General features: G+C 36.0%; 1 long non-coding RNA gene across 1 annotated transcript; it reads right to left on the reverse strand.

Moving 5' to 3' along the window:
- Positions 1-11,683: 11,683 nt before the first annotated feature.
- Positions 11,684-34,021, reverse strand: LOC141583541 (uncharacterized). Its single transcript, XR_012516190.1, has 3 exons — positions 33,704-34,021; positions 30,776-30,831; positions 11,684-11,850 (listed from the first exon to the last, which is right to left on the reverse strand). It is a non-coding gene; the product is annotated as an uncharacterized LOC141583541 (long non-coding RNA).
- Between the last annotated feature and the right edge of the window lie 38,068 nt (positions 34,022-72,089).

Genomic DNA, 72,089 nt, shown 5'->3' on the forward strand with positions numbered 1-72,089 from the left:
CATCTCTTTGTCCTAAGCTCCAGTCAATAGTCTGTCTACTGTCATTACAGTTTAATTTGCTTTTACTAAACTTTTATATAAATAAAATAATAAAATCTGTACTGTTTTGTACCTGACACTTTTTTTTTTTTTTTTTTTTTTTTTTTTTTTTTTTTTTTTTTTGAGACGGAGTTTCGCTCTTGTTACCCAGGCTGGAGTGCAATGGCGCGATCTCGGCTCACCGCAACCTCCGCCTCCCGGGTTCAGGCAATTCTCCTGCCTCAGCCTCCTGAGTAGCTGGGATTACAGGCACGTGCCACCATGCCCAGCTAATTTTTTGTATTTTTAGTAGAGACGGGGTTTCACCATGTTGACCAGGATGGTCTCGATCTCTCGACCTCGTGATCCACCCGCCTCGGCCTCCCAAAGTGCTGGGATTACAAGCTTGAGCCACCGTGCCCGGCCTGTACCTGACACTTCTTTTCATTTGGCCTAATGATGTGTAAGCCTCATTCATGTTGTTGCATTCATCGGTATTTTTTTTTTTAAATGCTGAGTTATATTCCATTATATTTTAATCCTTTCACCTGTTGCTGGATATTATGGTGGTTTTCAATTTTGTCTCTTACAAATAATGCTGTCATGAACATTCTTGCACATGTCTTTTTATGGATATGTTTTTTTATTTGTCTTAAGTGAATGCCTAAGAGTAAAATGGCTGGGTATTTGGTAGCTGTATGTTTACTGCCAACTGTTTTCCTAAGCGCTTGTATCCTTTTACATTCCTGCCAGAAGTTTGTGAGATGCACCATTTGGGAAAATGTCCTCATCAAATTCGATATTCCAGATTCGTAATTTCATTTATTTTTACAGATACATAGTATGGTCTTATTTATGGTTTTAACTTACAGTTTTCTAATTACAACACAAAATATATTTTCATATGATTATTTGCCATTTGTATCTCTTTTATTTTCCAATTATTTCAGCTTTCTTTATTTAGGTTAACTTTGATTTTATTACTGAGTTACAAAACTTCTGTATATATTTTTTTAAAAAAATCCCTTGGCAAATACATACAGTGCAACTATTTCCACTACTTTGTATTGTATTTTAATTCTATTAATGACATCTCTTGAACAACAAAAGTTTAAACTTGTATAAAACTGAGTTTTTTTCTTTTATGATGCATAATTTTTGCATCTCAATTATGAAAAGTTCTAGAAGTGCTATAATTTCAGTATTTGCATTAGGTCTATTATCAATTTAAATTAATTTTTGCATATAGTGTGAGGTAATAGACAACATTTCATTTATTCTCACAGAGTTATTCAATTGAGCCTCCACAATTTCTCAAAAATTGCCTTGGCACCTTTGCTGTAAATCAATTTACCATAAATAAAAAGTTTTATTTCTTGATTATCAATTCTGTTTCAATTGTCTACATGTTCATTCTTATGACAGTTTTAATTCTATGCCAGCCTTTCATTCATCTAAAAACTCTTAATTTGCCCTTCATGCTTGAATGATATTTTTGCTTTATATAGAATTATCAGTTCATTTTTTTCTTGAATCTATTTACAATTCTTGTTCTAGTGTCTTATTTTCTCTTTGTATTCGGATGAAAATTCTATGGCCATTTAAATTATTGCTCATCTATATATTTTCTTTTGCTGTACTCAATAATTTCTCTTTATTGCCGTTTTTCAGCCTTTTGACTATGTGATGTGCCTAGGATGTTTTCTTTGTATTTACTCTGTGTGTAGCTTGGTTTCTTAATCCCATAAATGTATATACTTCATTTAATTTGAGAAGACTTCAGCTATTCTAATTTTATATTAATCTCCTCTTTCTCATTTCTTTCTGAGACTCTAGTTATCTGTATATTGGGCTCGTCATGCAATGTTCCTCATATGTTCCTGAGATTCTAGGTTTCTTCCCAAGTTTGTTTCTTTCTTCTTCAGATTGTCTAATCCTTCTTCCAGTTTATTGACTTATTTCTCCTCTACATTTGTTTTGCTTTTACAACCATTCAGTGATTTTTTTAAAAGATATCATTTATTTATTTCATTTTACATCCATCCAGTGATTTTTTAAATTAAGATGGTGTTTCCTTCAACAATTTTAGAACTCTTTGGTTCTTTGTAATTTTCTGGTTCTCTTTTAGAAATTTCTTATTTTTTCTTTCATCATAAATATGTATTTTTCTAGCTTATTTTGCAGCAGTTATAATAGCTGCTTTAAAATTCTTGTTTCATACTTGGAAAGTCTGAATCATCTTAAGATAGCCGTCTGGAAAGTGTATGTTCTATTGACAATGGATCACATTGCCCTAGCTCTTTCCATGTAAAGAAACTTTAGATTGTACCTTGAACATGGTTAATATTGTGTTTGAAACACTAAATTCTGTCATGTATCTCCAATTAATATTGATATTTTTATTATAGGAAATTTACTTGCTTATATTTCAAACTGTGACATATCTATGTTGGGCTAAACTTGATATCAGCTTTTAGTCTGCCTTGCTCAAGTGTTATTTGTGTCAGCCTGACTTGGGCATAATTTTAGTCAAACTTTGAGTTCATTTCCTCTGTATCTTTCCTGTCTAGTTTACTATCTCACTTTTCTGTCGCTCTTGGATTTTTTCCCTTAATTTCTTCAATCAAAACAAATGGTGGTTTCTATGAAAGACTTAGAAACAGAATATCATCTTCACAACTGCAGTTTCTTGTTTCTTTCAGGGTATATGTACAAAACAAAATGTAAACAAAAAACAGGACAGTGATGGTCATTTACTGAAAATTTCACACCTTTAAAATCGGCCTGCTTCTAGCTAGATCCTCAAAATTGAATTAAAATAGCATTTTCAAAGAAGTATATTACTTGTCTAGAAGATTTCATATGGATCATCCTTATTTCCTGGGGATGTCCACCCACTAAAGAGAATTGCATACCTGCTGCACCATGATTTAGTTTCTACAAGGCATTAAAAAATTGGTTGAGAGAAATTCCAAACTTCCCTATCCATTAGACCAATTTCTCTATCCATTAGTGGTCTTCAGAGTTCGCCACCTCCCAGGGCATCCTGGGCCAATATGAAGCAGCTTGAAATCATTTTTAGCTGGAGGGTAGGCTGGAGACCAGTCTCTACAACTGCCTTTCCTTCTGCCTATTCTTGGTATGGAGGGAACCCTGAGCTTTTTAAATGCCTCCATTGAATGTGAAATTTAGAGAGTTGAAAGAAGGCGGAATAGTTCTGATAAGTGTCACGGCCATTCAACCATAGTGGCTGCAAAGTGGAAGGTTCTCTGCCAGGGACTGGGGAAAAATACGCTTATGGTTAAAACGCAAAACAATGCTAGTAGGGGCCCAGTGAGTTTGAGTCAAAAGGGTCCATTAAAGCTCAAGCCTTGACTGGATCAAGAGGATGAATCAGAAATTTGGCCAAATAAACTTGGATACTGGCTCAAAATCTTACCTCATTGCTATTGGATGCTTGCTTCTCCCTTCAAGAGTCTTCTTTTTTCTCCAACACTGAGATCATCAACTAAAGGTATTCAGTATAAGCATAGACAAACTAAACATTGCATGAGGGTGATAAGCATCAGGTGATACTTATCAATACTTAGTGAGAAGTTGGTGTAAGAGAAGGAAAGTACTTGAGTATCAACATTTCCTTTAAACGAAGAGTAGTATCACAATCCCAGTCTTACTGCAGGTTTCCATTAATCTACATTTCTCTAGGGAAACAAGGCCCATAGTGTGTGTACATATGTGCTTGTTTGTGTATGTGTGTATGAGAGAAACAGAGAGATTCATATTCTAAACAATTGACTCATGCAACCGTGGGAACTGTAGAGTCCAAAGCAGGCATCCACAAACTACGGCCCGCGGGCCGCATGCGGCCCCCTGAGGCCATTTATCCAGCCCCCCCGCTGCACTTCAGGAAGGGGCACCTCTTTCATTGGTGGTCAGTGAGAGGAGCACAGTATGTGGTGGCCGTCCAGTGGTCTGAGGGACAGTGAACTGGCCCCCTTGTGTAAAAAGTTTGAGGATGCCTGGTCCAAAATATGAAGGGCAGGCTGGCAGCCTAGAGACCCAGGATACAATTGATGTTGCCATCTCAAGTCCAAAGACAATCTGGAGGCAGAATTTCTTCTTCTTTCTGATAACCCAATCTTTTCCTTTTAAATCCTTCAACTGATTGGATGAGGTCCATTCACATTATGTAGTCTAATCTGCTTTACTTGACGTCTACTGATTTCAATGTTAATCACATCTAAAAAATACTTCACAGTAACATTTAGACTAGTGATTGACGAAATATCTAGGTGCCATATCCTAGCCAAGTTGACACATAAAATTAAGCATTATCATTTGCCAATCCAGTTGTTTTCCGGTAGGAATAATGATGGTATGACCTAAATGTTTTTATTCCCCGCAAATGTATATGTTGAGACTTGATCCGGAGTAAATTCAGTTTAAGAGGCGAGGCTTTTGAGAGGTGTTTCTGCATAAGGGCTCAGCCCTGATGAATGGGATTCATGCTCTTATAGCAGAGGCCCACATGGAATTGTTGGACCTTCCATCATATGAAGATGCAGTCACATGGAGGTTTTTATGAAGAATGGGCCCTCAACTGACATCACATCTCCTGGTGCCTCTGTCTTCAATTTCCCAGTCTCCAGAACTGTGAACAGTATATTTCTACTGTTTATAAATTACCCAGTATAAGGTACTTTGTTATGACAGCCTGAATGGACTAAGTCAATTATTATGTCTTATTCTAGGAGATGGAGAGGGCAGAGGCAACATGCTTTCCACTAGAATTCTCCCAGGACTTTATATGGTGGTGAAAGTCAAACATCTCCTCATGCCTTATGTGGTGAAGGTAAATGGCACACTCTTAGCCAAAAGTCACCATGGTAGAAAGGACAAAAGTTAAAAAAAAAAGACACAGAGGACATCACAGGAATTCAAATACAAGAATTCAAATACATCACAGGAATTCCAATACTAACCCTAACCCCAACCCTAACTCTTCTTCTGCATAATGTGAATATTTCTGCACACCAAGAAGCCATATGGAAAGTCCAGAGGAGATAAGGAATGAACAGTAGACAGGGTATCTCTGTATTCTTCATATAGTCTGTAATTACACCAAATACTTTTCTAGATAATTTGAACTATCAACTTTTTTTGGATGTTTATCCAATGTAAGCTGAATCAGTTTAGAAATATACTGAGAGGCACTATAGATTATCCTACTATTATAGTTATTAAAAGCTTACATGATGTTTGATTTTGATATTTTTGAGTTCAACGGGTGTAGATGTTGCTTGCTGATGGTAATCGTGATGACTTGTTAGCAGGATTGTGAAATTAGTAGATCTTTCTGATGTTGCATATCTAGATTGTGAACTTATGATCCTGTTGCAGCTTGAGGCCATGGTGTGGCTCCAGGAAGAAAACTTCATGGGGAAAAAAGTGAAACTTAATTTGCCTAAGATAGCCTAATAGTTTTCTTCCATATTAGAGAGATGTATGATATACCCTGAGTAGAATTTGAGTCTTTGAAGAACATAATTGACCCATCTGGGAAATAGTATTCATAAACATCAATTTTGCATGGTGGGAAATTCTGTCTCGATTTCCAACAGTGACTTTGTTACAGACGGATTTTTATTTTACAGATCATTTTCCCCTCCATTTGACTATTTTGTAGAATGTATTCAAGCATTTATAATATTAAATTCTCTCTCATATTTAAAAATAAAAACCAATCTTGTTGCTGTGCATATACAGATTCTTTGCATTTGTAGACACACACAGAGCTAAATCAAATTCAACATGAATAGTCATGACCATGTTTACATGTATGAATATTTGTCAACATCACAGGATCCTAAGCCTAGAAAAGGATATTTAGGTAATTTAGACAAGGATCAACAAACTTTTCTGTGAAGTGTCAGCAAAAGTAACTATAATAGGTTATGTGGGTTACATACATCCTTCTCTGTTCCATATTCTCCCCACTCCCACTTTAAATAGTGCTTTAAATTTTAGTAGAAAACGGCCAGGCATGGTGGTTCATGCCTGTAATCTCAGCACTTTGGGAGGCCAAGGCAGGCATATCACCTGAGATTAGGAGTTTGAGACCCACCTGACCAACATGGTGAAACCCTGTCTCTACTAAAAATACAAAAATTTGCCAGGTGTGGTGGTGAGCATCTATAGTCACAGCTGCTTGGGAAGCTGAGGCAGGAGAATCACTTGAACCTGGGAGGGGTAGGTTGCAGTAAGCTGAGATGGTGCCAATGCACTCCAGCCTGGGCAACAGAGTTAGAGTCCATCTCACACACACACAAAGAAAGAGTACTAGAAAATGAAACAAACAAACAAAATAATAAATAATTCTTAGCTCTAAGAAAATAAAAAAGATCATAGTTTGCCCACCTTTGAACTTTCATCTTACATGTAAAAAACTGTGACATATTTAAATAAAATGTTCTAGAAAACATGAAACTCTAGCATGACTAGATTCTGATCCTGCTATAATTCCCAGTGCTGCGTGATTACTCTGAGAACACATCCCATCTTATTCCCAAGAAAGAAGTCCTCTGAGAAGCTGTGTTCCTAAGTGAATTCACTGGACAAAACCTTCTCTAAGCAGCAACTGAATCTTCCTTACCTTCGTTCTTTTGTTTCCCAGAACACCGGAGAACATTTTTTATAGGTATAAAGGCCTAAAATTAAAATTGCTTTCTTTGTAGCCCTGACACATGCCACTTTGCCTGTAAGACACATAACAACTGTATGAGCAATCATTACCTATTATTCATCAGGGTCCTACCATTTGGCAGGAGCCAGGTACAGCGTAACTACAGGAGAAAAATCTCAAAAACAGACAAAATTCTCAGGTGTTGCAAGGTTATATTCCAGAGCATGGAAGTGAATTTGTAAGTAAAGCAATATACATAATAAAAAGTACGCTATATACTATGTGAAAACATAAAACAAATACTATGGTAAAAAATTTAAAAAAAAGAAACAAAAAGATCTTTGGGAATTCTTAGGCAGACTTGTGTAAATATATTCAGTGCATTTTAAACACCAACATTGGGTGTTTGATAAATTTTAGATGTTTTTAATCACAAAATAATCTACTAATATGGTAACTTATTCACACATTGGTGTATTTCTCTAGGTCAGTTATTATTTTATTTTTCTAAGTGTCTGGCTTGATAAGCAGACATAAAACTATTATAAGTATTTAAATAAATTTAGATAAAGGAGTCAATTTATTATTTATTTAACTTGGTTCAGTGTTATATAATTTTCAAGGAGTCTAATATAGTTTGTAGGCTTGTGGACAGAAAGCTTATCACAACTTAGAATTTTGCTCAATACCTAAAATATTTGGCACTCAACAGTAAAAATAAACACTCATGTGTATCTCTACATTTATTTTTTAATTGATATAAAACAGTAATTTTTGTTTGTCTCTTTTCTTAAACCAGCACTCAAAAACAGGCCAAAGAAAATAAAAATAAAACATAGGATTCTACTTGTACAAGGTGATGCATTTTAAATACTTGCCAATTTTAGGGACAGTATTAAGAAATGAATAGCATTTTGGCTTTTGAAAATATACCTATTAGTTACTTATTTGCTTAGTATCTGAGTATTCCTTTATTTTAGAAATTATTTATATGAAAAGCTTATTATTTTTACTATGACATGATCCTCCTTTCTAAAGTTAAAATTACTTCACTTTTAGAAGCAACTCAGGGACCGACCATGGTGGTTCACACCTGTAACCCCAGCACTTCGAGAGGCCAGGGCAGGTGGATCATCTGAGGTCAGGAGTTCGAGAGTAGCCTGGCCAACATGTTGAAATCCATCTCTACTAAAAATACAAAAATTAGTCGGGTGTGGTGGCTCATGCTTGTAGTCTCAGCTACTTGGTAGGTTGAGGCATGAGAATTGCTTGAACTCAGGAATCGGAGGTGGCAGTGAGCCGAGATCACACCACTGGACTTCAGCCTGGTCAACAGAGTGAGACTCAGTCTAGAAAAAAATCAAAATAAAAAAAGTCACTCAGGAATGGAAAACCAAACAAACATTGTATGCTCTCACCCATAAGTGGGAGCTAAGCTATGAGGATGCAAAGGCATAAGGATGATAGAATCAGCTTTGAAAACTTGGTGTAGGGGGGTTGTGGTGAAGGATTAATGACTATACATTTGGGTACAGTGTACACTGCTTGGGTGACAAGTGCACCAAAATCTCAGAAATCACGACTAAGGAACTGATCCGTGTAACCCAATACCACCTGTTCCCCCAAAACCTATTGTTTTTTTTAAGAAAGGAAGAAAAAATTAAAATTATTTCACTTTTAATTACGTCAGATTAGTAATTCTGGGCCTTACTTACCTTAGTGTTTCTGTATCTGGATAGAAAGTTTTTAGACTTTCGTTTTCCAACAGACACTTGGTCTTTGGTTTACTAATATAAGGACATGAGATTTATTATAAAGGTCAAATATTTATTTTCAAGACCAAAAGGAAACTAATTAATTAAAATATTTACTATTAAATATTAAATATGAAATTCCATTGATTTTGTGTTTGTAGAATGCCTGGTAAATCTTAAGGGACTAAGCTCCATGTTGATTGTCTTCAAATGAATAAACTCCACATCAGTTGTCTTTCCATAGTTATCTAATCCTTTCAATGAACAGAAAATAAACTTGTTTACGTTTCACGTGTCTGTGTTTTCATAGCTTTTTATTTACAGAAGGGAAAATTACTGTTGAGGGAGGTTAAATGATTTCCTCAAGTCACACAGATCGTGTAAGTTGGTCTGGGTAACAAATAAGCCCACATTTCCCGGTGGATTAACAAGAATTTTAATTTTCACTTATGCAATAGCTTCTGCTGATCCAGGGGGCATATTTTGACAACTCTTTTCCATCTATTCCTCATGCATCTTCACCTTGAACGTCTTCCAGTATGGTGACAGCAAGGACAAAGAGATAGACAGGCGATGTCATCAGCGATTAAGTGGTTTATCCTGGAAATAACTTTCTCTTCCTGCCTCATCCTCACGTGGCCCTGCTTGACAGCAAGAACACCGGGAATTAAGTCTCCCATGGAAAGGAGAGGTGATGAAGCTGTGAGCAAGCATTGGTTTCATGCACATGGGTAGCATGAGGTAAAATCTAATTTGAAGCCAAGTCTGCTAAATCTGAAGCTTCCTAAGTTATAATGCTACCTAAGAGTATAATGAATGCGTTAGAAGCCAAAATTCTCACTTGTAGTCAATTCGCTGTGTCAAAATAGATCAAAGATAACGCTCTAAAACACAAGGATGTTTATATCGAAGACAATGCTCGGAAAGCATTTTCATACTATAATGCAAGATTTCATTTTTCCCTAAGGCTGAGGATAGCAAATTGAAATAGTATCTTCTCATGACACACTATTTCAAAAGAAAAATGCTCTCCATCACAGTAAAAATTTTTATTACAGTAATTGTCCTCCTGGCAACAGCAACTATGATGCCAATTGACAGTAACCTACATACCTTGGGAATTAACAGTTGTAGTGTTGTAAGTATGAATTGAAATCTTAAGATTAATAAAATAGAAGTTATGTCTTATTTTATAATTTGTTCTTTTTACAAGATTAGCAACACAAATATTGACTTAGATGTTATTTTTAAAAATATACTATATTATAACATTTATTTTAATGTCACAAATTTGTTCCTAGGTCTGTCAAGTCCCTTTTAATGAGGATTTTAAATAGGAATAAGAAAGCTTAACTGACTCAACTATTAATTTTAAAAAAGCATAATACATTTTCCTTTTCATCTTCAGTCAAAATAAAATATCCAGTTCCTTTATTTATCAAGAGAAGAACAGAATGTTTAATCTCCTTGTAAACCAGGACTGTTCACTTTTGCCTTTCATCTGACGCTGAGAGTTTTAAATGGCAACACAATCACACTTTAACTTTCCTTGCCAAAAGCCATCAATAATGTAGTGCCTAAATGTGTTCTAGTTGAATTTCTTCCATTGTCTGCATTCTGATACCCTCTACTACAGGTCTCTTCTTTCATAGATTACTGTGTCTATTGCTATCACAGAATATTTATTGGAGAGGGCATCTCAGAGACTCAGTGAAAATGAGGATATAATTCCTTTGTCAGCATCCAGTTCTATTCCTACAGCTTCAGAATCAAATTGGCAACTGCCTCATCATTTGGCAGGCATCTGGCCTTTCACAGATCCAAGGCAGAGAGGGTAGGCTGAAACAAACTAATGGCTGTTATTGTTCTTTGAAATTTGAAGATTCAATAAAATTATAATGAGGGTTGTAGAATTCTGTTACCTAGTTCGTGTCTATCTATGTTCCTAACTAGTCTATCTGTTCTCCAACATTATCTTCATATAAAAATCCTTTTATTTGTATTTTAAAATTCTATTTGTCTGTTTCTCTCTGGTCAGATTGAAAACTGTTGACTTCAAAATAAACATGAGCTCTGGCAATGACTAATTACCCTCTCTAATTCTTACTGTCTAGCCTATCTTTTAAAAATCTTTGACACCGAAGGATACACAATCCATCGAGTCCATGACATCTCTATGTGACTCAGCACTTCATATCCTCACTTCGCTCTACTCCAGGCTTAACTTCTACAAATCATTGTTGTCATCCCCCTTTTTTTCTCTCAACTTTTTGCTCTTTTATTATTTATTGTGCTTTTATTGCTCAACCACAGGCCTGTCTAATGATACTCTCTAATACTAGGAGCCTGCCCTGCCCAGGTGAACAGAGCCTCCCATGACCTTCCCATTACACTGACTTTTCTCATTTATCACTCATCTCAGGAGGGTCTCTAGGCTGGTCCACATGGTGCTATATTGCCCTAGGCCATTTATTCTTTCAAGCTTCTTAACCACTGACTCGTACTTCATCCTCCATCCTCAAACCTCCCTCACTCTCATTCTCAGCTTTGTTCTTACTCCCTATTTTATTGAAAAAAAAAAAAAAAAATTAAGCAGACAAGATCTTATGCAAGCTTTTTTTAGTACATTAATCTTATTAACCAGAATTCCTGCATGTGTCTATACATTTTATTTTCTTCTTCTTATTTTTAATAACTTTATTGTACTTAGGTAAAAAATAATACAGTGGTTTATTTTTCCTATCTAAGTACAGAGAGGGATTGGGAGGTGGTGTTTAAAAGCTACCTGTCAGTTACTAGGCTCACTACTTGGCGACAGAATGAATCATATGCCAAGCTTCAGGGATGCACAATTTTACCCATGTAACGATACTTCACTCATATCCCCTAAACCCCAAATAAAAGTAGAAATATAAAGAAGAAAGAGTCTCTTGAAATAGGAATTAACAAGGTAATCAAACAAGGTTAATTGTATAGGAACAGTTTTAATACTGTAACTAGACAGATACGCATCTAAATGTGCACTGGAAGCCACCTCCTTTTGCACTCAGAAATTTTTCCTGGCTTTCCTCATTGATATCCTCTCCTTTTTTGGAGATTGGGGGGAAGGAGTTTTGCTCTTGTCTTTCAAGCTGGAGTGCCATGGTATGATCTCTAATCACTGCAGTCTCTGCCTCCTGGGTTCAAGTGATTCTCCTGCCTCAGTCTCCTGAGTAGCTGGGATCATAGACACCCGTAGAGATGGGTTTCACTATTTTGGCCAGGCTGGTCTCAAACCCCTGACCTCAGGTGATCTTCCAATTCAGCCTCCCAAAGTGCTGGGATTACAGGTGTGAGCCACCACGCCCAGCCTCTCCTCTCATTTTAATGTTTTTCTTCTGCATGGTAGTTTCCCATCTAAACAACAAAAAAGAAAGCAAACTAAAGCAAGTCCTATATGCCTCTTCACTTTTCTTTTACTGCTCCCAAATCTCTCCTTGACGTTACAGCTTTGCTCAATGAAAGGACATCCCATTTCTACTGTCTCCAATTAGCCTGCTTGCATTCTCTTTAATAGGTGACAACGTAATTTTTACACTGCCCCCAACAAAACTGCCGCCCTCAAGATCACCAATGACTGCCACATTCCAGATTTAGAGGATCATTCTTGGTTTTCACCTTATTAGAACAACCAACAAAACCCGTAACTAAGTTAGTTATTTAGTCTTTGGAAGTGTTTTTTAATTACTCTAGACAACATGCTTACCTGTTCTTTCTTGATCGTGTTTCATCTCTGGTAATGTTTCTCAGTTGCCTCCCTGACCTCTTAATTTTGGAATTTGCCAGTGGCATTTTTTGGACTTTTGTGTGTTCCTTCTCTACTTAACTTATTTGATGCTTGCATTCTGTCTCCTGGCTAATAAACCCAAATAATTATTTCAATCTCTCTCTCTCTCTCTCTCTCTCTCTCTCTCTCTTTTTTTTTTTTTTTTTTTTTTTTTTTTTTTTTTTTTTTTTTTTTTTTGAGACGGAGTTTCGCTCTTGTTACCCAGGCTGGAGTGCAATGGCGCGATCTCGGCTCACCGCAACCTCCGCCTCCTGGGTTCAGGCAATTCTCCTGCCTCAGCCTCCTGAGTAGCTGGGATTACAGGCACGTGCCACCATGCCCAGCTAATTTTTTTGTATTTTTAGTAGAGACGGGGTTTCACTATGTTGACCAGGATGGTCTCGATGTCTTGACTTCGTGATCCACCCGCCTCGGCCTCCCAAAGTACTGGGATTACAGGAGTGAGCCACCGCGCCCGGCTATTTCAATCTCTTAACCTTCAGACCTTCCTACCCGAACACGGGGCCGCATCTGAGCTCCTTCACTGCTTCCATTCTGCTATACAACACTGGTAGGTTATTTTGATGGCCTTTTAACTGGTCTGTTCTGGTTTATTTTTTCCCACTTTCTGCTGACAAAGTCTATTTTCAGCACACTTGTCAAAATGGCTCTGTTGAAATGTTTTATTATAACGCATCTTCATTTAAACACTTTCAAAGGCATCCAATGACAGTCAAAGTAAAACCTAAAGTCCGATAGGAACCAATGGATGCCTCTATGATGTCTTCCTTCTCCTCATAGCTGCTGGAACCACATCTTCTGTTTCCTCCCTCTAGCCTCACACTGGCCTCACTGTGCTTTCTCAAACATGTCGAGCAAGCTACCGTGTCAGGTTGTCTCATCCTTCAGATATGAGTATTGATAATTCTCCCTCCATTAAGTATTGACCCACGATTTGCATCCTTAGGCTTTCTAGGTACTGTATTTGATGTTGTATAAAACATGCCCAGAACATTAATCCCATTTCTTGCTGACTTTTCCCTCTATCTCTTAGTACTACCTACAATGTCTTACTCGCTCCATTTACATTTTTCTTTCTCATCACCAGTACATTATCTTTACGTGGGCAGAAGTTCTATAAAGTGTTTTCTTTTAACCATATCAATACAATATTTTTGCATTATTAACTGAGGAAAAGCACTGAGGAAAAAATCAGTGCTTTTTAAACATTTTTTTAAAAAACTAGAAACTGGGTAATACTTTTATTTTTATTATTTATTTATTTTTAATTGTACTTTAGGTTCTGGGGTACATGTGCACATCATGCAGGATTGCTGCATAGGTACACACATGGCAATGTGGTTTGCTGCCTCCATCCCCCTGTCACCTATATCTGGCATTTCTTCCTATCTTATCCCTCCCCAATCTCCCTACCCCACACTGGCCCTCCCCTACTTGCCCTCAACAGACCCCAGTGTGTGATGCTTCCCTCCCTGTGTCCATGTCTTCTCACTGTTCAACACCCACCTATGAGTGAGAACATGTGGTGTTTGATTTTCCATTCTTATGTCAGTTTGCTGAGAATGATAGTTTTCAGATTTATCTATGTCCCTACAAAGGACACAAATGCACTTTTTTATAGCTGCATAGTATTCCATGGTGTATATGTGCTACGTTTTTCTTGTCCAGTCTATCATCGATGGACATTTGGGCCAGGTCTTTGCTATTGTAAACAGTGCTGCTATGAACGTAAGTGTGCATATGTCTTTATAATAGAACGATTTATAATCCTTTGGGTATATACCCAGTAATGGGATTGCTGGGTCAAATGGAATTTCTATTACTAGGCCCTTGAGGAATCACCACAATGTCTTCTACAATGGCTGAACTAATTTACACTCCCACCAACAGTGTAAAACTGTTTCTATTTCCTCTCCAGCATGTTGTCTCCAGAATTTTTAATGATCGCCATTCTAACAGGCATATGATGGTATCTCAATGTGGTTTTGATTTGCATTTCTCTAATGACCAGTAGCGATAAGCATTGTTTCATATGTTTGTTGGCCTCATATATGTCTTCTTTGGGAAAGTGTTTGTTCATGGCCTTTGCCTAGTTTTGAATGGGTTTGTTTGTTTTTTTCTTGTAAATCTGTTTTAGTTATTTGTAGATTCTGGATATTAGCCCTTTGTCAGATGGGTAGATTGCAATTTTTTTTCCCATTCTGTTGGTTGCTGATTCACTCTAATGACTATTTCTTTTGCTATATGTAAGCTCTGGAGTTTAATCAGATCCCATTTGCCTATTTTGGCTTTTGTTGCCAACGCTTTTGGTATTTTAGTCATAAAGTCCCTGCCTATGCCTATGTCCTGAATGGTTTTGTCTAGGTTTTCTTCTAGGGTTTTTATGTTGTTAGGTCTTATGTTTAAATCTTTAATCTATCTGGAGTTAATTTTAGTGTAAGGTGTCAGGAAGGGGTCCAGTTTCTGTTTTCTGCACATGGCTGGCCAGTTTTCCCAATACCATTTATTAAACAGGGACTCCTTTCCCTATTGCTTGTTTTTGTCAGGTTTGTCAAAGATCAGATGTTTGTAGATGTGTGGCATTGCTTCCAAGGCCTCTGTTCTGTTCTATTGGTCTATGTCTCTGTTTTGGTACCTGTAACATGCTGTTTTGATTATTGTAGCCTTGTAGTATAGTTTGAAGTCAAGTAGCCTGATTCCTCCAGCTTTGTTCTTGTAGCTTAGGGTTGTCTTGGCTATGCGGGCTCTCTTTTGTCTTCATATGAAGTTTAAGGTGGTTTTTTCCAGTTTTTGTGAAGAGGGTCATAGGTAGCTTGATGGGGATAGCATTGAATCTATAAATTACTTAGGGCAATATGGCCATTTTCACAATATTGATTCTTCCTAACCATGAGCATGGAATGTTTTTCCATCTGTTTGTGTTCTCTCTTATTTCCTTGAGCAGTGGTTCATAGCTCTCCTCGAAGATGTCCTTTACATCCTTTTTTAGTTGTATTACTAGGTATTTTATTCTCTTTATAGCAATTGTGAATGAGAGTTCACTCTTGATTTGACTCTCTTCTAGGCTGTTATTTGTATACAGGAATGCTTCTGGTTTCTGCACAATGATTTTGTATCTGGCAACTTTGCTGAAGTTGCTTATCAGTTTAAAAAGATTTGGGGCTGAGACCATGGGGTCTTCTAAATATACAATCATGTCATCTGCAAAGAGAGACAGTTTGATTTCCTACTTTTCTAATTGAATACCTTTTATTTCTTTTGCTTGCCTAATTGCTCTTTCTAGAATTTCCAATACTATATTGAATAGGAGTGGTGAGAGAGAGCACCCTTATTTAGTGTCAGATTTCAAAGGGAATGCTTACATTTTCTGTCCATTTAGTATGATAGCTTTTATTATTTTGAGATACGTTCCATGGATACATAGTTTATTGAGAGTTTTTAGCCTAAAGCACTGTTGAATTTTGTCGAAGACCTTCTCTGCATCTATTGAAATAATCATGTGGTTTTGGTCTTCGGTTCTGTTTATGGGGTGGATTATGTTTATAAACATGTGAATGTTGCATCAGCCTTGCATTCTTGAGATGAAGCCTACTTGATCTGATAGATAAGCTTTTTGATGTACTGTTGCAATCAGTTTGCCAGTATTTTATTGAAGATTTTTGCATTTATGTTCATCATGGATATTGGCCTGAAGTTTTCTTTTTTTGTTAACTGTGTAAACCCCAGGACTTAAAAAATCATACTCAGCTTATACAAGGCATTTGATTAATTTTTAAATAAATAACCTCTAGAGATATAATCATTTTTATAAAAGTTGCAATTTACCACATCAATGTTATAAATATGCTATTTTTCTAAAATAATATTTAATTCATTTATATAATATGATGTTTACCATAAAAATGTATAACATTCAAATTATATATGAAGTGTGTTATATTAGTCTGTTAAAACAAATGGGAATATTTCTATGCCATCTCTGAGACCACATATTATGTTTTGTTAAAAATATTTTTTGAAGTTTAAAAATTGTTTTTAATCAGTAATGTACAATATATTTTAAAACTTTAAGGTATTCTGATAAAGGCAATTTTATGAAAAAGAAAGAAAAGGACAAAAAATGATTACAAACACCTGTGTAAATAACACTCAGGTCAATAAATAGAATATTCTTACTGCCAAGGAAAGACTGTCTTTTTTTTTCTGTTTGCTTTTTTTTTTTTTTTTTTTTGAGACAGAGTCTTGCTCTATTGTCAGGCTGGAATGTAGTGGCATGATCTTGGCTCACTGCAACCACTACCTCTCAGGTTCAAGTACCTCCCGCCTCAGCCTTCCAAGTAGCTGGGACTACAGGCTTATGCCACCATGCCCAGCTCATTGTTGTATTTTTAGTAGAGAGGAGGGTTCGCCATCTTGGCTGGTTTAGTCTCGATCTCTTGACCTTCAGAACCATCGACCTTGGCCTCCCGAAGTGCTGGTGTTACAGGCATATTCCACTGTGCTCAGCCAACTCTCTTTCATGTCGTTTTCACTCCTGTGTATCTCCCACAGAGGTATAACTATGCTGTTGCCTTTTAACCAGTTGCTTGCTTTTTCTCTATAGTATTTCCATCTAAGTGTATATTCCTAAAAGTTATAATTTACTTATGCTAGTTTTTAAGCTTTGCATGAATAAAATAATGTTGAACACGTTCTGTGTCAGACTCCTTTGTTCTATATTTTGGTTCTAATTTAGAGCTGTGATTTTTTTTTTTTTTTGAATTAGAACTAATTTGTACATCCATATAATATTCCATTAGGAGGGTATACCATAATGTATTCATCTGCATTATTTATAGATATATTATCTCTATTACAAACAAAGCTATCATGAGCATTTGCTTACTTGCATCAGGTACAATATGAAATTTCCACATGTTCAGAGGTGGAAGTGTGGGTTAGTAAAGTGTTCAGACCTTATTAGGTAATGCCAAACTGGTAAACAAACTTAGAATTATGCTAGTGGTTAGCAAGCATTCTTGTTGTTCAACACATTATCCAATACTTCCCATTGTCCATTTTTGTAATATTTAATTTTTACCAGTTGGTGTTGGTTTCTTGCGTTGCATTGCCTGTTCATGTTGCAGTTTTGTGTCCATCAATAAAATTTGGAAATCCCTGTTTAATTATTTCACTCCTTTTCTTCTTGGGTTTCTTAAACATTTTAAGGAATTATCTTTCTATTCAAGATACAAATGTCTTGTCTGATATATGTGTTACAAATAAGTTTTCCATGCAGGTTTTCTTTCCACACTGTTTAGTTACCTTTTAATGAGACATTCTTCTTCTTATTATTATTATTATTTTTATGGCATTTTAGGTTTAATGAGACATTCTTAATTGTAATGCAGTAAAATTTATGATGTGCTTTGTGTCTTGCTTAAAAAAATTTGCTATGTCTCAAGTTTATAAAGATATTTTATTGTGTTACCCTATAAATATTATATTGTTTTTGTTTTTGCACAAAGGATTATAATCCACCAGAATGAATTTTTATGTACAATATAAGAAAGGAGTTTTTATAATTTAAAAACTTAATTGTTGGACTAACCTTGACTATTTGCTCATGAAAGTTTTTATAAATTTACATTAGCTTAACTAAATATTGCAAAAATAGTGAAAATGAATTATTATCCTTGTCTAACTTATTGTTCACTAATTGCACATTTTTGCCTGATGGAGTTTCACTCACTCTGTGACCTAGGCTGGAGTGCAGGGGTGTAATCTTGGCTCACTGCAACCTTCGCCTATTGGGTTCAAGGTATTACCCTGCCTCAGCCTCCTGAGTAGCTGGGATTACAGGCATGTGACACCACATCCAGCTAATGTTTGTATTTTTAGTAGAGGTAGGGTTTCATCACATTGACCAGGCCTGTCTGGAACTCTTGACCTCAGGTGATCTGCCCACCTCTGCCTCCCAAAGTGTTGGGATTACAGGCATGAGTCACCATGCCCGGCCCCTGCCTGATGTAAAATTTTTAAAATAATGCTTAAAAAAATAAAACCAAGGAAATCAATATCATTTATATGGTAATAAGTCACTTGAATTTTATATGGAAGCATTTTAATCACGTAGCTAGGCTGATACATATCTACATTTTTAAATTATGTAACATTTGTATTTTCCTCATTTTAAGTCAACATCAGTTGACTTAATGACAGCATCCAGCAATCAAAAGTTTTTCAGAATATTTTTCATGGTGTATTAGTCTTTTAAGCAATATATTCAAAATAATAAAATTAAATTCTTCAAATACTCATATTTTTCAATGACCGTATACGTAGACTGGATCTATTTGGTTTTCTTAAGAAACAAGAGAAAAGTAAAGCTTATAAAATTTTGCTAATTTTCCCAACACCATTTGTTAAACAGGGAATCCTTTCCCCATTACTTGTTTTTGTCAGGTTTGTCGAAGATCGGATGGTTGTAGATATGTTGTATTTCCTCTGAGGCCTCTGTTCTGTTCCATTGGTCTATATCTCTGTTTTGGTACCAGTACCTTGCTGTTTTGATTACTGTAGCCTTGTAGTATAGTTTGAAGTCTGGTAGTGTGATGCCTCCTGCTTTGTTCTTTTTGCTTAGAATTGACTTGGCTATGCGGGCTGTCTTTTGGTTCCATATGAAGTTTAAGGTGTTTTTTTTCCAGAAAGCAGAAACAGGACCCCTTCCTGACACCTTACACCAAAATTAACTCCAGATGGATTAAAGACTTAAACATCAGACCTAACACCATAAAAACCCCAGAAGAAAATCTAGGCAAAACCATTCAGGACATAGGCGTAGGCAAGGACTTCATGACCAAAACACCAAAAGCAATGGCAACAAAAGCCAAAATAGACAAATGGAACCTAATCAAACTCCACAGCTTCTCCACGACAAAAGAGTCAGTAGAGTGAATCGGCAACCAACAGAATGGGAAAAAAAATTTGCAGTCTACCCATCTGACAAGGGGCTGATATCCAGAAAACAAACAAGCCCATTCAAAAGTGGACGAAGGTTATGAACAGACACTTTACAAAAGAAGACATACAGGAGGCCAGCAAACATATAAAAAAATGCTCATCATCATTAATCGTTAGAGAAATGCAAATCAAAACCACATTGAGATACCATCCCACGCCAGTTAGAATGGCGATCATTAAAAAAATCTGGAGACAACAGATGCTGGAGAGGATGTGGAGAAATAGGAACACTTTTACACTGTTGGTGGGAGTGTAAATTAATTCAACCATTGTGGAAGACAGTGTGGCAATTCCTCAATGACCTAAAAATAGAAATCCCATTTGACCCAGCAATCCCATTACTGGGTATATATCCAAAGGATTATAAATCATTCTACTATAAGGATACATGCACTCAAATGTTCATTGCAGCACTGTTTACAATAGCAAAGACCTGGAACCAACCCAAATGCCCATCGATGACAGACTGGATAGGGAAAACGTGGCACATATACACCATGGAAAATTACGTAGCCATCAAAAACGATGAGTTTGTGTCCTTTGTAGGGACATGGATGAACCTGGAAACTATCATTCTCAGCAAACTGACACAAGAGCAGAAAATCAAACACCGCATGTTCTCACTCATAGGCGGGTGTTGAAAAATGAGAACACATGGACACAGGGAGGGGAACACTACACGCTGGGGTCCATTGGGGGGAAATGGGGGAGGGATGGGGAGGTGGGGAGGTGGGAAGAGATAGCATGGGGAGAAATGACAGATACAGATGAGGGGAAGGAAGGCAGCAAACCACACTGCCATGTGTGTACCTATGCAACAATCTTGCATGTTCTTCACATGTACCCCAAAACCTAAAATGCAATTTAAAAATTTTTTTGCTAATTTGATAATGCAGCACTGGAAATATTTAACCTGATTTTATTTTATTTGGATTTACTAGTTAAATATGCTCATAAATATAATTTACTTGTAATTATTTTACTTGAAATGATGACTATGTTGACCTTAATCTTGAGAAAGCAACCAGTGTACAGGGTTTCAATTAAGTCCTGTGGACCATGACAGTAACTTTTCCTACATACCGTAAAAGTAACTTTGTGGTACATTTGAATGGTAAGTGTGAGTATGAATTGTCCTTGTAGTCTTGAAATCTGGATTCATATTCAGTACATGTTTTTCTTCACATACTGGAGAAAATTGAAATATAGTAGGTGGACATATATGTCTCAATAGGAAATACTGAAAAACACATCTTCTCAAACAAACTCCACATGAAAATTCATAAAATCTACTCCAACAGAAAGTAAATGGATAAATAAAATAAAATCTATTTTTGTGGCCTTGCTCTTTGCTTTAGTTTTTAAGATTTAAGCATATTTATTTTAAAAGTTTGAATAGTTAAAGTAGCTGTTAAAAGTAGAAAAAGTTTATATTATTAAATAATTTTATCTATTATTTTAATTAACAATGAATGAAGTATACATCTTTTTTTTTTTTGGGGGGGGTGGGGGATGGAGTTTGGCTCTTCTTATCCAGGCTGGAGTGCAATGGTATGATCTCACCTCACTGCAACCTCTGCCTTCCGGGTTCAAGAGAGTCTCTTATCTCAGCCTCCCAGTAGCTGGGATTACAGTCATACACCACCGCGCCCAGTTAATTTTGTATTTTTAGTAGAAATGGAGTTTCTCCATGTTGATCAGGCTGGTCTTGAACACCGGACCTCAGGTGATCTGCCCGTCTCGGCCTCCCAAAATGCTCTCTTGTTTTTAACTGGCTACAGTATGAATTTAAAAGTACAAGACATATGAAATTGCTTGAAAATATTGTTTGCTGCCGGGCGCGGTGGCTCAAGCCTGTAATCCCAGCACTTTGGGAGGCCGAGGCGGGTGGATCACAAGGTCAAGAGATCAAGACCATCCTGGTCAACATGGTGAAACCCCGTCTCTACTAAAAATACAAAAAAATTAGCTGGGCATGGTGGCACGTGCCTGTAATCCCAGCTACTCAGGAGGCTGAGGCAGGAGAATTGCCTGAACACAGGAGGCGGAGGTTGCAGTGAGCCGAGATCGCGCCATTGCACTCCAGCCTGGGTAACAAGAGCGAAACTCCGTCTCAAAAAAAAAAAAAAAAGAAAAGAAAATATTGTTTGTTATTGCTATTGTTACATGTAAATACACAAATTAATATACGAGCTGACAAAGAGAATTGGCCATCAGAAATATGGACCTCCAGGAAGCTACTCCTTCTGTAAATACGAAATATCTTGAAAGATTGGCACTTTTATAAAACTTAATAAGATCATTTGTAAACTATGTATTTTTCTAGTAATTACTTTCCAAAGAACTTGTATAAAAAGAATTTGTCTTTTAGTTTAAAGCTTCATTTTATTAAATTAAAATAATCCATATCCAAAGTTAGTCGAAGTGTATATTTACATTAAAAAAATTGACTTCAATCAGTGAGATGTTATAAATGTTTTATCATTCATCATGAGTTCAAACAGTACCTATGTTTAACCAAACAAGGCATGAATTCCTAAGACATATGAAAGAATAGGTTAATGGATTCTCAATCAGGACTGAGCAATACTGGGTTCTAGATACATATTTGATATCAATTGGATTTGTAATTTTCACCAAATTGTAGAAGTTGCATAAATAATTTTGGCATAATAATTTTAAATCTTTTAAGTCTCAGTTTCTTTACCTGATAAATACATATAGCAGACAAAATCAGGGCACCACAAACTAGGGGTCATTGGCTAAATGCAGCCCACAATCTAAAAGTTTTATTGGAACACCCTGTCATTTACATATAACTTACTGCTTTGTTTACACTACGAGTGCACAGTTGAGTATTTGAAATAGAGATCATATGGTGTAAGCTTTAAATAATTACTATCTGCTCTTCAGAGAAAATATTATTGACTCCTGGGTTAAATAATCTTTTAGGTTTCTTTCAGCTATTACATTTGCTAATAAATGCTATATAATATGGACAGGTACAAAATTTGAAATAAAAAAAAACCATGTTTTTTTCTAAAAGTTCAGTGATTTACTCTGTTACTCACAGATTCTAGTAGCACATTTTTCCCCTAAATACTTAAAGCTGCTACCCAACATGTTGTAATTGTGAACATGAATACACATAATATTGTCTAATTTTATCTAATAACAAAAGAATAATAAAGTACCCCAATAATTGCAAAATAATCAGAAAGGATGATTCATGACAAGATTGTCACAATTAAAGTTTTATAGCAAAGAAAGTTCATTTTCTGGGAGAGCATCAGGGTGCTTTGATAACACTGTGCACAGTAATTTTATTTGAATTTATTCACCAAACCCACATCCAGATTAGGTGGTCAATTATTGAACTACTTGCAAGAAGCAGAACTTTTCCACAATATTACTGCCTATAAACCAGTGAAAGTTATTTACAAGTTCAGCAATGTTTATTTCAATATTGATAATACATTCTTGGAAAATTTTAGAAATGAAATGGGTTGTATAAATTACTTGCTTTAGAAAAATAATAACTATAACAAAAATTGAAGTGATGGACAACAGTTAAGTCTGTAATTGGAATTACAGTTTTTAAAAATAGTAAGGTAGTAAGACCACATGACCAAGAGGAAGAATAGACATAATCTTATGCTTATAACCAGGAGTAAAACTACTTTTACTTGTGTTTAGCTTGTTTGAGAAATATTAGCTGAATATCCAATATACTGCAGCTGCCTTTTCCTTCAAGGCAATTCTTCAGTTCTATCTGGGTGTGATAGATCGCATTCTTGTTCAGCAAATATTCATTCTGTCCACTTAAACTTCTGTAAGTTGTGCTGATGTTGGCTTTGATCAGGTGAGCTGCTTACTTAACTGTGTTCCAGGAATGAATAACATGTGAAGCTCATTTGTATTTAGCCTTCAGGTTAGAGTGGCATGATGAAAGCTAGCCCTCAGACTTGCAGGCAAAGGTAAGAGTTGTCTGTGGTAAGCACTGAGATTTAGGAATTCATTACTACACAGTATTATAACTCAAACGTTGATTAATATAGCAGCCTCAGAAAAATGCTGACTATTCCTTTCGTTTCTCCTGGAAGAGTTCCAGTATCACTTACAGAGTGTGGAAAATTTCATAATATATAGAAACAGTAAAGAGATCCTCATACCATAGAACAAAATGTTATGATATTTCTGGTAGTTCAGACTATTTCATTGATTCACATCATGAGTAATAATTCAAAGTGTAGGTGTTTCATCATTGCATCTATATATCACAGGTTATATTTAAATTTCATTTTTTGGCATTCATTATATTTCACAATAAATATAAAGGTAATGTTTGCAGTTGTACAGACTCTTGACTCTGCAACTTCACTATCATCTATATATTTATTATATGCTTACTATGTCTTTGCTTTAAAGGCAACATGTCAAAAAATATATAGTAGGCCGGGCGCGGTGGCTCAAGCCTGTAATTCCAGCACTTTGGGAGGCCGAGGCGGGTGGATCACGAGGTCGAGAGATCGAGACCATCCTGGTCAACATGGTGAAACCCCGTCTCTACTAAAAATACAAAAAACTAGCTGGGCGTGGTGGTGCGTGCCTGTAATCCCAGCTACTCAGGAGGCTGAGACGGGAGAATTGCCTGAACCCAGGAGGCGGAGGTTGCGGTGAGCCGAGATCGCGCCATTGCACTCCAGCCTGGGTAACAAGAGCAAAACTCCGTCTCAAAAAAAAAACAAATATATATATATATATATATATATATATATATATATATATATATATAATATTTCTAATATTTTTCTTCATCTCTGTATGCCATAACACTATTTATTGGATTATAACTCCCCGAGTATTCACTTTAGACAGATTTTAATGATGCAATTTTCACCTCATAAAATATGCTATGCAATTTGTACTACCTTGTGATGAAACATTTTTCATATTCTTTTGTCATTCTCTACACCCACTAAGAATGTTCTAGCCCTTCTGTGTGCCATTTAACTGTTTACCTGGGTTGGGGCTATTAAATTTGATAATAGGCATGAAATGACTAGCATGGTTGCTTACACTATTTGTGCCCAATATAATCCATGATTTCTTCTTAGTTCTGGTTGAGCTGCTGTGTTTTAGATTTGTTCTCTCTTTCTCCCCATACACACGCATGCACACAAATACACACATATATACATGTGTAAACAGTCGAGAAAAGGTTATGTTAAAAAGAATTTGCATTATTTCATCATGTTGGAATGGATTGCAACAATACTAATCTCGAGTCAAAACAACTAACTTGATGTTCATATAAAGAATAATGCAATGAATAAACACAGAAATAAATTTTTAATTACAGTCCTCGTCCTATTATGTAATTTACTACAGACAGGCTAACCACTTATGTTTGTGATTTTCTTATTTGTAACAAAAAACATGATTCAGATAATCTATTTTAAAAATGCGTAAATCATTTTTCATAGTAAAGGTATGTGACTCATAATTGTTCTCATAAACTTTTGTTTTCATAATAAAATTACTTGCTTTCTATTTTTAGGCTTTATCTGTATATGAAATTTTTATGAATGAAACATAAAAATATTAATAATAATTTTAAGCATTTTACATAGATTAGTTTATTTAATCTTTAAAATAAACCTTCAAGATAGATAATAGATTATTACCCTCTATTAGAAATCAGGATATTACATCTTAAAGAAGGTGAATATCTTGGTCAAGATCAAGCTACAAATAATATAAGTTACAGAAATGAATTTTAAACCCCAGTTTTCTTGCTACAAGCCACAGGCTCTTTAAAATATATACTACATTGCCAAATATAATACACATATTTGCTCTAATATATATATATAAACGTTTTCAAACAAAATAGTCTCCACAATCCCCATAGTGGGTGGTCTTCGCACTGCAATAATATAATGCTTACTCTTCACAAACTGATACTCGAACTGGGTAGAAAACTTGAATGATAAAATTATATAAAGGCAAGCTGTCTCTTCTGTCCTATTATTTATCCTTTCTCTAAATAATCTTAGATTCTTGAATAATGTCAAGGAAATTCTCGTCAAACTGCGTTTGAACTCTGTGAGGGGAAATAAAGAGTGGGTGAAGAGTCTAACAATCATAGGGCACTAGCACATTCTCACACTGAGATAAAAAACTACCTAAAACTGGGTGATATACAAAGAAAAGAGGTTTAATTGACTCACAGTTCCTCAGGCTTTACAAGAGGCATGGTTGGGAGGCCTCAGGAATCTTACAGTTATGGTGGAAGGCAAAGAGTAAGCAATCATGTTTTACTGTGTCCGAAGGCAAACGAGAAGCAAGTGCATCCTACCATGGTGGGACAGGAGAGAGAGAGAGTGAAATGGGAGGTGCTTCATGCTTTTAAACCATGAGATCTCATGAGAACACACTCACTATTATGAGAACACCAAGGGGGAAATCCACTCCCACGATCCAGTCATCTCCCACCATGCCCCCTCCTCCAACACTGGAGATTACAATTTGACATGAGATTTGGGTGGGGACACAGAGCCACGCTTTTGCAAATAGTAACGCTGAACTATACTGCACCATTTATACCACATTCTTCAACGGCACTGATCAAAGCAGATGTAATGGAGGATCTGGAAAATTTAAAAAGATATATATATATATATATATATATATATATATGTATATGTATATATAGATAAAGATATACACATACACACACACACACACATATATATATACACACACGCACACACACATAAACACAATATGCATGTATCTCACATAAAATGTAATACATAATGTTATAACATTATTTTCCATCACCAGATTCTCCATTCCTTTTATCTCTCTGTGTGTGTGTGTGTGTGTGTGTGTGTGTGTGTGTGTGTGTTTATATACTCTAGGATTATAGTACATTTAGGCATTTAGGCTTTGGGTGTTATGTTAATGCAGACTACATGCAGCATGCTTGACTTGGGGGAATTATGAAGTCTCATGAAGCCTACAGTGTGAGATAGGTGTATGACTTCCATTAAGGCAACAGGTGTTCTATAGTATTGAATAAGGTGATTCCCTAAAACGAAGGTAAATTGTGACATAAATGCATGTCTGCAAAGTAAATATTTAGTAATAGAATTTATCACTTAAAAAATGCTAGCCTGCAAACAGAATATACATATATATATATATACATACATATATATATACAGATATTGAAGAGGATATGGGAAGACAGGATTTGCTGAGAGCTGCTGCAGCACTTTAATTCCTACTCTCCACCAGTTCAAGCTCAGAAAATATGCAACCAGATTGGGATCCAGCCTTTAAACCCAAAAAGCAACCAACAGGTAGGTTGAGGGGGTGATGAGGGAAAACTTTACCAGAAGTCAAGCAAATTCCTCTTTATCCAAGGCTAATAGTGCCCCTGGGGTAGAAAGAAAGGGTGTCTTTTCTGTAAATGAAGATTGACATGGTTTTTAGAACACTTTTACATTCTCAATTGAAATGTGTTTTACTTAATGTGGCAACAGAATCATTCATTTAATAAGAGTCAGGAGAAAATTCAAGGGACATGCAGACTTTTCATTCAAGGGAGGGTCTTGGCCCAGTGCAACGGCTCATGCTTGTAATCCCAGCACTTTGGGAGGCCAAGGCAGGTGGTTCACAAAGTCAGGAGATCGAGACCATACTGACCAACATGGTGAAACCCCATCTCTATTAAAAATACAAAAAATTAGCAGGGTGTGGCGGTAAGTGTCTGTAGTCCCATCTACTCAGGAGGCTGAGGCAAGAGAATTGCTTGAACTCAGGAGACGGAAGCTGGAGTGAGCCAAGATCACACCATTGCACTCCAGCCTGGGTGACAAGAGTGAGACTCTGTCTCAAAAAAATAAAAAAATAAAGAGGGTCTTTATTTGACAAAAATAAAGTCACCTTTTCATTACAACCCATAAGTCAGGCTAATTCAAGATTCTGGTTTCATAGTGCCTGTTTATTTAAAATATATATGCCTACTATGAATCTGCTAGAAATCATGAGGGTTATATTTCAATTCCATTGAATATTTATTTTATTATCCACAACATGTAAAACAACATAGTATATCATCAATGTGCACATAGGACAAGATGAAACACCTGAATTCTAACATGCATTATGTAGAAGAGATAAGTACACCAAAAATAAATGAATAGAAAAGGAAAATGAAAACACCATGATGGTACAAAAATACCAAAACCTGGTCACAGATGATCTCGAACATAAATCAAAGTAAGTTAGAGGCACAAAAACTGATTTCTTTGGAAATAAAGAGTGAGGCCAGGAAATGCACCTGGAGCAGGAATTACTGAAAAGTAAGCAGGATTTTGAAAGGTCATCCTGAAGAGAGGAATAGATTCCAAACAGAGTGAGATGCATGAGAAAGAAGTACTCAGAAATAAAATACAGAATATCTACAAGAGGCAATGGGGACATCAGTTTGAACAAGATTCCTTGGTGTCTGTAAGAGAAACTGAGATGTAACTATTAAAAATAAGAAGTCTATACAGAGAGTGAAAATCCAGGAAAACATAACAAAGATCTTTTGAGACGTTCTTGAAGAATTTTAACTCAGGTATTCTTTTAATAAGGACAATAAGGATTATTCATATGATCCGCAGGAACCCAAGAGTAAAAATGATGATGCAGAATATAGCAAATAAGAATTTGTTGGATCCTACAGGAAATAATAAGGCAGGGATACTCTGGAGACAGCGGCCCAGGCAACACATAATGAAACATACCTATGTATTAGAGTCATAAAGTGAAAGGAGATAACACGAATGTAGTAAATGTGAAAGTGAATAAAATTAAAATAATTAACACTTCATAGAAATTGAAAAGAGAGAAACAAATAGAGGTCAAATCATTTCAGCAAGTGTGGTTAAAAGAATAGTGGTGCATCTGAGGGAAATGTAGATGTCAGGAAAAGAACCAAGAAGCTAGAAAATAATGAATGTTTAGGTTTTTTTTTTTTTTTTTTTTTTTTTTTTTTAACTTGATGGGCATGAATCAATAGAACACCTACATGGAGATGTTTGTCATATATTTAGACGTGTAGATACAAAATTTCCTTTTAGAGATACAGACTTCAAACATTTGCATAAAATTTAAAGAAGAGGACTTCTTATACCTAAAATTCCAAGGAAAGAGAAAAGAGCAAAAATAAAACATTCGACATGAAGGAGAGTGAACACGAAAGGTAGTGAAGCAGATGGAGAAGGACTATTCAGCAAGGAAATGGGACAAAGATAATAGAGTGAAATACGGTTTAGGGAAGGAGATATTTTCAGGAGAAATACAATTCATAGTGGCAAATGTTTCCCAAAGAGCAAGAAAGATGAGAACTGTTTTCTAGATAAAACTATCATCAAGGACATTGAGAAAACTCTTTCTGTGATGCAGAGTTTCTCTGATTTTTCCTCTAGAGTAATACAAATCATATGATAGCTCAAACATGTACATATGAGGGAGAAAAAATCAAGGAATCAAGGCACTTACCAATTCAGAAATTGACATCCTATGTCAGAATATGCATGTATCTGTATATATACTTCAATATTGACTCCTAATTTATTTATATTATCCTAATAAAATAATTAAATCGGCCAAGCACCATGCCTCACACCTGTAATCCCAGCAATTTGGGTGGCCGATGCGGGCAGATTACCTGAGGTCGGGAGTTGGAGACCGGCCTGGTCAACATGGAGAAACCCCCTTTCTAGTGAAAAATGCAAAATCAGCCAGGCGTCGTGGCAGATGCCTGTAATCCCAGCTACTCAGGAGGCTGAGACAGGAGAATCGCTTGAACCCAGGTGGTGGAAGTTGCAGTGAGCTGAGATCTCGCCATTGCATTCTAGCCTGGGCAACAAAAGTGAAACTCTGTCTCAAAAAAACACAAAAAACAAAAAACAAAACAAACAAACAAACAAAAAAAAAAAACACTTCTTTCCTAACCCCAGTGATTTAATAGTCAAATTTAATAATTTCATTTTTAATGTCACTTCTTCATTTATACAATTTAACTTTGAGAGTGAAATTTGTTTCCATACATAGTCTAGTCTTTCCAACAGTCATGTTTTGGTTATAATATAATTCCTAGATGTGTTACTGAGCTATCCTAATTAATATGCCAATTTATCTTAAATGGAGTCTTTAATCTACCACATGAGCATATAGTAAAATGAGTATTGAATTTAAAAAAGAAAATTGAGTTCAAATTCCAGCTGCTACAACTAAGAACTTGACGTAGAACAAAGTATATTAATTTTTCAGTGATTTGTAAAATCACTGAAATGGTTAAAAAAAAACAAAGAAACAACTATGCTTATATTAAGCAGTCGACATGAGAGTGACAAGAAATGAAATTATAGCTGCAAAGTAAAAGCAAATTCCCTGACAGCGAACAAATAACAAATAATGGCTATTGTGTTTATTGACAATTAGAATTATAATTTTCTTCAAATGATGACAATAGGAATTGTTCTCCTTTGTACAACTTGGAAAAAAAATGATGAACATGTTGCTATTCTTTTACTAAACATCTAGAAACTACATAATAGCTCACATCTAGATATTAACTCCTGAAAAGATTTCACGTTTATTATTGGCTGATTCTCAGAAGTCGTTTAAGGTAGAAAAATGACAGCATTATCTAAATTTAAAGAAAGGAAAACCAAATCACAAAGAGGTTTTCAAAAGAAAGCTAGACATAGAACACACACTCTTGAATTCCCAGTTTCATTCCATACAGTTTTTATGACAATAATACAGCATTATTGGTTTTCTCCATTACATAAATTATACTCATCTAATATGTATAGTTATCCATGCAAAATTTCAGCAAACTGACAAAGGAAAAAAAAAAAAAACAAAACACTGCATGGTCTCACTTATAGGTGGGAGCTGAGCAATGAGAACACATGGGCACAGGGAGGAGAACATCACACACTAGGGGATGGTGTGGGAGGAGAGAGAACATCAGAAAAAATAGCTAATGCATGCTCGGCTTAATATCTAGATGATGGGTTGATAGATGCAGCTAACCACCATGGCTCACATTTATTGACGCAACAAATCTGCTCATCCTGCACATGTACCCTGAAACTTAAAAAATTAGCCATGAAGATCATTTTTAAAAAGTAAGACAAATGCTATGAGTATTATCTTTTAGATTTATACATTTAGAGAAAAGTAAAAGTTATATTATTTAATTCCCTTAAATACTGTCAGGATATATGTTGAGTTTTTTGTTTGTTCTTAATTTTTATGTCATTTTTATTTTATATTTTTTGTTCCAGAACTTTAAGAAATAAATTTGAATTTATTAGAACAACTACACATTTTTAAGGTTTCCAGCTATAAGATAATTTCAAAGTAAAGTGTATTTTCTGTGTTTTTAAAGTTTATTTTAAAGAAAATAGCTTTATTTACCTTTTCTGAGCTTCAACGATCACTCAGTTAAGCTGTTTTCTCAGCTGTCATGACACCTGTGTATATGAATTGATCATGATTACTAAATATATGGTTTAAAATATAAAATACAGCATTGTGCTCCCAGTTTAATGAAGATTAAAGGTATATAGCTTCATATCTTTCTAATAAACATATCAGGACATACAGAGAGCTGGTAATAATTTTAAATTAATTTATGTCATCAGATTTTCATGACAAATAGGCTATGCCAAAAGATCAAGAATAAAACCACAAGCATGCACACATGCATACAGACATACAGACTCACATACACACTTTCTAAAAATTAACCTAGGCTTTAGTGATTAATCTTTGCCAAAAAGTTACTGTATTTTCTATGTTTACACTGATTTTCCTCTGCTTAATTTTATAACCTAACTATAGTTAATAAGTAGGTGAGTAAGTAGATATGCAGATATATAGATAGACAGAACTTTTATATAAGCTGAATTTCAACAATTTCATGAAATTTAATGCGTGATGCATTCAGTAATAATCACAGCAATAGTTGGAATAATCTGTGATATATCAGATAAGCAAATAATAAAGACTTGGAGATACACAGATCATGTTTTGCCTATTCTGATCCAATTAAACATTTTATAATATTAAAACAAATTAAATTGAAACATAAAACTATATTACCAAAATATCAATCCCAGAACAGGAAAAAAAAATCTGTAAAATTATTCATTTAATTAAAGACATACCACATATTTGGTTAAAATGTGTCTAGTATATCCTTAGAAACACTGTAAAAACAAAAGTAGTTGATATTTATCATATTGCAGATTATTAAAACCAAATCTATTTTATTGTTATTGACAACAGTTGACCATTACCTTTAAGACAATAAAAATATAGATGTCTTTATACTTATAAATATGAAAATAAACATTGTTCAATTGTTCATGGTAGTTATTTTTGTTGAGTTTTTTTTTTTTTTCTATTCCTACCTGAACATGACTTAAGATTATATTTCTACTACTCTATGGAGATTAAATTTAATTGTATAAATTATTGTAACTTGGCAGATTCTTAAACTATAAGGTATAATTTTATAATTCAATTTTTTAGATTAATAAAAATACAACATTTTACATATGTACACATATATGATTAATATATAAGACTAATATGTACTAACCACTTGCCAATATTATAATTACTGCCCCAAATCTGAGTTATTTACAAATAAAGAAGTAAGATATGCTTTTAAAATTCAATATTCACAGATTAATTAAAACACAGCATTTTACATATATATACATATATATAAATTAATATATAATAATTTTAATATATAAAATTAATACATAAAACTAATATGTCATAACTGCTCAGCCAATATCATAATTAGTGCCCCAAATATTAATTACTTACAAATTAGGATAGTAACAAGATATTTTGTCTTTCACAACTTCTACTCAAAATTCTACTGTAGTTTCTAGTCATTGCAAAAGTTATGTATAAATAAATCGGAAAAATTAAGAAGATTAAAAAAAGTGCTATTTCTTTATTAGGTTTTTGATGAATTTTGTCATTTTTGAATTGTTTATTTGAGGTTGGAACATAAAATTATGATAGCATTAAATTATTATAAAAACAACATAGCCATTATATTTTATCATAATTTATAATGTGATGTATATTGCAATCTGTTTTATATTTTATAATGTAGTACCCACATTTTATTAGTCTGCTGGTGTTATAACTGCGTAGGTTAAATAACAGATATTTATTGTCTTACAATTCTGGGAGCTACAAGTTTAAAATTAAGCTATTTGCAGGACTTGTTTCTTCTGGGTTTTAATGGAAAGATCTGTTCCAATCCCCTCTCCGTGGCTTGCAGACAGTCATCTTCTTCCTGTCTCTTCACATCAAAGTTTCTCTATGCATGTCTGTCTCCAAATTTCCCATTTGTATTAGGACACCAATCACATTGGCTTATGGCCCACCGTAATGACCTCATCTTGACAAATTGCATTTGCAAAGAACTTATTTCCAAATAAGGGCACATTCTGAAATTCTGGGGCTTAGGAACTTCACATATGAGTTTTAGGAGACACAATTCTACCCATAACATACACTTACTATTACTTAAAACTCCCTTGTTATAAAAAATTGATATTACATATCTTCAAAAATTGTATCAATACTAATTTTTCAAATGAAATTTGACATTATATAATGTTTGATAAAATACATTCATCCAAGAGAACAATATTTGCTAATTTTTCACTTGTTTTTGAATTTTTTTCATCTTTTTTGCTTCAGAAACCTAAATATGCTGGGCCATTAAAAGCTGAGAAATTATATATTTTTATAAATATAGTTTGCATGAAATAACTTTAAGCTTTGATGGCCCAGAATATTTGACATATTTGATTCAGGAGTCCAACATATGCAAATAAAAATGTTAACTAATGAGACTGAAAGCATGCCTTCTACTTTCCTGATGCAAAAGTATCTTTTCTAATTTGATGAATTTCCCATTATCAAATAAAGCTCCTAAAAGGGGACGAGATTGCAAATGAAGCAAATGATGATAATTGTTACTATTTTTGGCTGTATGTAATTCAGTATACAAGAATTTTTCTCTAAAATAATTATTTGTCATTAATAGATCATCAAGATTTCAAATTTTCTTAGTGACTCCATTGCAATAATGGACAGCACATATTTTAATGAAGTGAATATTATATCAATTATGCCTGAACAATAATGAAGAGTTTCCATTTCCCTCCAAAATTTTTTTTGTCCATTATTATTTGTTTTCTTTAGATAAATTATCCTCTTATTTTGATGTTTTCTTTTAGTGCAACTAATGGCATTCAAGTATTTTCTATTAACATATAAAATAAACAAATGGAATAGTTAACTTACATAGTCAGTGAGGCTTTTCTTGGTTTTAGAATTCTTTAAATCCAGAAACTCCCTCTCCAGAACGCAGGGCCTTGTAATGTCTTCTGGTTATGCTGTCGGCACATTTAGACTGGAAGAATTTACTTTTGTGTTAGAGGAGGCAGGATAAGGCAGGCAGTTGAACTTCAACCAGATGTTGGTATGAAGGCATTTACATTTTATGTGGAGCATTTGCTCGCTAGAAATATTTATATTTTCCTTTTCTGGTTTGGAACGGTGTATCCAGTACGGACATTTAGAATTTCCTCCCTCTCTGCTCTCATTCCTTTGTTTTCAACAGACCTGATATCTCATTTCTTCTCAGATTGGCCGAGCAATTCATTTAGAGAGAACATTAAAACTTTTAGTCTGATGTAAATATTTCTTTAATCAGTATCATTGTACAGGGGAAATGATTCTGAACAAGTTTGGATCTAATGTGTGCAAAGTGAGGAAGAAGCATTGTAGGTGGTATTTGTAGGGATACGAAGTACGCCACACCCTGCTCCTCTCCCACATTACCACCAGTGCTGTTTATTTGGGCAGTGGTACAGAAAATTCTGTATCTAAGGTGAGGATGCAAATACTTATAGGAAAGGAGAAGATACTCATCTAAGTGTACCTTACCCATTTACTGTGGGTTTCCGACTGGACATACAGCCCCATGTATTAGTCCACAGGCTTCTGTCCTTCCAATTAGAGAGAGAAGACACATTCTTTGACAATTCAGTGTTCTTCTGTCCATGAAGCTTCCATTTCCCACTGCAAAAGAACTTGCACTGATAATCTTTGTGTGTCTGAGCAAGAATAACATTTTAAGCAGTGGGATTTACAGGTCCTTGAACTAAAGTTGGTTGTGTAAATTCACATCCAATACATGATCCTCAGTTTTCAATCATCTTTTTTAAAAGTCTTCTGCTTTTTCTGTACTCGGAGTTCAGGCAATCTCTCTACAGTCTCTGCTTATAGCTTCTCATCACCCCTGAGAGCAGTTTTCCTCTAGAGAGTGATTACGTTTGTATATTCAGACTTCTAAATAATGTTTAAGTGACTAAAATGAGTGGTTATGTGGGAAAGATAAATCTGGGTCAGTGGGGAAAAGTAGGACTTAGCATCAAGCCACATACGTAAGATATGTGTACAGCCAAAGCATCATTTCATTTGTGCTAAGGCTATTTCACTTAAGTGTACAGAGCTACTATCAACATTTCGCTTCGATATTTCTTTTTATAATTGAAAACAAACATAAAAAACATGAAAGTAATTACATCTACATTTTAAATATTTGTTTGAACATCTTGTCATATTTGCAATGCACACCCAACTTCTTAATTTACTTCTTTATTAAATTCATTTGTTCTCTCAGTGAGTAGAAAGTCTAAGAATTACACTAGTAACATGTATAAAGATCATTTAAACATTCTTATGTTTGGTTTTAATTCCTGAGTTTCATATATATAAATACATAATTCATTGAAAACATTCCCATTAGGCACATCAAATTTTCAAGTGCATTAATTGAAAATAAAAGGTGCTATGACTTATTTATCTTGATCTTTCCTTCCTTAATATCAGGTAGCTATAACTTTCAGTAAATCTTCAATTAATAGAATTAGTATTAACTGACACATACTTGAGAAAATGTAATGAAGTAATTTTAGTCATCAGACTTCATAGCATTCTTGACTAATATGCTTTTAATTTCCTGGAGTGAAATTAGTTTTTTTACACACAGAGTACATGGATTTTTTTTTTTTTTTTTTTTTTTTTTTTAGATGGAGTCTCTTCCTGTCACCAGGCTGTAGTTCGGTGGCACAATCTCCACTCACTGCAACCTCCAGCTCTCTGGTTCAAGCAATTCTCCTGCCTCAGCCTCTCAAGTGGCTGGGATTACAGGCATGCACCACCACACCCAGCTAACTTTTGTGTTTTTAGTAGAGACGAGGTTTCACCATGTTGGCTAGGATGGTCTTGATCTACTGACCTCATTAACAGTCCACCTTGGCCTCCCAAAGTGCTGGGGTTACAGGCGTGAGCCATTGCGCCTGGCCGAGTACATGCACTTCTATGAACAGATAAGTAGACAGCAAATTACTCCGGAAAATTTGCCTTGCAGTTGAGCAAGGACACAGTGTACCTCATGGTGATACAGTTAGTCATCATGTGGCACCTGGATCTTCATCTGTTTGATTCCATTTTTATTTTAGGGCACAAACTATAACCATGAGCACATTTGCAATAATAGTTGCCACGGGGTTGTGGAATTTTAGAGGTGGAAGAAGCCTCAGAGATTAGCTCATTTAGCACATTAGAAATTTCTGGCTGAGATGTTGGCAGACATAAGTAAAGTAGCTACAGGAAAAAAAAATGCAAGACAAAGATTTGTGTTTTTCCCAGAAATGTGTTAGAACAGAACTTGTACTCTTAAAATGTATACTCCTAACGAGAACATTCATATGTCCCCAAGGCACCTCTTTTGTTCCACAGGTTGAAGCTATCATTCCTAATAGATGCATGTTCCTTACCTTTACAGTCATTGCTGAGCCCTCCCACAACCCTTCTGAAAACAAGCCACTGAAACTTAATGCTGGGTTCTTTCCAGTGGGAGCATAAATTTAGAGCTAACTTTTGCTGGCACAGAGGCACTTCCTACAGTAGCGGTGGCAGCTACAGTCTTGATTAAAAGGAAATTCAAAAAGCGGCCCCCCAGGTATACAATTGAGGTAGATATTTACTGAAAAATCATTTAGAATAATATATTTTTTAAATACCATAGTTACCAGAAATGATATCCATCAAAGTATTGCAGCCATGCCACGGTGCTAAATAGACATGAGGATTTAACAGTGAGCTATAAGAAGAGTTAATGGGGTAGATCAGATAAGCAGTTTATAAGGGGACTGAAAAGAGCGGAGTCATTTTCCTTGTTTCTTATCTAATTCTGCACAATACAGCTGAGGGCAGTTTCTCAGCAGCTAACCAAATTAATATTGTGGCTGACTTTTTTTTCCCCCCAAAGCATATGATTTCTTCTGATTCAAAAATCAAATGGTAGATGACCTTTATTTGAGTGCTGGTTCATTTCTAGTATAGGATGGTGTCATTTGCAATATTTGAAGGTGCTAAGAAAGGAATAAAATCAAGAATTAGACTTTCTTTATGAGAAACAACTTAAAGGGTTTAAATCCTTTGCTTTAACTGTTCAAATGTGCCTCAGTTCTGTTAACTAGACAATCTCCATGGCCCAGAATGGCTTAAACTCTAGAATGTGCAGAGAACTTCACCTGTCTTGTTACCCACATACATGGTATCATAATGCAATAATGACCAATTCTCTGTGAGAGTTTTCAATATCCTGCTATAAACTAAAAAAGACATGCTAATACTATATTAATCAGAGGACTTTTTCTCTTTCCTACCTAACATACGTGCTCACATTATATGTTTAGACAGAATCGTTTATCTCATTTCAGAGTGACATACATTCTTGCCTCGTGTCTTGGTCAGTTTAGGCTGTAGAATGGTTTAGCTGTGTCTCCACCTAAATCTGACATTGAATTGTAATAATCTTCACATGTCAAGGGCAGGGCCAGAAAAGTCATTTCAAATAATGCATTTTTTAAATACCATAGTCCCCAGAAATGATATCCATCAAACTATTGCAGCCATGCTCCAGTGCTAAACAGACAGAGATAATTGAGATAATCAAGATAATTGAATCATGGGGAGATTTCCCCTATACTTTTCTTATGGTAGTGAATAAGTCTCATGAGACCTGATGGTTTTATAAGTGGGAAATCCCCTGCACAAGCTCTCTTGTCTACCACCATGTAAGATGTGCCTTTGCTTCCCCTTTGCCTTCTGTCATGATTGTGAGGCCTCCCCAGTTATGTGGAACTGTGAGTCCATTAAACCTCTTTCCCTTACCCAGTCTTCGGTATATCTTTATTAGCAGCATGAGAACAGACTAATATAGTAAATTGGTACTGGGAGTGAGGCTCTGCTGTAGAGATACCTGAAAATATGGAAGTGACTTTGGAAGTGGGTAAAAGTCAGAGGTTGGAACAGTTTGGAGGGCTCAGAAGAAAATAGGAAAATGTGGGAAAGTTTGGAACTTCCTAGAGACTTATTAAATGGCTTTGACCAGCTGCTCATCTCAGATAGAGATGAAAAACTTGGGAGCTCAAACAGAGGTAACTCTGGCTATGATTTGGCAAAAAGACTGGTGGCATTTTGCCCCTGCCCTAGAGATTTTGAACTTCAGAGAGATGATTTAGGACAACTGGCAGAAGAAACTTCTAAGCAGCAAAGTGTTCAATAAGTGACTTGGATGTTGTTAAAAGCATTCAGTATTATTTATTCACAAAGACATGGTTTGAAATTAAAACTTATTTTAAAAGGGAAGGATAGCATAAAAGTTTGGAAAATTTGTAACCTGACAATGTGATAGAAAATAAAATCCTATTTTCTGAGGAGAAATTCAAGCTGGCTGCAGATACTTGCATAAGTAATGAGGAGCCAAATGTTAATCACTAAGGCAATGGGGACAATGTCTCTAGCGCATGTCAGAGATCTTCCCAGTAGTCCCTTTCATCATAGATCCAGAGGTCTAGGAGGAAGAAATGCTTTGGTGGGCTGGGCCCAGGGCCTTGCTGCTTTGTGCAGTCTCAGGACTTGATGCCCTATGCCCCAGCCATGGCTGAAATAAGACAACATAGAGCTCAGGCCATTGCTTCAAAAGGTGCAAACCCTAAGCTTTGGCAGCTTCCACATGGCGTTGGGCCTGTAGGTGCACAAAAGTCAAGAACTGAGGTTTAGGAACATTTTTCTAGATTTCGGAAGATATATGAAAACACCTGGATGTCCAGGCAGAAGTCTGCTGCAGAGGCAGAGCCCTCATGGAGAACCTCTGTTAGGGCAGTGTGGAAAGAAAAGTGGAGTCAGAATCCCCATGCAGAGTCCTCATTAGGGTACTGCCTAGTGGACCTGTGAGAAGATGGCCACAATCACCCAGATCCCAAAATGTTAGATTTTATTTTCTATCACATTGTCAGGTTACAAATTTTCCAAACTTTTATGCTATCCTTCCCTTTTAAAATAAGTTTTAATTTCAAACCATGTCTTTGTGAATAAATAATACTGAATGCTTTTAACAACAACCAAAAGCTTGCACTGTGTGCTTGAAAAAGCTGCAGACATTCAATCCCTGCCCAAGAAATCAGCCAGGAAGGAGGCTGCAAAGCCACAGGGGTGAGCTGCCCGAGACAATGGAAACCCCACCTCTTGCATCGGCATGAGTTGGATGTGAGACATGGAGTCAAAAGAGATCATTCTGGAGCTTTAATATTTGGCTGTCGCTCTGGACTTTGGACTTGCATGGGACCTGTAGCTTTTTTGTTTTGTTTTGTTTTAGCCAATTTCTCCCATTTGGAACATGTGTATGGAGCCAATGCCTGCCTATACAACCTCCCATTGTATCTAAGAAGTAACTAATTTGCTTTTGATTTTACAAGCTCATAGGCAGAAGGGACTTACCTTGTCTCAGATGAGACTTCAGACTGTGGACATTTCAGTTAATGCTGAAATGAGTTAAGACTTTGGATGACTGATGAGAGGGCAGGATTGATTTTAAAAAGTGAGGACAGGCCTCAGCACTTTGGGTGGCCAGAGCAGGCAGATCACGAGGTCAGTAGATTGAGACTATCCTGACTAATACAGTGACACCCCGTCTCTACTAAAAGTGCAAAAAATTAGCCAAGCGTGATGGCACATGCCTGTAGTCCCAGCTACTTGGAAGGCTGAGGCAAGAGAATCACTTGAACCCAGGAGGGGTTGTAGTGAGCTGAGATCATGCCAAGGCATTCCAGCCTGGGGACAGAGTGAGACTCCATCTCAAAAAAAGAAAAGAAAAGAAAAGAAAAAAGAAAAGAGAAAATAAAAGAAATGTGAGGACATGAGATTTCAGAAGATAGGCCAGGGACAGAATGATATGGTTTGGCTTTGTCCCTACTCAAATCTCACCTTGAATTGTAATTAATCCCCACATGTCAACAGGGAGGCTAGGTGGAGAGAATTGAATCATGGGGGCAGTTTCCCTTATATTGTTCTCATGCAGTTAATAAGTCTCACAAGATCTGATGGTTTTTTTTTTTTTTTTTTTTGAGACGGAGTTTCGCTCTTGTTGCCCAGGCTGGAGTGCAATGGTGCGATCTCGGCTCACCGCAACCTCCGCCTCCTGGGTTCAGGCAATTCTCCTGCCTCAGCCTCCTGAGTAGCTGGGATTACAGGCACGCGCCACCATGCCCAGCTAATTTTTTGTATTTTTAGTAGAGACGGGGTTTCACCATGTTGACCAGGATGGTCTCGATCTCTCGACCTCGTGATCCACCCGCCTCGGCCTCCCAAAGTGCTGGGATTACAGGCTTGAGCCACCGCGCCCGGCTGATCTGATGGTTTTACAAATGGGAGTTCCCCTTCACAAGCTCTCTTGCCTGCTGCCATGTAAAATGCATCTTGACTTCTTCTTTGCCTTCCTCCATGACTGTGAGACTTCCATAGCCATATGAAACTGTGAGCCCATTAAACCTCCTACCTTTATAAATTACTCAGTCTCAGGAATGTCTTTGTTAGCAGTGTGAGAACAGAATAATACAGGCTTCTATAGAAAAATATCATTGACGGAGTGTATTAAAAAACAGACATTTATTTCTCACAGTTCTGGTGGCTGGAAAATAAGATCAGTGTGTCACCATGATAAGTTCCTGGTGAAAGCCCTATTTCAGTTTATAGACAGCCATCTTCTCCTGGTATCCTCACATGATAGCAACAGCACAAGCGAGATCCCTGGGGTCTCCTTAATAAGGACACTAATCTCATTCATTAGCCTAATCAACATTCGAAGCCCCCACTTCAGAGTAGCATCACATTGAAGATTCAATTTCAACAAATTTGGTGGGATGCAATAGTCTAGAAATACCATAACACATGGAAAATTAAAATTTTAGCATTTGTATGGATGTTGAATAGTCTTTGGTTATTCTTTGATAAATAACATTTCAATCTAATGCGTTTGCTGATATTGTTCAATGAATTGATAAATGTCAGGCTGAATTCCCAAACCTTGATTATTTAAACAGGCAAGTGGCATCAAATAAAACACAGTTTGAGGGTATTTATTGTAATTAGCTTAGGACAATTTCAAACCACAAGAAAGTATAATATAAATTGACACAGTAGATTATTCAATTTTCAATATTCTTATATACAATCCATCCTCAACATTGGTATCTTGGTTCCTCAAGATGGAGTTAGCCTTGATACCTTAAACTATTTTTCTAATGTTAATTATATGTTCGACCCAAAAACAATAATTTCAGCAATTATTTTTCTTTAATAAAATTTTGTCTCCTATTTGCTTATTTTGCTTACTTATTGTTGATGCTTTGGTAATTTGAATCACAGAGTTTTGTGTCTTTTGCTAGTTTAGTTTGTGACCATTTGCTAAAGAAAATATTCAAAATTCAAGACAGATTTGAATGTTAGAAGAATGATTATCCTCAAAGAACATTCTTATGTGCTTTGATTATTGCTTTAAATCTTAACTTACATTAAAGTGACACACTCTGAGACTTTATTAAAGCTCTTGCTTTTACGTAGAGCTTTTTAAAGCTTTACCTTATAATCCATTCTTTATTTCTCAAAAGCAGGTAGTCTACTGTTGTGTTTTCTAATGTGGTGGCCACTAGTCATCTCTAGCTATATAAATTTAAGTTTATATTGTTTATAATAAAGTAAATTTAAAAATTATATTTTTCAGTAACACTGGAAATATTTTAAGTGCTCAATAGTCACATGTAACCTGTAGCTACCATCACAGACAACACAGAATATCTCCATTCGGTGTATAAATTTCTAATACTAAGAGTGCTCTAGGGGACATTTTCTACTTTGTCAAGAATCATTAACCAACATATATACATCACAACTTAATTTTGTATATTATTAATTTTTTAAAAACCTTTGTTAAAATATCTTTCCCACTTTGTATGTATATATTTCCCCTTGGCTTTCTGGCTACATTGTTTATCTCTCTCTGTCTCTCTCTCTGTCTCTCTCTCTGCCTCTATCTCTCTCTCTCTCTCTCTCTTTTAAACAATGCCCTTTATATGATGGCTTATGATATTAATCACTGTAATAGCTATAACATTCAGTGCAAGTTTTCCTTAATATTTTCTTACTCTATCAATTCTTATGGAAGGAATATAAAATCTAGAAGAATACTGAGTTTTGTTTAGCTAACATTCTGTGATGTAGATAAGAGACCATTATTTATTTTAATAAGTTAAACAATAATAGTGTTAACATAGGTTTTTCATCTCAGTTCCAAGCAAAGGCAAACAAAAATGTTCAATGAAGTTTGGATTAGGTTTATTTGGATTTGTTTCCTACTTTGATCTCTCTTTATTTCTTTTTATTCACTTGTATTTTTATTTTACTCAAGTCAAAAATGGTAGAGATAAAGCATATGCTGCTAAATTTATTTCTTCATTCACTGTATTACATTTAATTTTCAGTCATTTGGATTTTGGGGTATCTGGCTTTGACTTAAACTTAAAGATATTCAGATTTATAACAAGTGGTTTATTTTATAAACAAATATTTATTTAGAGCCTACGTGAACGAGTCACTCTGCCAAAGAAACTATTCAAAGGAGAGAAAGAAGTATTGTAGCATCCGAAGAGGGAACAATCAAGGTGTTGGATGTTTTTAACCCTAATACCCTGAGAAAGAACAAGCCTAGTGATTTGGTAGAACAAAAATCCAGTGTAACCAGAGTAGAGTGAATAAATAGACACATAGCAGAAAACAATTCAAACTCGAGCCTAAATCATGCAGCGAACTGAAAGAGAAGTGTTGGGACTAAACCCTGGCCAGTAGAGGAGTGGTGAGAACTGACTTCTTTTGTAAATTGATTAATCTCATACTTTGTTGGCAATAGACTTCAAGCTTGAAACAGAAGGAAGGAGGAGGAGAAAATGGGACTCTTGTATGTATTTAGAGAAGGTCTGTTAGTAGCTTGACTAGAAAATTTGTGATACAGACAATGCAAAGAGGACAGATTCTGGATACACTTTGAAAGTGGAACCATCAGAATTTTCTCATGGATAGTAAATGCAAAGTAAAAGAGGACAAACAGAAAAGATGTCACTAAGCAGTGACCTGGGCATCTAGATTGAAGGATCAACCATTAAATGAGATGTGGAAGAGTAAATGAAGTAGCTCTCCCCTTCCCCAAAAGAGTGGACCAAAAGTATGTAAATTTGTTAATTTCAGCAAATAAAGACATTTAATACCATGAAGTTAGTTGAAATCACTGAAAAAGAAAACATAGAGAAATATATCCCCCAAATTTAAAAAGAAAATATAGAGAAATATGCCCCCCAAATTGAACTTGAGGCATTCATCTATTATAAAGTCTTAAATATGAGGAAGAACCAGGAAAGAATTATGTGAATGTACAGGGAGACAATTCAGTCAAAACAGGAAAAACTGGAAAGTATTTCAAGAAATAGAGAATAATTACTTGGGTCAAAGGACTGCTAACTGTCAAGAAAGATGAATATAAATTTATCAAAGAATATGGGAAATTCTAATAAAGTCATGGATGCAAAAGACTAATCAAGGAGTATATATGGGAAAATGGGAAGGGAGGATTTGAAGAGAGTGTGTAGAAAACCTTGTTAAGAATTTTTGCCACAGAAGGGAAAATATAGATTTTTGGAAAAAGAAAACCGGTTTTTGTTTGTTTATCTGTTTGTTTGTTTGTTTTTTGAGATGGAATCTTATTCTGTTTCCCAAGGTGGAGTGCAGTGGCACGATCTCCACTCACTGCAACCTCCACCTACTGGGTCCAAGCGGTTCTCCTGCCTCAGCCTCCTGAGTAGCTGGGATTTCAGACATGCATCACCACACCCAGCTAATTTTTGAATTATTAGTAGAGATCAGGTTTCATCATGTTGGCCAGGCAGCTCTCAAACTCTTAACCTCAAGTGATCCACCCATTTTGGCCTCCCAAATTGATGAGGTTATAGGCAAGAGCCACTGTGGCCAGCTATGGTATTTTTTTTTTTTTTAATGGGAGAAAGAATGTGATATCAGTATGTTCTTGGGAATGATAAATGAGCCAATAGAGAAAATCTGATGATGTAAGAAAGAAAAGTAAGAATGGAGAAGTTGATAAAAACAAAAGAAAACAAAATGGAATTTGGGCCCAGAGAGGAAAAAAACAAAGAGTTTATCCTTCTTAGCAGGAAGACAAAAAGAACATACAGTGCCTATGTGGAGAGACGGTCCCAAATTGTAGGAATACCTAAAAGCTCTCTTCTGGTTTGTTCTCTCTTCTGAGTCATAAGTAAAACTAGATCATTGACTGAACAGGATTTATTATAGACAGGAGGAGAAAAAAAAGTGTATAAAATGGTTTTCTAGAAACAGGAAAAGTAAACTGTTAGGCACTTAAGGGTATATATGAGATTGATGGTGATAACAAAATTGAAAACTACTACTGAGAATGATATTTTTGCTCCTCACACTCAGCTGAAAGAATGTGGGCTTGAATTAGGTAAATGATTGTATTTAATCATGATTTGTGTGTGTGTTTCTTAAGCTATCAAAAAGTAAGAGAAGGGCAAGGGAATTGAGGAGGCCTTTAGAGAGTGTTGATACAATTTAAGCAATGAGGAAAGAGAGGATCTGAAAAATGTGTGTGATTACAATAAAATAAGTGAATTATAGATGAAAATGGGATGTAATGATTTGTATCATAGGGAGTAAATGGGAAAAACAGGTTGTGAATGGGCATTAGACTGAGTGTGATGCCTGAAACAGATTATGGGACATTGTAAGGTTTTGGAATTCAAAACCATGATACAAGAGTCAGTGACTGGTGCTGCATGGAAAAGAGCATTGGAGGAGAGAGATTTAATGAATGCAGAAACCCTTCATAGCAGGAAGGGTGTGGAAAGCTGATTTTTCTAGATATTAAAATTAAGCCAAACTGAGATAGCATTATGTTGAAGCGAGTGAGAGTGCAACAGAGGCTAAACTGTATGAAAACTGCACGATGTGACTAGCAACCAGCAGATGCCTGCAGCATAGAGGGGTATGAAGCAGCATAGATCAATGACACGCAATTAAGAGATCAGGGTTTTTTAAGTAGAAGGGAGGCATGGCGTTGAGGAAGAGACACCTATACAGTATTGTACATATGAACGTGTGATCATAGGTGTAAAAATGTACATACTGTTTTAAAATCAAATAAAGTATATGGTATGTCGGAGAATTCTTGAATGCTTGCTTTCCTCATCTTCTCTTTTCTCATCTTTTCTTCCTAAGTGCTTTCATCCCTTGGACCTCATTCCACCTGCAGTGTGAAATTGTCTGGGACTAGTGTGAGCTCTATCATTGCATACTTGATTGCCTGGCCTTGTTTCTGAACTGCCTGTATTGTTTCTCAGTAACCCTTCTACCCGCTATGCAGAAGTTAAAGGCACATTTGATAAGGTCTCAATACGTATGTCTTTTGTGCAGCTTCGTGGTGTGAAAGTCCATTGCTCTTAATAGTTTTACTTCCCAGGGTAGTTCTACTTTTTTCTCCTTCAAATACATTGACCCCCCTAGTCTTTCAAGCATAAAGAGCAAAAGATAATATACCAGCTATAAATATACTCAGACATGCCAGGCTGCTTATTTTCAGACTGAACATGCTGTTCTATTTCTACTACCTCTTATTAGAAAAAAAAAATGTGATGTAGGTCATTCTTCATTCACAATTGAATTAGAGAATTAGAAATGCTTCAAAGTAAACTTGAGGGGGTGACTTTAAAAATCCAACCTAAGACAATTCTCATGGATTTAAGATCTTTTAAAATTATTTGAGCTTGTTTATTAAAAATAAACCATGTGATACAATTAGTCTCAGCTTAAAACCACTGAGGAATGTTCTCAATTTGATTGAGATATATTACAATAACTATAGTTTGGGTTATTGGATGGGACAAAATGAAGTGTAATAAACTATGGTCAGTGGAATTAATTTTTTTTTTTTGAGATTGAGTCTCATGCTGTCACCAGGCTGGAGTGCAGTGGCGCCATCTCAGCTCACTACAACCTCAGTCTCCTGGGTTCAAGTGATTCTGCTGCCTCAGCCTCCCAAGTAGCTGGGATTACAGTCACGTGCCACCGTGCCCAGCTAAATTTTGTATTTTAGTAGAGATAGGGGTTTCATCATGTTGGTCAGGCTGGTCTCGATCTCCTGACCTTGTGATCCATCCGCCTAGGCCTCCCACAGTGCTGGGATTACAGATGTGCACTGTGACTGGCATGGAAGGAATTAACTATTTTATGCAATTTAATATTTGATTTTCAGGGAACTCTGTAACAGGAACATTATTGAATCACTTTGGATGTGATGTGCTACATCCATCCCAGCTTTAGAGTGGCCAAATTTGTATGTGCTCTGCCCAGCATCCTCCATAATGACCAGTTTCAACTAGCATCAACCAACAGTCTCTTGTTTCAGACTTCCACTACACTAGTATTGTCCTGTTGCTGCTAAGGCAGAAGATGCCAAGAAACACACTGCGTATCCACACATGACCAGCCCAGAAGTGTAGGGAACTAACACCCCTAGGGTAAAGTGACTGAGAAACTGCTAATAATGAGGTGTGAGAGCCAGGCTGCCTATGTAGCTTACAAAAAGCCCCTCTCCTCCTGTAGTGGAAGAGTAGACACAGCTGATTGTTTAAGCTAATCAACAAATAATTGATCTTTATAGGCGCACAGGTGAAAAGATGCTGAAATAGTTGGGCAGATCAGTTTTACAAGGTCAAGGATCTGGCTGGAAAAGTCTTATAATTGAAAACACAGATTGGGATGTCTCAAGGGATTCCCTTGGGTATGTTATATCTGCAGCACCCATGAAGTGTGAGAGCCGGAAGAATTGGTCCATCCTTTTTTTTTTTTTTTTTTTTTTGAGACTGAGTCTCGCTCTGTTGCCCAGGCTGGAGTCTAGTGATGCGATGTCAGCTCGCTGCAACCTCTGCCTCCCGGGCTCAAGTGATTCTCCTGCCTCGGCTTCCCAAGTAGCTGGGACTACAGGCACGTGCCAGGCCCAGCTAATTTTTGTATTTTTAGTAGAAACAGGTTTTCATCATGCTGGCTGGGATGGTCCCAATCTCTTGACCTTGTGATCCACCTGCCTCGGTCTCCCAAAGTGCTGGGACCACAGGCATGAGCCACCATGCCCATCCATTCCATCTTTTCTTATTACTAAATAGAATTCACACTGTACTGAAAGATGCTGTAGAGGCTTTTCCCAGAAAAGGCACGAACAGCACCCTCAGAAACTGCTCTCACCTCTTCTGTCTGGCAGTTCAATGGTTAAAACCACATCACAGTATACACTATTGTTGACATTCTGGCACTGAAGTTTGGAAATAGGCCATACGCTGATGGAGTCACAAGAATTAGCTTGTAGATACTGGTAACAGCCACAGGATTCTCTCTGAAACTGGATTTTGAGGATGTTTTATCAAGCAGACTGTTGGAACTAGAAAAATGATTTTCCTAGCACATGGGATAAAATACCCTGGCCATGACCACAGGCAATGGGAAAAGTCACTGCTGGGTTGGTCCGTAAAAACCTGAAAAATGTGATGGTCGATAATTAATAAAGTTGGAATTCCTACATTTGCTCTGGCAGATGGTAAAGAAAGGAATACAGAGGCCTAGGAGAAGTGTTCAGGATTCCTAATATGTAAGGCCAGAAGACCCACCAGAGAATACTCCCTAGAACAGCTCAAAGACACATTATTAGGAAGGTATTGATGAGAGGGACACCTGTTTCATGAAGAAGCTCAGTCGTGGTTCTCCTCTGCAGAGCAGGGGTGATGGTGGGAAAAACAACCACACAATCACAGATCAGGGCTTGTTACTATCCATGGGAATGATAAGCCCCAGAGTACTAGAGGCCAGATGGCAGTGCTTAACCAGAAGAAACCAGGAAGCTTTAATTAGCATAGAGACAAGCAGGGTTGAAGGCGAGCTGGGGAGCTTTGATCCTCACTGAGTTTGGTGAGAATGAACAGAGCATGATGTTCCATGTACAAAATATGCAACCAACAAGGGTGTTGTTTGACATATATACCCCAAAAAGACAAAAATAGATGAGCAAGAAGCAGAAGGTGGTTGTTCCCATAAAGAGTTATGTTCTCTGGCTTATTTCCCAGACATGAGCCAATCTCACAATCCAGAAAGATTTGCCTAAAGAGCCCTTTCTAGGATGGGTTCCTGTAACATTGTGCAAATACATACTGTCATCATTATCCTAGTCTTTGCCCATGGAGATCTATAAACCATTTACTCAAGTGATTTTACACTGTACAGAGTCTCTAAGTTGGCGATGATACCAGGAGACTCAAAGAATCACTATGAGCCCTTTATAGAGTCGAGGTTTTCATGAGCCAGGTAATAAAGTGCTGCCAACTTCCAGATCCCAGAGGAACCACTGGGTGAGAATGGGAACACAGAGGTCATTTCTCAGGTTTCCGAATGCATCCTTCCATTTGTATTCTTGGCAGTTGAGGAAAAAAAAAAAAAAAAAAACCATCTGGTCCTTCCGCTTTAAGGGAAGTGCTCTCAGAGTGAAGAAGCCCAAATGCAACATTCTAAAACTGTCCCCTTTTCTAGTCCAGGTGCTATATTAAAAACCAATATTGTATCCAAGGGAAACCGCAAAGATCAGTAACACTGAAGGCCTACAGTAATCACCGGGGATACTTCCTATCATATATCCATCTAATTCACAAGATTGGCCTGCATGCACGCTGAATGGATCTTAGAGAAGAACTGCAGATTACAGCAGACTTCACAAGCAGAACGGCTTGCAGTTGCTATGCCTAGAGTGCTATTATTTCTGAAGCATATTCATAAATCCTTGGGTACGTAACATGCAAGCATTGATGTCATGAATACATTATTTTCTATTCTCATGAGAAAAGTGGATCAGAGACAGTTTACATTTGCATGAGATGCACAGAAATCTCCATTTACAGTTTTGTTTTAGAGCTATGTAATATATCTTGCCATCTGTCACAACATAATCCAAAGCTATCTGGATGGCTTGCACATCTCCCAGAACATCACCTTGCTTTATTCTATCGATGACATCATGCTATTGAACAGAATGAATATGAGGTTACTCCTACCTTAGAGAACTTCACAAGGCAACTGGACTTCAGAGGTGGGAGATAAACCCTCTGAAGATTCAGAGAATCACCTGTTCAGTGATATTTCTAAGGATGAAGTGAATAAGTGCTTGCTGGTATATCTGGAAAACCATTTATTCAAGGATCTCTCATGTTTTTATACTTCTTGCCTACAGAGACTCTGACAGCCTTTGTTACAGCCTAGCTTTTTAATACTGTTTGTATGCAAAATAGCCTTGGAATATAGAAAGAGTATTTCCCTTCAACAGAAAAGCGCAGGCTTGTTTACTGCTCAGCGTAAGAAAAGTAATGCCTCCATCGAGAACAAAGGACTACACTGTTGTAAAAGGTTTCAGTCCTTAAGGTCAAAGGTTCCTCCGCTGTGGTATGAACTCACTGCCTGCACAGAATCCACCTATGTTTTTATGTGTTATCCGTTGGGCACATAGGCTGCTTTCTCTGTCATGAGCATCAATATCCTGTATATATGACCCTGGAGTCTCATGCCATCTGCCAGAATCCATACAAGTGTGGCAGCCTAGCATTTTTTATTTTTCACCTTGCAAAGTAAGATACAATTTCAGACCTTTCACAAGTTCCTGAAAGATTTGGTGAGGAGGATGAGATGTTGTCAGAGACGAGGTTCTGGAAGAGGAAGGACAAGAACCTTGTGCATCAGTGTATGAAATATGGGATGGGCATAGTGGCTCACGCTGGTAATCCCAGCACTTTGGGAGATGAGGCAGGAGGATGGCTTAAACCCGGGAGCTGGAGATCAGCCTGGGCAACAAAGCAAGACCCTGTCTCTACACAAAATAGAAAACATGAGTCAGGCATGGTGGAGAGTGTTTGTAGTCTCAGCTACTCGAGACGCTTTGGTAGGATGATGGCTGGAATCCAGGGTGTTAAGGCTTTAGTGAGCCATGATCGGGCCACCGCACTTCAGTTTGGATGATCTTCTTTCAAAAAAAGGCATAAAATATGATATCACGATATACAAAGAAGAATCCCTGGAGTCTGGTAGCAAACATCTTCACCTAGTGGTAGGAGAGGGAAAGGCGAAAGAGTCCCTTTCTATTCTGACAGTTACTGAACGCTTTGAGGCTGAGTGGCTGGAAGTAGGATTGAAAGAAGGCACTCTCCTAGTGTTTTGCCTGTTGCTCACTCTCTTCTTATGAGAAAAATGAACGTTGTTAGGTATATAGAGCCACAATGCCTATAGCCCAGTCAAAAGAAAATATGCCTGAATCAAATGAATTCAATGGTTTCAGCAGTAAAGATACAGAACCATCTTTATGTAAACACCATCTTGACTTCTGGACTGTGTGTGTGTGTGTGTGTGTGTGTGTGTGTGTGTGTGTGTGTGTGAATGTATCAGTCAATTGATAACTAATTAGACTGATGGAGTCTCAAGCCAAATTCATACAATCCATGCAAGCTGTCTCATAACATGTGTAAATAAAGCTAGTACCAATTGGACTTCAAACACCAAGTTATGATAAATCTCCAGTACTGACTTAACCTATGCACTCTGTTTACTACCCTCAACCAGCTCAACTAATCCTATAAACCATTAGGTTCTACCTTAGAATGTCAAGTGACTTTCTTCTCATGTATCTGTGTTGACCTTTTTACCTGGTTCAAGGCATTAATCCAGGTAAAGCAGGAGATATTACTTATTACATAGACCCCCTCCCCCTTCATTTACCTGCAAAAACCACCTGTGGGCTATCCCATCACCCATAACAAACATGAACAATAAGTTCAGGCCGATCCGAAAGTCTCCTATAGCCAAGCTTGTGTCACTGATCACTGCAGTCAAAATTGGGAACCACATTTATACTTTTATCAAATTTAATGATTCCCATTGGAGAGAAAACTGCCCAAAGGATGTCCATAAGTCATGAGTCATTTATTCCTCCAGTAATCTTATCCAAGTAGTCAAGTATAGCCTTATTTTGGAAAGACCTTCAAAATCCACTCCATAAATATTCAAGTTTCCTGAGGCGAGAGATTTGTATCTTTTTAACCATGGAAGTTTTCAAGTATCCAGAACCACGTCTACTAAATATTAGTATTAAACAAATATTTGCTAAATAATTGTATGCAATTGTAATAATTGTTTTCTAAAAGTACCTGGAGGATATTTTCTTAAATGGTAATTAAATGGGGCTGCCTTGATGTTTTTTCCAGTTACAGGGAAAAAATGCATTCAACCCTCAGAACTTATTTGAATGGATAGGAGAGAAAAATGAAATATGTTGCTGATTATACTTCATGAATTTGACTTAAACATCTGCAGTTATAACAGTTATCATAAACGAAAACATTTACTAAGTATCCAGAATGTGCAATCACTTGATTAGTTACTGGAAAACAAATAAGTACCATAGCTGAAGATGGTTGCAAAACTTCAATGAAGGAAGGTAGTACCAAGGGCTAGATTGAGGAAAGAAAAATTTAAAAGAAAGTGTAATGTAAATTGAATGGAGCATGACACAGATTTAAAAATTCTTAAGAGGTAACAGTACAAATGAGAAAACATGGCTGGGCATGGTGGCTCACGCCTGTAATCCCAGCACTTTGGTAGGCTGAGGCAGGCAGATTATCTGAGGTTAAGTGTTCAAGACCAGCCTGACCAACATGGTGAAACCTCGTCTCTACTAAAAATACAAAAATTTAGCTGGGCCTGGTGGCAGGAATTCTGGAATTCCTGTAATTCCAGCTACTCGGGAGGCTGAGGCAGGAAAATTGCTTGAACCTGGGAGGCAGAGGTTGTAGTGAGCTAAGATTGCACCATTGCATTCCAGCCTGGGCAACAGGAGTGCAATTCTGTCTCAAAAATAAAAAACAAATAAATGAAATGAAATTTTAAAAAATGAGAAAAACATTTCAAGAAAAACATTGTTTGGACAATGACGGTGACATGTGTAATTGAAAAAAAAAAGTTAAAATTACTAAATTCAAGTTCAGAAAGGAAGTAGGAAATGCAATTTTCTCTGAAACATTAGTTTGCTACCATGCCTAAACGGACATTGACCCGAATGTATGTCAATGATTAGGAAAAGCACATAATGTAATATTTTCTTCCTCTTCTTATATGATAAATATTTAAAAACAAACAGCAAACTATGATGGGTGATGTATTAATTGGCTACTGTAAAAAGCACTGCAAACTTTGTGGTGCACACAAGAAAAATGTATTATCTCAGTGTTATGGATGCTAGAAGTCCTAAATCAAGGTGTTAGTAGGGGTGGCTCTCTGAGAGCTATGAAGGAAGAATGTGTTTCTGGCTCTCACTCAGGTTTCTAGATGATTAATTTCTCCCCATACCTTTTCCTATCATCTTCAGTGTGTGGCCAAATTCCCTCTTTTATCAACACCACACATCTACAATTGTCTGATCTTCAACAAACTTGACAAAAACAAGCAATGGGGAAAGGATTCTCTGTTTAATAAATGATGTTGGGAAAATTGGCTAGCAAATGTGCAGAAGGCAGAAACTAGATCCCATCCTGACACCTTACACTAAAATTAACTCCAGATGAATTAAAAATGTAAACATAACACCTAATACTATAAAATCCCTTGAAGAAAACCTAGACAATACCATTCAGGACATAGCCATAGGCAAGGACTTCATGGCGAAAACACCAAAACCGATGGCAACAAAAGCCAAAATAGGAAAATGGGATCTAATTAAACTCCAGAGCTTCTGTACAGCAAAGGAAACAATCATTATAGCTAACTGGCAACCAACAGAATAGGGAAAAAATTTTTGCAATCTACCCACCTGACAAAGTGCTAATATCCAGAATCTACAAAGAAGTAAAACAGATTTACAAAAAAAAAAAAAAAAAAAAAAAGGCATTCAAAAAGTGGGTGCAGGATATGAACAGATGCTTTTCACAAGAAGACATATATGAGTCCAAAAACATAAAAAAAAATGCTCATCATCACTGATCATTAAAGAAATGCAAATCAAAACCACATTGAGATATCATCTCTTGCCAGTTGGAATGGTGATCATTAAAAAATCTGGAGACAACAGATGCTGGAGAGGATGTGGAGAAATAGGAACACTTTTACACTGTTGGTGGGAGTGCAAATTAGTGCAACCATTGTGGAAGACAGTGAGGTGATTCCTCAAGGAGCTAGAAATAGAAATTCCATTTGATCCATCAATCCCATTACTGGGCATATACCCAAAGAATTATAAATTGTTGTATTATAAAGACACACGTACATGCAGGCACATTGCAGCACGGTTTGTATTGTAAACAGTGTCATAAATGCACTGTTTACAATATCTCACTGTCTTCCACAATGGTTGCACTAATCCATTGCAACCTGGAACCAATCCAAATGTCCATCAATGATAGATTGGATAAAGAAAATTTGGCACATATACACCATGGAATACTATGCTGCCATAAAAAATGATGAGTTCGTGTCTTCATAGGGAGATAGATGAATCTGGAAACCCTCATTCTCAGCAAACTGACACAAGAACAGAAAACCAAACACTGCCTGTTCTCACTCATAGGCGGGTGTTGAACAATTAGAACACATGGACAAGCATCACGCACTGCGGTCAGTTGGGGAGGTAGGGGAGGGACAGTAGGAGATGGGGAGGGATAACGAGGGGAGTAATACAGGATAGAAGAGATGGAGGGATGAAGGCAGCAAATCACCTTACCATGTATGTACCTATGCAGCAATCCTGCATGATTTGCACATGTGCCCCAGAACCTAAAGTACAATAAAAAAAAAGAAACACATCATAATAGATTAGCCCTCCCGCTAATGACCACATATTAACTAAATTCATCTATAAGTAAAACTATTTCCAAATACAGTTATATTTTGAGATACTGAGGATTAGGACTTCAACATATGAATTTTTGAAAAATATAATTCAACCTGTAATAGATAAATTCGATATTGTAGAGTTCAAAAAAAAAGTCTGAATTTATAATATGAGGTAACAGTTGCAAATAGAAATAGCTACTAAATATATCAATAACGTTACATGGTCTCCAATTTAGTTGGCAAAATCCTTTGAAGATATGACCGGACTTATATCAAAGTCACTTATGAGCAAAAGTTTTTAGTTTAAGAGTACAAGTTTTTCATCAGATGAATAAGATTTCATATTCCTGTCTGAAAGTTAAAAGCTTTTTAAACTTAAAAATGAAATGATTTGATATTAATAAAGCACTTATTGCTGTTGTTAGTTTTGATGCAGTGTTGAAACAAGTGTTATTACTTTTCTATTTCCAAAATAGAAAATGTGAATCACAATTCACTCTCACCTGCATTCCTAATATTTATAGTCTTGGTGATGATTTTTTAAAATGTACATGTTTTATTAGTTATCATATGTTACATTAGTTTCCTAGAGTTGCTGTAGCAAAGTACTAGAAAATGGGTTACTTTTTACTAGAAAACGGGTTACCTTAACATATAGTACATGTTAAGGTAGCTAAGCCATACCTGGTTTCAATTTATATTCCCAATAGAAGTCTGTTAATAGACTCCTATTAAAAAGTCTGTATTTTCCACTGGACGCGGTGGCTCACACCTGTAATCCTAGCACTTTGGGAGGCCAAGGTGGGTGGATCACCTGAGGTCAGGAGTTCAAGACCAGCCTGGTCATCGTGGTGAAACTCCATCTTAAAAAAATAATAAAAGTAAAAAATTTAAAAATCTGTATTTTCAAACTGAATACCTCTTGACATATTTAAACACTTACATAAAGATGCCCCTTAAAAAAAAGAAAAAGAAAAAAATGCGTAACTTAAAAGAAAGGAAATTTATACTTTCACAATTCTGAAAGCCAGAAGTCCAGAATCAAAGTGGTAGCACGCTATACTCCCTTCTCATGACTTGAGGGGAAAAATCCTTCCTTGCCCCTTCTGGCTTCTGGTAGCTCCTGATATTTCCTTGTCATGTGGCAACATAACTCCACCTCTTTCTTTATATGCCATTCCTCTCTGTGTTCCTCCCTACGTCCTCTACCTTAATACTAATCTCATCAGGAAATACCATACGTATTTCTAAATGAAGTTATATTTTGAAATTTTGGATAGATGAATTTTGGGGAACATTATTCCACCCATAAAAGTCTACCATCTCTTTCCCCCAAGTTTATGTCCATTCCACATGCAAAGTATATTCATCCCATCCCCAAATATCTGAAAGTCTTAATTTGATCTTGTCTGCGCTAAACTCAAAATCTCATCTCAGTAACGTTAGCTCAAAAAGTTATAAATTTCATCATCTAAATCAAGCATGGACGAGATTCTGAGTATGATTTATCCAAAGACACATGTCCCCTACTTTTTTACATGGAAACTAGAAAACAAGTTATCCACTTCCCAACTACAAGGAAGAGACAGAGCTGGAATAGACCTATCCATTGGGAAAGACGGAAACAGAATGAATAAAGGAGTTATTGGGCCAAAGCAAGTTCAAAACCCAACAGGTTCTGAGACCCCTGAAAATCAACCTCTGTACCTTGATGTTCTTCCCTCTGGCCCCTGAGGCAACGCCACCCTGTAGGCCTGTGGATGCAATGGCCACCTGCCAATCTCTGAGCAGCCCTCAGGGCCATGCTTTCTTCTTCTTTAATGATAACGTACGTCTGCAGCTGAGTAGCTCCACCAGTTCATTTTCTGGCTGTAGAATTTTAGCAAAAGTACTTTAAAATAAGTAATTTGTACTTCCTTCAGGAGGCACATGACTTCCAGTTGTCCCTCTTTGATGTTAGCAGCCAGTTATGTGAACTGTCTAAATTTACTTAATTAACTAGTCACTTCAAAATGGTGTTCAGGCTGGACGTGGTGGCTCATGCTTGAAATCCCAGCACTTTGGGAGGCCAAGGCAGGAGAATCATCTGAGGTTAGGAGTTCAAGACCAGCCTGGCCAACATGGTGAAACCCCATCTCTACGAAAAATACAAAAAAAAAAAAAAAAAAAAAAAAAAAAAATTAGCCCAGCGTGGTGGCAGGTGCCTGTAATTTCAACTCCTTAGGAGGTTGAGGCTGGAGAATTGCTTGAACCTGGAAGGTGGAGGTTTGCAGTAAACCGAGATTGCGCCATCACACTCCAGCCTGGGCGACAAGAGAGAAACTCCATCTCAAAAAAAAAAAAAAAAAAACAAAAACAAAAAGAAAGACAAAAGCAAAATGGTGTTCCAAGTCTATTGTTCTTTATTTATCGTCCAATATACTTCCCGTGGTCAACTATTTTGTCATCACAGCTGATTAAAAAATTATGAAATAACTCGCTTCTTCAAGCAAGATAATCTACACATTCTTGGCTGATTACATATTACTAAGACTCTTAGTTCTTTTAACTTAGCTGCTATGTGATGCCAGATAATTTATTGTAACAGACTGGCTCTGTCGTTGCAAATGGTCCTTCTAAAAATCGGAGACACAGCTCAAGATCCCTTAGCAACAGAGAACCGCAGATTCCCCACGGAAGATGTAAACTGGGAAACAGGATTTCAAAAAAATTATTTTGGCTATTAGTTATCAGTGGGATTCTTCCACAGTTTTTTATGAAAACAAATATATGTCTTTTCCACCTTTGGACAATGTAATAAACAAGTGCACTGTGAACTAGTATCTCAGTATTAATTTATCTATTTATTTATTTATGTTCCACAATATACACTCTATATTCATGATGAAAGTACTGAGAAAAATGATCTAATATATGTTATTAGCATAATTAGGTAAACTAAGCCAACAGTTTATAAATAATGGGAAAGACAGATACTAACATGAGATAAGGCAGTAGGTGGCTTCCATGGGGACTAGTACTGTTAACACAATAGAGTATCATTACTACTATGAAATAGGGTTGATATGCTCTGTGATATACAGAATTGAAAGGAATAATATGTCTATGAACAAAATAAATGCCACTTTTTGTTGTATGTGAGACGCTTATAGTTAAAATTTAGAAAATAATATTTTCTCCTTTTCTATCTGAAAAATATCCCGGTAAAGAGGTGGATGTGAGAGCAATTTTGAGGCTGTTATTTGCTTGATGCAACTTCCAAATGACAAAAAAGTAAATATACTACTCTGTTCTTTATGCAATATTGAGTGTGAGATGGCTAGGTACATAATCCCGTAAATTGGAATAGTGAGAAAGAGGTGAAAACGTGGCTGTGAACAGAAAGGAGGTAGTTCAATTGCCCACAGAAATGGTATCATGACGTTTCCATTTTCATTTAATGGGAGACGTTTTTATTCCCTGCTCAGATGTTACTTTGGGAATATGTGTTCACTGACAAAAAAAAAAAAAGAAGAGAGAGAAAGAGAGAGAGAGCAAAGGGAGAACAAGACTATTAACACAGTGTAGCCAAAAAGATGAGAACTGTACAGCAAAAAGGAACAAGCAGGGAATGAGCAGATTGCATGAAAATGCTGTAGGGCCTTAGAGAAAGAGAAATAAGAATGAGCAATAATCCAACATAAAGAAAAATACAGCAGTAGGGATATTCACCAGGAGCACATGACTATTGAAACAAACTGAAAAACATTGTTTTTTTTTTTTTTTTTTAACATAGCTTGTGAATAAAAATAAATTCATGAACAGAAATTAAAATGCACAAAATCACCTGTAAAAGAGAAATCTCTGAGCAAATTAGTATCAGACAAAACTGTCATCAAAAAGAAGAAGTCTAAGCCAGAATCCAAGAAATATTCTCCTTGAAACTACTGTAGGCCTATTTTCACTAGGTCCTTAATACGATGTAATTGGGAAAGAGATAAAGTCTTCTGAGATAATACCACACATATTTTGTAATTTATTGTTGTGTTTAGGTGGATTTTATTATAAAACCTCCACTTCATTGTGTGTATTTGTAACATGAACACATTATCTTAGTGTGCTTATAAGGAAATGAGTTAAAGAGATCTTCCATACACTTTAGGAATTGTGTTGGTTTGGTGTTCTGGACTGAAGGAATCACAACAGACATAAAGCATTCATGATCCTGGTAAGCAGAGCTGGTAAAATCAGGTAAGCTACAGTCTAGAGAATAATATCCCAGCCATGTTAATTCCTGCTGGAAGGATGCCACATTTATAATAGTACAAATTGAATACTTAAATAACTTTCACAAATACTGTGTTAAAACTATAATATTTATAATAAAACATGTATTTTTGTTGCATGTCATTTCCAACATTTTAAGCATTTTATTTTATCTGCTTTAATCACTAAGATATCCTGTTGAGCTAAATGGTATAATTACCTATTTTAGTGATGAGAAGACTGAACCACAGAAAGTTTAAGAAACTTGGACAAAGTCACAAATCTGAGAAATCGAAGAATAACCTTTAAAAGTGAGTGAATCTGACTCCAGTGCCTGTACTTTAAATTCTGCATTACAGTAAGTATCAATAATAGAATAGATATAGGAAAATATTTTTAACAAGTAAAACACAATTTTTATTGTAAGTTTAAAAATGAATAAAATGTTAAGTAGAACAAACATTTGTAAATATATACAAATAGGTATGTGTACATGTACACACACATTTATTTCTTTCTTATTCAAATCCAGAGTAGGGCCTGGTTAAAAATATTTTATTGATAACTAAACTGAAAATTGAAAACCTTATACAAGACCATAGCACTGGAAACTCTTTTCCGTAGAGCACTGTGAATAAGAACTTCAACTTTATGGATCTGTTTCTGAAACTGAATTCTATTATGAATAATGTTTGCATCAAATGCAACATAATCAGTAAACATAAAAAGAAAATGTCATATATTTTCCATTATTGCTTGCTTCATTGTGAAAAATTTGGATATATTTAGAAGTATTGCATAATTTGTAAGAACAAATGCATAGGGTTCTAAACTAGTAAAATCAAAATTATAAAATGGAATTTATTTACATATTTATCCTTTATCGAACACCCTTTTTTAATGGCAGGAACTGTGCTAAGTGTTAGGAATTCTTAAATAGAAAAGGAGAATTCTCTGCCTTAAATAAATCAATGGGAAAGACTGAAATTGAACTTAATGAGCATCTACCACATGAAAGAGCACAATATAAACCAGTACTCAGAAAGGACATCCATACTGGGTTTACTATAAGAATCTGATGGCAAGTTTGCATATGTTAAAAAAATAGGTAAAATTTACTTGACATGAAATTGACAATATTAAAATAAATAATTCAATAGAATTTAGTACATTCCCAATGTTATACAACCACAGCCTCTATTTAGTTCCAAAGTATTTCCATCAGTCAAAAGTAAAATCCCATACTCATTAAGCAGTTTCTTCCCAGTCCCTCCTCCCCCATATTTCCTGGAAACCACCAGTCAGCATTTTGTCTTCATGACCAGAACTTTGCATTTTGATTCTGCAGATGTGTTTCAGTTTTTAAGTGTTTCCTGAGAGAATTTGGTCAGATCCACAGGAAATACTGTAGCACATCTATAAGGGGTCAGAATTGCCTACATTGCAGATCAGGGAATAGAATATTTTAAAACATTAAACATACTCCTGATTTTTTGAAGCATTAAACAAACCATTATTTGGATATTTAATACATTTTGAGGCTGACCAATTGTTTTCATTGCATGTAGTCTACTATGACATATTATTCCAATAACTAAGCTATCATCTGCGATGTGAAATTATAAGGTTCTAACACTATCTTTATATGCTTAAAGTAAGGAATAAAGTATCACTATTCCTTCCTATTTTTGGGGTGCTGAAAAGCTCTAGTATACACATTGTGTCTTTTCTGGTTTCTAATAAATTTCCGTCACACTTTTTCTTTAAATACTTTTGCCTAACCTAGTGAGCTTAAGTACTAAAACAGAATAGTTTATTGTTATCCATTAATCTACTATCATAATACTTGATTCATTTTCTAAATGCAATTTTCTAATAATTATGACAGTAAATCTTTACAAAATACACTAGGGTCCTTAAGCCTATTGAATGAAATGTTTACTAAAGGCATATGCTATATGTTTTATTTTCATGTTTCTCATTGTATGTGTGTAGGAGTGATCTGTTTTTCCCTCAAAATAATTTATAAAATGTTTTCTATATGTGAGTAAAGCATATCATCTTTCAAATTTTATTTTCAGGTTGATTTTTCCTGGATTTTTTTGTTGTTACAATCATTTTTTAAAACAATTTATGTGTCACTTGTCAAACTAATTCAACAACTGATCACAAATATTGCATTGACCAATATTTTTAAACAAATATTATAATATATAAATGGAGTTACATAAGGAGGAAATAAATTCTTCCCCAAAGTGTAATCTTTTCATAATAATTTTTTATTACATAAATGTAATCTTTTATAATAATTTCATTAGCAGACATGATGGACAAACCACAGTTTAAATCCAGAAAGTTAGTTTTCCTAGTGTATGTCTGTACAGTTCCTTCATATTGAACATGTAGTTGGAATACATGTTGTATTTGTCAAATTTTTAAATTTCTGTCTCATGTCTTTTTGTTAATTACAGTGCAAGTAACTGGCAACTGACTTCATTTAATTCTTTGTTTTTCTTGATAAAAGCTCTCACTCTAAACTCTTGTTATTCTGTAGGCACTCACTTAATTACAGAAAACATCTTGTGGCAGGAGACATTTAATTAACTAGCCAACATGAAGAACCTTGCAAACTATAGAAAGACAAGAGATGGATGAATGATTAGCATTCATAGCATCAGCAATGTGTCTTCCAGACTTTAAGCTAGTGATATCAGATAATATGGTAGTCCTAGGTCAATTCATGCTGGAAAATAGAACTGAACCCTTGAGATTTATAGGAAGATTTTTAGGTTTATTTGAGAGAATTAATTTGTAATCCATTTTAATATAGATACTTTATTCAGTGAACAGAAAAACAAAGGCTTGGGATCTACATGAGCTAATGAGAACTAAAGACGGCAAGATGAGTATCAAGTGGAAGATACAACTGAAGTAGGCAAGGGTTAGGAAAGAATCACACTTTGAGGATAACTAGAATCCACATAAGCTCGATTAGCTGTTCACCGTAATCCTCTCAAGCAGTGCGACCCTTAAATGTAATTTGGGCTCAAGTTACTGATAAGATCGAGGTCCTTTTTCTTCTGAAAGCATTCAGACTACAGAACTACATACACCTTAAGCTCGATAATTGTGCCATATTACGGATGTGCTGACGTGAGGACGTACGGCAATTAAACAGCAAGGACAACTGGAAGGGCAACGGTCATTATGGAAACTACGAAAGAAAGGACTAAAAGTGACAATACGCCCTAGTGCCCCCAGTTGACCTGTTAAAGGAAGCAAGACGCTCAATCTGGACAGACAGGAACATTCAAGTTGCTAGAGAAAACAAATAGTCTGTAACAAAGAAAGGAGTTCATTAAATTAAATAAAATATTATTTAGACATTTTAAATATATTTTCTTAGATATACAAAAAAGTTGGGTGGATAGTTCCAATTTCTTCGAGCACTCATTTGTATACCAGCAAAAAAAAATGTTTGCAACTACCTTATAAATTGCTCTAAAATGTGTGCATTTTCACCATAATAAATCCTGCATGCTTTTCAAAGACTGAAACTCCGAATAATCACTGTTTCATAGCCTAAGATGCCCTTGCCATATGGTAAGTGCAAATGTTTCCAAAGCAGCAAATGTTCTGTCAGGGAGGCTCACTGATGTTTTGATTGGATTGCTCTATTATCTGAACACGTCTGCCAAAAGAAAGCACCTGCACAATAAAGTGTGTACAGGAGCTGCCAGGCTGCTACAGCGGAAGGAAAGGAAAGTGTATGTTGATAAGTCACCTGTCACCCTCAGATCTGCGGAGCAGGTGATGATGGATGCTTCTGCATACTTGATTTCTCATCATAACTTCTGTGTACAAGGAAAATCTTACATCCTTGGGAATCCACTGGAAAATCTTACTCCAGATAAGGTACTATGAACATTGAGGGCTTCTTCTATAAGGTCTTTACTTAGGAAGTAATTTTAGAAAAATAACTGGCAAAAGAGAGCAATGCATGTTCTTTCACAGTTTCTCTTTTGGCTTCCAATATTTCCCAAACAGTGTACAGGGTTTTAATAACATTTATTCAAAGGCAATACATTATCTTATATTTTTCTAAATGCAATCTAAATGCAAAATTGAATTTAGAGAGAAGGCATTTCTCAAGGTATAATTGCTTAATATTATTTGATTTCCTCAAAAACAAAGTTTCTTAAATAAGACTATAGAAAGAAGTACATTATGATAAATCAAGGGTAAAAGGATTATCAATATAAATTGCTTTATTTCTATTATTATTCCAACCTTTTTAATCTCAAAGATGAAAGTGAAAGTAGGCACTAGAGATTGTAAGTACACCTACCTCACACCACACGCACATACAAACACACACTCTCTCTCTCTTAATTTTATTAATAAAATTGCAACTGGTACCTCTAGTTCATTTTTCAAGTAAAAGTTGTTTTACTATTTAAGTTATAAATGTGGTAATAAATTTAAAATCTAGCATAAAATAAACTAAAACCTCATTCAATGCTGGACAAACTGGTTGTCTCAGAAACATCAGATTAGCAATGTTTATATTGTCTTTATACGTTCTTCTCAGAATTAAACTACAAAATTTCTTAAACTTATATGCCTGATGCTGACTTAAGTGTGTATACTACATATCATGATAATAATTGCACAAATATTCCGATACTTTTTCCAAGATAACAATAAAATAACAGGAGAAAGATATTCCTTCTGACTCTCTAATTCAATTATATCATAAAACTCATTGTGCAGTTCAAAAATAAATTAACTCAAGATGTTACTCAATACCCCATCTGCTATATTGCCTTAAATGCATTCCATGGAACCTGGATAACTTTAAGTCATTTTCTATCCAAAGCCAAGGGCTGTTTTTTTAATGCTTGACTTTGTTTCAGAACGACCTCATAAACTCTTTGATGATTTTCTTTTCTTTTCTTTCTCTCTTTCTCTTCCTGTATGAAAGGGAAATATGCTGCAGAATGTTGTTACCTGCTGTCTTTTATGTAAATTACTTTTGATTGCAGTTCAGAACTTTTTTTCAAGAAAATGAAGCCCACACACATGTTCACGACACAAAAAGACACCTTTAGAAAAACAAGTGAAAGTACCCAAAATTGATTTCCTTTATTAATTCCTTTCACTTTCTCTTATTCACAGTCTTTCATTACTTTGTGTAAAAGATGTATTGTTCCAATTTTTTTTAATTGTTATTCAAAATGCTGTCTTCTAAATTAAAAAAAAAAAGATTATGGCAACTTTTTTTTTTTTTTGTAACCTGAGATTATTAGTTAACTGAACTCAATTCTATTTTTAGTAGAATTTGAAATGCTCCATTATTGTGTATAAAATAGTACAAAACTATCCTTCCAGCCACTCAATTAAAATCATTACTTGATGTCTTTTTGAACTTTCAACTGGAATATGTCTTATATGCAATACCAGAAGCATAGTGCAGTTTTGGTATAAGCACTATAAATATTCATGAGGAAAAAAGTAGGAAGGAAAGGAAGGAAGGAAGGAAGGGAGGAAGGAAGGGAGGGAGGGAGGGAAGGAGGGAGGGAGGGAGGGAGAAGGAAGGAAGGAAGGAAGGAAGCAAGGAAGGAAGGGAGGGAGGGAGGGAGGGAGGGAGAAGGAAGGAAGGAAGGAAGGAAGCAAGGAAGGAAGGGAGGGAGGGAAGGAAGCAAAGAAGGAAGCAAGGAAGGAAGGGAGGGAGGGAGGGAGGGAGGGAGACGGAAGGAAGGAAGGAAGCAAGGAAGGGATGAAAGGAGGGAGAGAGGGAGGGAGGGAAGGAGGGAGGGAGGAAAGGAAAGAAGGGAAGGGGGAGGGAGGGAGGGAAAGAGGGAGAGAGGGAGGAAGAAAATAAAAGACAGGAAAAGCGATGAAAAGAGGGAGGCAAGGAAGGAGAGAATAGACTGTCCCCCACATACACACACACACAAACACACACACGCATACACACATCTAAACGCAGACAGATCTGGATATCTGATTCTACTCATCTAAATGAATATTATAATAGATAGCTTGAAGGGATTTTATAAGAATTATATATAATGTAAAAAATGAAGTATTTGGAATAAATTGAAGTAGCATCCAGTATATGTTGGTTTCTTTTACATAGTAAGCAAGCTAGGACTTTAGATGGCCACTCAGTTGAATTCTGAGAGGAAAGACAATGGAAGAAGAATATAAACCACAGCTGATTTTTGGCAAGAGCAGCAAAAGAGGATGATGGCAAAAGAAAAACCATTTCAACATACAGTGCTGGAAACAGTGACGAATCATGAAGAAAGTAAATATTCATCTGTACCACGGACCATACTCACAAATAAACTCAAAGTGGATTATACATCAAAATTTAAATCTTGAGTGAATAAAACTTATAGAAGTAAAAGGAAAAAGGAGAAAATCTTTGCAACCTGAGTATGGGTGATATCAAAAGAATGTTCTTTGTAGAAAATATCTAAACATAAAGATGAAGTCTTAGTCTTCTTTGTGCTGCTACAAGAGAATACCCACAGACTGGACAATTGACGAAGAATAGAAATTTACTTTTTCCCATTTCTAGAGGTTGGGAAGTTCCAGATCAAGGCAGCTTCAGGTTCTGTTGTCTGGTGAGGGCTGCCTCCTCTAGGAGGGAGGAATGATGTGTTCTTACAGGTAGAAGGGAAAGCCAAGCAAACATTACATGGAGCATCTTTCATAAAGGCTATAATGCCATTCATGAAAGGAGGAGCCTTCAGGAGCAACCAATTCCCAAAGGTTCCAACTCTCTCTCAACATCATTACTCTGGCAACACCTAATGTTTTTAGAGGACTCATTTAAACCATGGCAATGTCCTTGCTCTAGAAGAGGGGACCACTAATGTGTTTAAATGTAATAGTGACTGTGTCCTTACAGTAGCAGCCAGAATAAATGCACTGATTGTGTCACTTACTTTGTGCACCTCCGGAGCTCCTTTCTCTTTTGTTCAACATGGTCTCACTACTGTCAATTTCAAACCATGACCAATTGTTCTATGGAGGTAATAGTTAAGTTATATAAAATGTATGAATCTCACACTCCTTGAGAAGATTGTGTTTCTTTACAAGTAATTTGAAAGGTTAAAGACTTCCTGGAGGCATACATGTTAACTGATGGGACAGAATTCTGAGAAAAAACATCTCATTAATAGGATTTGGGAAAGTCAGCTATTTTTCAACAATTGCTCTCTCTCTTTGCTTGGGAGAGTAATTACTACATTTACTTCTCTAGGGACACAAAAACTGGTTCAAATTCCTTAGCTTAAATAATTATAGAATAATCTTGCTGAACTTCCTATGGTTCCTGGACTAGTACCCCTGAGGAGGAGAACAATCAACTCGCAAATGGCCTGAAAGAGAAGGTAACCTGGCTACCTAAAATAGCCTCAGGCAGCCACGAAGGTGTTTCTTCATTGTTAAGCCTCAGCAATCTTGAAGCATTGGTCCCAAGTACTTTTCAGTTCTTTCTTATAATATGTAGAGTTGTTGATGTATGCCTTGCAGCTTTTAAATACCTTTTGAACAGAGCCTTAATGGCTGTTGACATTGCCCTGACAGAAGAGTCAACAACTAATCAAGAATAATAGCAAGAATAACAACAATATCATAAAATTTTATCAACATTCAGACTAAAAATCAACCACAAATGAGAAATCAACCTAAAGGAGAGTAAATAAAGACAATGACAACCTATCCCTGATACTAGGAGGAAAAACAGGACTGATGAGAAAAAGAAATGATCTTATGCTTCAATTAAAGATTCTAAATGACTGATTATTCAGTACTCACAGCAACAACTAAACCTTAGCACTGGTAATAAACTAATTCTAACCGATCAGTGACAGCTTTTCCTGCACATACCTATGAATGCTGGCCAACAAGTGACAGACACATACTCAGGAAAGTCAGCCAAGCAGCAGTAGCCTCACTCCAATAAGCACACAGCCGTGTCTCACTTAAGGATGGGGAAAGATTCTGAGAAATGCATTGTTATGTGATTTTGACATGGTGCGAACATAAAATGTACTTACTCACACCTGGATGCCATGGTCTTCTACACACCTAGGTTATATAAAATAACCTATTGCTCCTAGGCAACAAACCAGTTACGCAAGTTGCTATACCAAATACTGTCGACAACTGCAACATAATGCTGAGTATTTGTGTATCTAAACATAAAAAAGGTACAGTGAAAATATAACTTCATGGGACCGCTAAGGTATATGTGGTTCGATGTTGACCAAAACATTGTTATGTGACATATAACAGTATTTCTTCTGCTAAGGTCCACCAATTTTAAGACCTACTGCTGAAAAACTACCTATCTCAGAATTTCATTCTCAAAAACTGTACCTAGGATCAGGATTTTGTTCAAAGAAAATGGCTTCTGAGCAGATTCTTGTTTAGTAAAAATAATTTTAGAACTCCATCCCCCACCCCAGATCCTGAGTGGTGAGCTCTTTCTTCAGTAGTCTTTGCTTGCCATTAGGTATTAAGTGTATATGAAGTCTGCCATCTTCTGTTATTTTTTTTTTCTTCTTCTTCTTCTTCTTCTTCTTTTTTTTCTTTTTTTCTTTTTTTTTTTTTTTTTTTTTTTTGAAATGGAGTTTCTCTCTCATTGCCCAGACTGAAGTGCAATGGCATGATCTTGGCTCACTGCAACCTATGCCTCCCAGGAACAAACAATTCTCCCGTCTCAGCCTCCCAAGTAGCTCGGATTATAGGCATGCACTACCATGTCCAGCTAATGTGTTTTTTCTTTTTTTCTTTTATTTTCTTTTTTTTTATTTAGTAGAGACGAGATTTCATCATGTTAGTCAGGCTGGTTGTGAACTCCTGACTTCAGGTGATCCACCTGCCTCGGCCTCTCAAAGTGCTGGGATTACAGGTGTGCACCACTGTGCCTGGCCTTTTCTTTCTACAATTACTACATGCCACTGGTGATACAGTGATTGCAAATGCAAGATGGGATCAATAATTGGCACTTTTGAATTAATGTCTTTTTTTTTTTTTTTTTTTTTTTTTTGATATAGGGTCTCCTCTGTGGCTCAGGTGGAAATGCGGTGGTCTGATGATCATCATTGTTCATTGCAGCCTTGAACTCCCAGGCTCAAACTATGCTCCTACCTCAGTCTCCTGATGAGCTAGGACCACAGGCACATATTACTGTGCCTGGCTAGTTTTTAATTTTTTTGTGGAAACAGGGTTTCTTTTTTTTCATACAGAGATAGGTTCTCACTATGTTGCCTGGGCTGGTCTCAAACTCCTGAGCTTGAGTGATTCTCCCACATTGGCCTCCCAAAATGCTGGAATTACAGGCATGAGCTATTGCACAGGCCCAGTGCTATTTTTATTCCAGGAAAAATAAGCCAATGCTAATCTTAGAAATTATTAAAATGTAAATATAAACATTCAAAAACACATTAAAGAGTTTTAAACTCTAGATTGTATGCATGAATTTCTAGAGTTCCGTGGTCCTCAGTTTGACACTAACATTGTCTAAAAATTGTGGACAATTTTTAGAAGTTGTATATTCATAGCTAGAAAATGCAAGTCTCTTGACTTCAGTGGATCATCTGACTTTTGAGCCTATGGAAAGAATGGTTGAACCAGCAGCTGATATTAAGTTGATGGATTCTATGAATTACTTAGGGGAAAGCATGATTTGTTCAGAAGGAACTAAAAAAAATATGAGATATGCTGTATCTTGCAAATGGAAGTTTAAGGCTGGTATATGCTGTTTTGTTTATTTCTTCATTCAATTAATATTTATTGGATTCATCTCTTGTGCTAGAATTCAGTGATAGCTGCTTGTTGCAGATCATATAACTCAACTTACAAATAATTTTCACAAAAGTGTGTTAAGGATCAGAATTGGATGATCAAGACTTACTCTAAATGTAACTAAATGGCTCTGGAACTCAGCTGAGGGCCACTGCAAAAATGGATCAAGGTATTTGTGATGATCATGACTTGACTATAAGAATTCTAATGGTCAACATCACTTGGGCATTTATTGTATATTTTAAAATATCTACTAAGTGCTGCCACAGTTATAAATATGTAAATAATACAGATTTGAGTTGCCCCCACCCCCATCAGCCTCCAAGGAATCTCAATTTGCTAGGAAATGCAAATACGAAAAACATAATCACACTAAAATTTGGAAATGCTTTGAAAGAGAAATTAGAAGGTGCTATGAGAAAGTATGGGGAGAGAAAAATTCTTACAAATCAAGGAAGTTATTTCCAGCATGAGTGCAGTCTCAGCTGACACAGGCAGTGGGGAGAAGCAACCATTGAAAGGTATGGCGGAAAGGTACTTCATATCTAATACATCCAAAATAGAAAGTATCGGTTGTCTTTCCTGGAACCCATTTTCTCCTCTTGATTATCTACCTCCGGAATGGCAATGCTATGCTCTTACTCATCACAATTAAACATTTGGAAACCATTTTTTATTCCTTTGTTTTTTGTACATATTTGACAACAAGGAAACTTACTGAAATTGCATTCAGATTTTATTAGCTTACTGTTATTACCTATTTATCCCTTTTGATATCGGCTTCATGAGGTCAGGAGCATTTTATGCTTTGTTCCTTCTGCATTCCCAGTGTCAGGAAAAACACTAGGGTGTAGGAGGGAGTCAGTCAACATTTGAGGAATGAGTAAAGTTATCATAATTGAAAAGTTGTCTGAAATGAAATCTATAAAAGTTATGGACTTGACAACATTGTATAGCCAAAATTTGATCTCAGATGTTTGTAATTTCTAAGACGATGTATGGTCTTAGGCACTACAGCATCGTACTTCATTTTAAAACGGTGATGTGTATTCATCTATAGCTGAAACACAGGAATTGGAATGTTCTAAGAATTGACATTTTAACAAAAGTTCTAAGTGGAAGCATCGTAAGTAGGGTGAAAAACAAGAAGCTGCTTAGAAAGAAGGTGTGTTTGTTGTCAGAGATTTGCATGTGTTGCTTCTTTCCATCTGTGTGACCTGTGATACATCATCGAATTTCTTAGTTTCTCTCTCCTCAGTTTCTAAAAACAAAAATATTTGAACAACTTTCTATGTGTTTGAGCAAATTCAAAGTGATTTCGTTAATATATACATTTAATAATATGCATTCAGTCATTAAAACGAAGACTTGATTTGATTAAAAACAAAGTACAATTGAGTTAAAAAGTGATGCCGTTGTTTGTTTTCGTAGCATAACATTGGATTTTGGGTGCCATGTCTTCTTCACGTTTGTGCCACAATATCTAGCATTCTGAATGGAACACACTGGTGCTTAATAAATGCTTGGTGAATAAATATATGATTCCTGATTTTAATAGTGAAGCCCAGTGAAAAGAAATGGCAGAACTAAGAAACATTTTATTGAGGAAAGGCATAGCCTTCCATGACAGATTTCCAATGTTTCATACCAGTAGATCAGTTTAGATGAAGTCCCAGAATTCAAATTTCTCAGATTCAGGGTCTATATAGTATTTTATACCAGCTGCCCTAGAAAATGGACCCGGAGGTTAGGAATCAGAATAGTGAAGTATAAAACTGCTACATTAGTGAAGTATAATCCCAGTAAAGCAGACAGAAGAGAAAAGGGCATGAGACAGGTGAGGCTGAAAAGAGAAGTACATGGTAATGTGTTATTGTGCTAACAGCTATTTCATGCTGAGCCTTGCAGAGACGCTGGCTTTTGCTTGGCTCTTCCACCTTCTTAGCCACCAGAATATGTCAAGACAGATTATATGAGAAAACCATGCCTTTAAACAGCTCTACATGAGAAGGAAAGAAAAGATTGTTCATTTGCATGTTTCTTCTTATCCCCAATACTAAATTATTTAAAGGTTGTCCCATCAGAGAGTTAAGCTTCTATGATTCTAAGCCCATTTGGCAGTTGACTAGAACCAAATCCCATGCTCTAATACATACCCTTTCACTGAGTCTTTGAGTGGCTAGAGAAGGAAGGCCACTCTGGAGATTGTTGAGTCTCCAGTACTCAATGGGTCGGCTGCAGTAGTTGCCAGAGTAGAACAGAAAGATGATGATTGTGAAGCGAGGTAAAGCTAAACCAATCAGAGGAACTCTGTGAAAGGTATCTAATATATTTACCAATCAAAGACTTCTGTAAAACAAATAGCAGTTCATATTCCAATATGTAAGAGCTAACTTGCCTGAAATATATAATTTTAATATAAGAATAGTTTTCCTAGAACAGGAGTGTGAACAATAATTTCCGTGCTTGTAGTCAGCACATTTTCTCTTTTTCCGACTTCCAGCCTTCAACTTGGACTTAGCACCCGCAACATGTACTGAAATAAATGGGTGTTCAGTATATACAGATATTCCTCTATTTATGAAGAGACTATATCCTGCTAAAACCATTGGAAGTCAAAATTATCCTAAGTCGAAAATGCTTTTAATAGACCTAACTTACCAAACATCATGGTTTAGCCTGACCTACCTTTAACGTGCTCGGAGTGCTTAATTAGTTTACTGTGGGAAAAGTTATCTAAGAAAAAGCCTGCATTACCTTTAAGTATCGGATACCTCATGTAATTTATTGAATACCATCCTGAAGCATTTTTGCACCACTGTAAAGTCCAAAAATTATACATCGGACTATCAAAAGATAGGGGGTTATTTAATTGAGTGAGGAAACACATCCCAACTTTATAAAAGACTTTTGATATATTTTGTTGGGAGAGAGTAAAAGAACTAGAAATATGATTTTTTTTTCTTGTGGAGAAACATTAGAGATTCTCATCTGTATCAAGTGAGCTATGGGAAATAATTTCGGATGTTTATTCCTCAGTTGCCCGATTGAGACAAAGAAGATATTGTTTGCTTCCAAATTATATTATTGCATTCTATTGCATTCTCTCTCTCTCTCTCTCTCTCTCTCTCTCTCTCTATATATATATATATATATATATATATATATATATATATGTAAAAGACCCGGGGATTCTGGATTCTGTCCATAAAGTAAACCCAGGGAAAACTCACCTTTTTTTAAAATGACGTTTGTAAATTCCCACAAGTGCTAAATTGGCATCATAGATAAAATGCAGAGTTGACTTTCTTATCTGCATTATTCACCCAGAACTTGTACTCTGCCTCTAGTAAGTAAAAAGGAAATGTTGATTTTCTGTAGGTTTCTTTGCTTTTAAGTGGCTAAATTGAAAATGCAGATTGGCATCTTGTAAATAAGCACAGACCGGGCTCCATTGGTTGATACCACATGTAAAATCAATTTTTTTTTTCTTTGCAAGGCAAAGTAAATCAGAGTTCTATGATATTGGGCATTGTTTTTTTCAAGGTTTGTTTTCTAGAATCTCTGATTAAATGGGGAATTAGGGACTCCTCTTATTTACTGGTCATGCAACAGTGAATGAACTTGAGGTGGAAGAGAAGACAAAGGAGTTCCTATTTTCTTTGTAGTTTCCTTAGGCTATTAAATTAGATCCTTCTTCCACACACATTTTCCTTGTAATATTATTTTCACTGGTAATATTATTTCAACCCGTGATTTTTAAAAAGTATCATAATTTAGCAAATTTATTTGCTAAAAAAATGGGTAGGGATAAGGTATATTTTATGAAAAGATTCCATTAGAGAGATATAATTCAAAATAAAAAAGTATTTGTAAAAATGTACTTATACTCCTGGATAACTTTGGTAAATACAAATCTATATAGTCATTACTAGAGATGTGTTCGATATTTTATCTCTGGTCTTTCCATTATGTACTAAATGTTTTGTTTGATATAACTTTTATTGAATGCAATTTGAGCATGTGACTTTCTGAGTCAGAAATACCCTGTCTTCCAAACTACAGTTTTCATTAAATTTCAGACATTAGTAATTTGTAGCAATACCACACTGCATCAACAATGAGTTCTTTAATTCTCACTGTTTTGGGTCTTGCTTTTCCTACAATGCTATCCAAATTAAAGTCTGCTTCTGTATCAATCAACTTTATATATTTT

Source organism: Saimiri boliviensis, chromosome 1 (assembly GCF_048565385.1).
Source record: "Saimiri boliviensis isolate mSaiBol1 chromosome 1, mSaiBol1.pri, whole genome shotgun sequence".
NCBI classification, from domain to species: Eukaryota; Metazoa; Chordata; class Mammalia; order Primates; family Cebidae; genus Saimiri; species Saimiri boliviensis.